We start from the raw sequence: 71,368 nt of genomic DNA on the forward strand, positions 1-71,368 counted from the left end.
ACATAGCATTTAGGAATCCTTTAGGGGGCTTTCTATAAATGTATCATTTCCATAGTGACTGAAATGGAGACATTTATTTTCTAGAATATAATTTGTTTCCTTTCACGGATTCATGAAATCCGCTTGACTGAATCTGCAAATTCACGTATTATTATTTTAACAATGTCTTGCTTGAAATACGGACATTATACACAATATGCATACGGTTTACCAACTACTAATAAACTATACACACATAAAACGCACACCCAGAGGACAAGTGAGACACAAAACAAGACAATGCCATTAAATTATGACTCCACATGCAGGCTCGTGCTGCCGAGCTGCATTCCAACCGGCCAATGAGGCAAGACTAAACACAGCCGGCCAACCAATCCACAAACAGAACGGGTATTTTGTCAACGTTGAGGCTGAGGGTTCCTTGAAAAAGGCCTCCCATGCTCTCGGGGTGGGGGGGGGGGGGGGGAGAGGAGGAGGAAGGGACACTTGAGCACCCTGGGGGTTAAATTAAGAACATCAATATTTCATGTGTAAATGAAGCAGCACACTGCAGAGGCAGTAATGCGAGATGGATTGACTGCGCTAAGCTATCACGTATCAGCGGCCCTGGAAAGAATAGACACAGTGTGTGTGTGTGTGTGTGTGTGTGCGTGCGTGTGTGAACACAGGGCAAGTGGGCAGCGACGTGGAGCCGTTTGTCGGTGTAACGTCCAGCTGTATTGGGAAGTTAAGGAAGTGGATGAGGAGAGCTGAGCCGTGCTCTATAACAGTGTGGGGAAGCTTCTGGCACTTTCTACTGTGGACACACACACACACACACACACACACACACACACTGATCTCCTCTGAGGAGAACTTTGACTCCATTTTACTACTGTGTTTTTATCTTTTGCCTCCAAGGCCGCTTTACTGCTCTGTAATATTCAAGCCACAAAAGCCGAGCCACCTACCGTCATTAGCGTGTGTGGATCGTCTACCTGTAATGCTTATTATGGGCCTTGGATGGTCATTTTCACCGTGTTGCATCAATGACGACTGTAGGGCAGTGGGGGGGGGGCAAGGTTGCTGGTAGTCTGCAGCATAGCCTGCCAACGCCACCATCCATCCCTCCACACACTGAATCCCAGAAAGCCCAGCTAAGCTTCCTTTAAATCAGTCCCGGTGCCTTTTCAATTATGGCGAGCAGCGTGGCTCTCTGACTAACTCGTTCTCTCCGCCGCTAATAGCCCCGTCTGTCGCTTTTTTTATGCTCCCCTGTCTGGATTTGTTTCTCTCTGCTGCTTTCTCTTCCCCCCCTTATTTACCGCTCTGCCTACTTCGTTTGTCTTACAGTGCATTTTCATGGATGCTATTCACTCCTCTCTTACACCCTCCCCACATTTTTTTTGGTCGACCAACATCTCCCTTTGCAGCGCATCGGTGTCGCCGTCACCATGTTTGGGCTTTTTCTCATCGTCGGCAGGCCTCCCTCGGTTTACCCAGAACAATAGTCTCATCCATCTTTGATTATTGTGAAATATTACGACGGTGTCACGACAACCGAGCCTCCCCGAACCTCATGCAATATTCAGAAGTGATGATATAAGATTCCCTGCTAATGAAAAAAAATCAGCAGGCAATGCAAACAGCCCTTTAATAACAGCCCTTCAGAAACAGTCTGCTCACTGCTGAGCCTCGGGGGAGCCGTCAGAGGTTGTGAGACCCTCAGCATCCTTGGGTTGGATGAACCCACCAATCTGCCACACGGCTGATCTACATAAGAGCATAGCAAGGAAAAGACTTGTTCAGTGGCAATAGATGGGGGGGAGTATGGTTTTATTTCCATTGCACAGTTGCCTGCAGAACAAGTTCAAAAGGAAAATGGACTCACTGACACGCACACACATTCAATTCAGAGAGACCAATAAGAAGAGACGAGAAAGAGAGGCAGCAGGAAGAACGAGGGAAACGAGGGAAGGAGGTAATCATCAGGGAGAAATCCTCCTGTTTGGGATTCCCTCCTACTGATGTCATCCCCTTCCTCCATTTTATTTTTTTTAAACTGCAACGTAAACCCAAACCTCAAAAAAAGTACTGCTTTCGCTGACCGACTGAGCGATGTCCCTCCTGCAAAAAAAAAAATGAAACCCTGCCAAGCCCCGGCTGATTGGCACCAACCCGACGCTGGAGAAAGGGATGACGAAGGGAAAAGGAAAGATGTAAAAGGACAAGAGGAGACAGAGGAAGTGTGTGGTGTGTGTGTGTGTGTGGGGGGGGGCAGTCTTGCAGAGGCAATGCAGAGGCAAATGCAACATAATGCAGTGGTGCTGAAGAGAGGCATTGCAGATGAGATGGAGCAAGGACATCCAACGACCACTATAACCCCCCCCAAGGGTGTGAGGGCTGATGCCCGAAATGTGCCTTAATTAAGTTGTGGGATGAATAAAGACACAACAAAAATGAGTAAACAATAGAAAATGTAAGTGAAAATAGCCCCCCCCCAACCTCCATTCTCTCCCTGCACATAAACATTGAAATCATGCACACACACACACACACACACACACACACGACGTAAGTTTGAATTGGTATTATTTTCAGAGCTAATCGTGTTTCAAGTCTCGATAGATGGAATTCTAGTTGGGGAATCACGACGCCGTTCCCTCTTCCCTCAGTGCACAAGTCTGGAAAATGTTCCCTTAATTTGTTCATCGTCCTTCTTTCCTGCTTTTAATAATTCAATGATGCTCAGCTTAAAACGGTCTGTCCTTTCTCACAGGGCTGCCAGGACAATTCAATTCGACCGACGACGTGTTGTGACAGGATGGATTATGCTTAGACCCCCTATTTGTTGGTCCTGTTGTACAACCCCCCCCCCCCCCCCCCCCCCTCTCTCTCCTGTTATTCCTGCATCGGACGTAAATCAGGGTGCAGAGAAAGCTGAGGCAACCTGCCGACTCAGATGTTCCACTATCCTGCTGTGACGGGCTGTGGGCCACATTTTGTGCTGTGGGGGTAAAAAAAAAAAACCTTACCCTTGACATCAAGGTAAGGTTTTTTTTGGAAGAGACAGCAGGGGTGGGGGGGGGGGGGGGTTGATAGGAATAAGGGACACTGCATTTGTCTGATATTGCATGTGAAAGGTGTGCTGACAGAAGACAGTGAGGGAAGGGCAGAGCATTCGTTCACAGGATGTCGGCCGGCCACCCGTCAGCACGGCCTAATCCAGAGCCGCTTTGATTGACAGGCAGCCGACTGTCCGTGCGGTTCTCATCGCCACGCCCCGAGGCTTTCCTGCATAACGGCATCGCCCTGCAGGAACACGTGTCGCATGTGCACCTTCGGATGTAAGCAGAAATAGGAGGTAAATCAAAATGGCAGTCCGTCCCCTCTAAAACGCTAAAGATCCGAAGGTCGATCAGATCTTTGGATCAGAACGCAACCGAGAAATAGGCGGCACACATATCTCCAGTTAATAATTCATGTTTACAGCACTTGGATTATCAGATTGTCATCATACCGTTCAAAGTTTGAAGGTCACCTGCAACAGAACCCAATTCAATTAATTTGTCTTTATTCTGACTTCCCCTTGGAACCAGTCTTCATGATTTAGTGTCCAGAGTGCATCACAGAGTGCAGTAAAGTCAATGAACATTTTTGGGTTTTACCTGATTGTTGGCTTTTGATTTTGTCATCAGACCACATCACCATTTAGTTGAACCTCATCTCTTCCTTTCTTCATTTTTGTTTGCGATGGCTCATGTCTAGCTTCTTCCTTTCCTTCCTTAGTTTTACAGTAATGTTTACAAGTTGACTTCACATTGAATAGTTGTTATACGTTAATGTTACTATGTTGTTTGCAGTTTGACCAAAAATACAATTATACAGTCGTCCCTCGCTATGGGGGTTCACTTTCCGTGGATTCACTCTGTCGCGGATTTTCTTGCCCGACATGTATTCACTGTACTGTAAACATGAATTATTAACTAGCGATATGTGTGCCGCCTATTTCTCGGTTGCGTTCTGATCCAAAGATCTGATCAACCTTCGGATCTTTTATAGGGGACGGACTGCCATTTTGATTTACCCCCTATTTATCGCGGGATTCTTCCATACTGTATGTATAAATGTTTAAATTTCAATTATTTTCATTATTTTATTGATAATATATGCATTTTCTTGCATAAGAAAACGGCCATCTCGTCCTGAGCGCTTCATAAGTATTTATATATAAAATAAAAAAAATTGTTTTGTTTTTCTAATGTTAGGTTGCATCAATTGAGTTATTGAATATTGGTTTTATTTTTATTTGTATTGTTAATTGTGGATGATTTATGTACGAAGGACTTTCAACGGAAAAAAGACCGCAAGGGCTTTTTTGAAATGCTCCTCTTAGACATGATGTTTGACTTTATTTGTACTGTAATACATGCCACTGTGTGACTGTACTTGTACTCTAACATTCTATCTAATAAACATATCCATTCATTCATTCATCCAAGATGTCTGCCCAGAAATGTGTTTTTTTACTTAATAACTCAAAATGCAATGATTCTAAGCCCCATAAATGTATTAAAGTTGAATATAAAGTTGGGTATTATGGATATTTTGATACCAAGTGTATGTCTGTGTGGCGTTGCGGATACGGGGCCAAACGGTCCGACCTTTGCCGACAACGCCACTTCAGGACTTGCAACCTAAAGATCTATTTTTCTGTTTCTTTGGTCCCCAGCTCGTTTTAGCGGGTTTCCCCACCCACAGGTCCGCTCACAGTGACGACCAGCACGGCATTCAACAATTCAAAACATTCATTCAACACTCTAAAAACTTCCTTAAAAACACTCTACAAACAAAAAGAAAAGGAGAGACAAGACGGTGACAGTCTACGGCCAACCTGCCTCCGACGGGGAAAACACAAAGACAGGAACGAGGGAGGGGAAGCACCTATATACGCCCCCCCCCAATCAGTGGCAAATGGGCCACAGGTGCTCCCTCCCACAACTGCCTGCCTAATTACATCCCATCCGGTTACATTCGTATCTATTACAGCTCTTGATATACAGCATATATATACTTGGACAAACTCGGGAGAGCAAGACATTTGTGGACACAAGCATGGATGACCAGGTGTGAGAGTTGTGTGACTCAAGGAAATAGTGAATGACGTGAGGATGGGGTAAAATCGCGAGCAGCCGAAAAGCATCACCCCATCAGGGAATTGAACCCCAGTCTTCTACACGACAGGCAGTGATACCGTCCAGCACACTAACAAGGAAGCTGCAAACTCCCAATGTGATAGCCTTGCAAATTTTGTATTTTTTTAAGCCTTTCAAGAAGATAATCCTGCAGCATACAGTATATATTTTACATGCAGTAATTTATACTGGGTTCAAATCCCAGGAGGTGAGGGAAGTGGAGTACCCATTATAAAACGAAGGATGTCTACACACTTATCCTTTTGTCAAAATTCTTCCAAATAATCTTGAGAGATAGCTGATCGCATTTAATCACATTTTACTGAAGAGGAAATGTGACTCATTAATTCGCTTTATTGATCTAAATAAAGCCAGCTACTAGCCGTGACTAACATGGAACTGTATCAAAGCGTTATTCCGATATGAAAGGCAATGGAACCACAAAGACAAAGCAGGAAAGCATGCACTGCCCAACAGCCGCGTTCACCCACACAGAGGACTAGTCACCAGGTGGGCAGCTGGCAGTCCACTCTCATTGGCCAGCAGAGACCGTCTGCCCACTGGAAACAGCGAGAGTATGGATTTCCCAACCAAAAGAAGAAATGATTTCCATCTCCTTGTCTCCCTGTATCCGAGTGCCACTGCTGCAATAATGAGCAGGGCTGATTTAGAACAGAGAACTACCTCAATATAAATATGTACGCCCCCCCCCCCCCCCCACCTTCAACAAACATTTAACTGATATTTCTTAGGTGATGTAAGGCAAGGTATTTAGAGAAATGCATACGAGTCACCGTGGGGCTCATTCTCACATCGACACAGACGCAGTTAACAGAAAATGGAAGTCAGGTTGCTTTGGGGTTAAAAACACAAGACGGCATTAAAACACTTACTCTAAGTGCTTTACATCATTCTAAACAAGCCCCTTCAGCTGGAGAGAAAATGAATAATAACCACCCATAATTCTGCTTTAAAACGTAAAAGGCATTAGTGGAAAGCTGAAAGCGAGAGAAGCATTCCTGCCTGATGATATAATCTCGCTTTCCCCGTGCAGCTCTCTGCTACATATCTTAATGTATTCTCAAATCTTTGGAAGTAGAGCTTCAGGCTTGCTTTGCATTTTCTGCAGGTCAAATACAGTCCCCCCCACCCTTCAAACATTTTCATGAATTTTAAAATATGTAATGTACTGCTGTTTGAGCAGCTTACTGAAGGTTTTGGGCGTTGTGCTTCTGTCGCTTCTGTCTGCGCAATAAAGAACCAAATATTCTCATTAAATCTTTGAATAAGTCAAGACTTGCAATCTCATAGAACATTTCCTTTAATAATAGTAATAAAAAAATGCACTGTAAGTTCAGAGATGTGTACGATGTGACTACTTGCTTTCTGTAACTGTTTCGTTGGAAACTAATGAGGAGGATTCTCTCGTTAAATGCAAACAGTAGTCCTTAATTAGCGGCCTCTCTAGCTTGTTGTTGAAAGCGCTGTGGCGGAGAGAATCGAACAAAGGCTCGGTCTGAACCGACAGAGACAAGGACACCCAACACTAAAAAAAAAAACAATCCTTAAAGGATGCTTATATTCCTTTGTTACAATTCAGTACTTATTGTCATTATTGTGGCCTTTAAAAGTACATTTAAAGGCAATGATAATCCTGCAGTGCACACAAAATTTGAACACATGACCGTGAGTAAGTTAAAAATCAACTTTGATTCACTTTTGCTCATCATGGTTGGTGTATAAAGATACCAAGAACAATTTAGAGCCTTTTGATGATGATCCAGATCAACATGTGGACCGTGTAAATTTAATTATGAGGGGAAAAGAGTTCCTCGGCGGAGGTTCTCCGAGTGCTTTTCTAGTTAATTTGAAATTTCTATAAAACAGCAATAATATATATATATTTTTTTTAAGGATTCCTTTCACTGGATGTTTGTCATTTATTTGGGCAAAAGAAAGAGACTGTGATCATTTCTGGAGGATGATGAAATAAACTGTTTACTATTTTCTTCCAACTCTGAATAATAAAAGGGCCAAAATTGTTCATTTTGGGTTTTGACAAACCCAGAAGCCCGGACACACACACACATGGACTTTACAAAAGCATCTACACATTTTCTAGTTACAGCGCTCAAGGCAACCTGGGTATAGTAATGGAGCGGCTGCAGAGCCAAATTAAAGTGTACAAAGCTCTGTCCCAGGGAATCCAGTCCAGTGCTAATGGAGGGTCAAAGGTCTAAATCCATAGAGGCATAACTTGTTGAACTATCCCTTTATTCTGCATTCCTCCGGGTTAATAAACAGCTGAATTGTAAGTACACACACATCTCAAGCGTCTCTCACATCCACCAAACCACGGAACAGTTTACCAAACAATCAAAAGTGAGGGCAAATGACAGAAATGCCCTTTGTCATGGTTGCCACAGAGACCTTTGTGGGACTTTGTAGTTGTCAACCTGACACGTCGGGCAGGAGCCTGCTGAAACTCGTCACCGCCGGCCCAGACATCTTCAGTTTCTGCCGGGAGCACCAGCGGCCAGACCCTTCCCGGCGAGGACCAATCGCAACAGCTCTGCGGCACCGGCTGGCGAATGGCACACAGTCAAGGATCAATCGGCCGGCTGGAGGGCAGCTGCCCAATAAAGTCACAAAAGCAATATTTGTGGAAGCTGAAAGGAGCGTTAATGAGACATTGGATCCTAAATGATAACAGAGTCTTTATGAGGGGGGGGGGGGGGGGTCACCTGAGACGGCTGGTGAATAATACATTGGCTGTAGGCCGGCGAGGGCAGGTGCATTCACCGCGCTGTGCTCAGAGCTCAGCCACAGCAGGCACAGCACAGAAGCTACAAGTGAGGGGGGGCAAACCAAGGCCATGTGGCACAGAGCCCGGGCAACTGTGAGCCCCCCCCCTGCCCCCAGTCGGACCAGGGTCATTGTGGGAGCAACAGTATAGTCTAAATGTAAAAAAAAACATATTTAGGCACAGGATTCTTTTTGTTACGAAATTGAGAGAATTATTTTGTGATGCATAAAAGACCAAATGCTTCATTTATTAGTCATCCGGGTAATCAACAATGTAACAAGCATTAGCTGAAACACTATTCTATATTGATTATTGCATTTTGTAGATATAATTGTATTCACTATGTCCCTATAATGTCAGATAGACGTGGGAAAAAAAAGAGTCTGTCACTGTTTTCCTGCCGCCTCTAAAATCAAAAGTCTAACTTTACCCTGATATGAGTTCATATTTAATATTCTTACATTTTAGAGGCAAACCCATCAACCGGTTTGTATCTTTGCTTAATTTTCATAGAGATTTTGCATATTTAAACAAATTAAACCAATTAGTTTTATGCCAATAAACAAGGATTATCATCTCAAAAGTATAAAAAAAAAAAACCTCACATCTAATTATAACACAATGAATGAAGAAAACCTGACACCTACAGGAAACTCAGGTGGACGCAGGGGCGACTGTGGTGAGGTCTGAAACCCAGCCCTGCGTCATTAAAACCCTTCAGATAGGAAGAGGTTTCCATCAGCCGATGGTTTCAATGCGAGTGTTTAAAAGCAGCTATTATTTTCTCGTGATGCTAATGAGAGGAGCTGCACTCTCAATAATCCCACTTTAAAGCACGCCTCTGTTCTCGTTATTGTTGTTGCTTTGATATTGATCGCTACGGCCGACTGTGCCGTTCTTATTGCGACAGAAGCAGAAGAGTGTCGCTGCTATAAAAAGCCTATTGGAATTATTTGGACTTGAAAATGATTGGATGAAGGTGGATTCCATTAGTGCCTCCTCTCCTTTCTCTGCATCGTCATCTCTTCCTCTCTTGCTCTTCAAGCCATTAAAGCATGCGTCGCTTTCACAATAAAAGCCCTTTTGCTCAGTCTTTTTCTGCGGCTGCATTAGTTCGCTGACGGATAAAGGGGAAAGAACATTTCCTTTGCAAAGATGACGTTGACACTTCAGCCGATTTATTTCCGCTCTGAACATGTGTGTGTGTGGATGGATGGAGGATCTGGTAGCTCTGAGTGTACTCTGCCTTTATGTATGTTCCAGTGTGAAGTCTGCGAGGCTTAACACGCACCCCTGGGCATCACCGAGGCTCAATGAAGCCGGCATATAAAGGCGGAGCAAGTCTGCTCCTCTGCTTGCCCTCCTTCTCGGGGTTACATAAGAATGGATAGATGCAAGCATACCGCTGATGTTGCAGCCAGAGGTGAGAGTAGGCCTGTTAAGCCAAAGGGTTGATAGCGGTGTGTGTGTGTGTGTGGATGTAAGAGAGGACCATGTGAGGGGGGGGACAACAGCTAGAAGCTGTGGGTTGGGCTGAAGACAGGAAATTCTGTTGACTTATTCATAAACCGAGAGAGCTTGAGGGCTGGTTGACAACACATTGCCAAGCAGCATGTGGTTGTTTCAAGTCTAAGAGAAAGATAAGTAGAAAAGCACTCAGAGAGCGCAGACCTCCGCCAAGCAGCTCATTCCCCTCCTAATTGGATTCACACCGTCCACACGGTGATCTGGATCATCACCAAAAGGTTGTCAATGGTTCTTGGTATCTTTACACACCAACCATGATACCCTGTCCTTTGCATCGACCCCAGATGAGGCGAGCCGAACGAGAAAGAAGAAGAAGAAGAAGATAGACACATATAATTAATCAGATAACAGGTGAAATGTAGATATTTTATCCGTGTCATAAACAGACACACACTTGTATGAAAAAAATACAAACTTCAACATCCCCCCCCCCCCCCCAATGCCAAAAAGAGTGCACCTGCAATGAAACATTGATACACCTCAGCGGCGCTCACAGAGCCTCCCGTTCACCCCCTCCTGTGAGCAACCCTCCGGGGAGCGACACAAGGCTTTTACCAAAGATAAGAGGACCTCATGAATATTCATGTCTCCAACGCTGCCGGAGATGCAGCAGAATTCGCTGAGATCAGCACCGAGAAAACCCCCCCATCGTGCGAAAACACACCAGGACACTCGTGCTTGTACACTGAACGGTGGAGCCGATGCCCTCTCCATTTCGCTTTTTTTCCCCCTCTCTGACATTACGCCTGCCCGGCCCCACGCGCATCCAAATGTCAAAATGCACACATGGACTCAACTCCACGTCCATCATTGAACGTCTCCTCCATGCAGCCAGATTTTATATCGCAGTTCAGAATTTCATCCAGAGTGTTTGTGATAAATCCACATGTGGACAGCTGCTTCTCATTGACCCGGCAAGCGATCACACACACACACACACATCCTCGATAGCGTAATGAGCTCGATAGCATAATGAACCGAAGCATCGTAACACGTGGACAGTTTCACGCCGCATTCTCCTCTGCGTTTGTGAGTCAGTGCTTCACGATGTCCTCGGACGGCTCTGCGCCACGTGGCCGAACACCTGCCGCTCATCTCTGTCGCCGCTGCAGCAGCACAAAGGCAGAGTCTTGATCATAAACGGCGACGACAACCGATCTGACGTCAGCTTCGGAGAGTCGTGGCGAGGCCTTGAGGCCCCTGACATTGACACTGATCCGCTAGGCAGGGTTGCTCGGCTCACAGATGTGCTCTGGATGTGGCATTAAGTACAAGACATTTGTTTTGGGGATTTCAGACAGTGAGCAGCTTTCCATTACACTGATTGGTTTATCCAAAAGATATTTTGGCTCACAGGACAGATTCAACATACTGACCGGATGAGAGTGTGAATAAAATGTGCCTTGTCTTGAGTGTTTTACTATAAAACTGATCTGCTGTTGTAAATAATGAATTTGGTCCAAACGCTACTTAGTTTGTAGCGGAGCTGGAACAATGAGCTGATTATTTGACAACTATTAATGAAAATGAGAAAAAAGAAGTATCTATTGTACAGTAGTTGTACTTGTACTTACCTTAATGTTGAAATAACTATGCTAACCAGCTGATGTTTTGCCCCTATAGTATTTAGAATGCTTCCAGTGTGAATTCAGCATGTTAAAAAAATAAAAAATGAAAAAGATTTGCAATGTTTGAAAATTATTTACGCACAAGGCCTTAAAGACACAAATCAAATATGAGTATTACATTTATAAGTAGGGCATATTTTCGACAGTCATTGCCTGATCTGACTAATCTAGAACGACTGCTCCCTTGTTAAACTAACCCAGCCCTATTGAAATGCAATAAAAAGTGGCAACTGTAAGAATGAGGCGACACGATTGCCGTCACACGCCTGGTATGCTGGAGGCGGAGCCGTGAAAACAAAAGTCGCCAAGGCAGTAAATGCTTAACATTCCCCATCGGCCGCATCTATTCCAGTGCGGTGTCGTCAGAGGAACGCTGACAGATCATAACGTAGTCGACCATGTGTAGCTGCTCGGGATTGACACAACCACCTGCTGCACCTGGCTCCAAGTAACCGCTACGGCTGCACAGAAGAGCATGCACAATCGAAGAATTCATCTAATGTGGCGCGAGGATTTCCAAGCCCAACAGCCCGACATTTTTGCCGAGCTGCAGGGATGACCAGGGATCAGTCCCAGTTTAGACCCCCCCATAGAAAGCATGGGACAGAATGAACATCCTCCACCGCCGCCGCGAAGCAAGATGACATCCAGAGGTTGTGTCGTTTCATCGGGCAGAAGATTACTGCCGCACACAAACATTACAGATTGTGTACTATGTTGTTAACGCCACCTATGTGACGTTTATTGTGCTTCTGTTTTGGGTGTCGTTTCTTTCCTGTTCCTTTTGTATTTGTTGCTGATTACTTTAAGGTCATTAGAAGTTAATATAAAAAGAAAAATGTAGGGTATTATTTTCCTATGACACAAACTAGAAACTGTGAAGACAAACTATGTTTTGAAATCCCTTGGGACCGTTAAGGATATTATTACATGGAAACCCTTGTGAAACTGTTCTCTGCGAAAACATTAAGAACGTTTCTACCGAAGGACAGCTCTCTCTTTAAATGTGCCCCAACTTACACAAGTCTTAAAATGAAAACTATTTATCACCGAGGACGAATCGACGGGGGAAACATGGCTGACCCCTCCGTACTGCTCGACAGCAGCAGAACAACAGGTTTATTACTTCGTATTTTATATCGGCTTGCTACCTGGCCTTTTGTTGCTGATGGATTATGATTAATTTTTGGAAATACACAAAGTAATTGGAAAAAGTTGATAACAACATATTAGAGAGAGAATCTGAATCTGTTCATTCATAGCTTACGAGTAACAGAGGTGAATTAACAGTAAATGAAATCCTTTTGGGTTTGTATGTAAGTACAGATAAGAGAGTGTTGTCGCTATGCAGAAAACGATTAGGAATATCTTCCAAAATGCCAATCAAAAAAATAAATAAAGAAGCCTGAGAAAAAAAAAAAAAAGATTTTTCTAGTTCAACTGTCTCAGGAAAGGTATGCTGTTAGCCGGAAGCGCTAACGGCTGGTGCATAACTTTCCTGCTGGTGCTTGTATCTGGACTGACGCAAGTGACAATGCATGACATAACTTCACATAAATTATATTATATTCTTGATTATCTGCACCCTGGATGTTGCAGCACATCATGGCGTCCTTTAGATGCATGTACATACCTCAGTGTTGTTGTTTTTTTGTAAATCCTCATTTATGTTTATGAAAATAGTTGTGACTGCATGTGTGTTCATGCGTTGGTCCACACACAGATCTGCACACACACACACACACACACAAGTCAAACAGGTCACAGAACTGTAAACCATCCAGGCCCCATAAGATGCAGAGAACCATCTCATTAAGGCCGGCCTATCTCCAGCCTCCTCGTTCCTTTCTTGTCCATCCAAATGCCGGGGAAAAACAACAAGCTTTGAAGCTCGTCAAAGCTTGCCACTTCAGGTTTTTTTTTCATGCTTGAAAATTAGTAGAGCAGGGAATTCCTCAGAGGAAATATTTTCACTCGCCCTGGAGAGGAAACAAAGAGAAGAGAGGGTACCTGTCTGTGCGGCGTGCTCCGTCAGCATCCTGTCAGAAGCACACACACCCAATTAGGACTGCAGCCAAATGGTTGGGCGAGCTTTCCGTTTCTCACTCTACTGATTCTGGGCCCAGTGCCCCCCCCCACACACACACAGTTAACAAGGACAGCACAGATTCATGTGTATTTTAAAGTGACGCATCTATGTGCACGCGTTTTCGCAGGGACAACCAAAAACAACCGACAAAAAGAAAGCTTTTATTTAGATGATTAATACGATGCAAAGAACGACACTCGGTTCCAACTCGCTGCGGTCTCATCCTGTTGCTGATGCCAGTCGGGCCATTTGACTACATTTCCATACCGAGTCTACACCGAACACTTGAGGGCGAGCCTGCAGGAGGCAGATAAATTGTGTGTGTGTTGATCTGTTTGGGAGGATGACGCCGTGGTTGATGCGCTCTCGTGGGTAGAATCATCGCTACCCATGCTGTCGCTGGCTGGGGGGGGGGGGGGGGGGAGGGAGCCCATCCAGACACAGAGGGGGTCATAAACACACATCCTTTGTGACACACACACACTCACACACACGCAAACACATGTCCGCCGTGCTACATTGGTCGCAGACACTACTTTGCATATCAGGCCTGACATCGTGAGGAGAGGCAGCATGGTGTACGAGGACAAGCAGGTGTGGGAGTGGAAGGCGATACCGTCATCCCGTCCAGTCAGATGAATAGACCAGACAGCCACACTTGTTAGCCTGTAGGACCGCCTCGTTTCGAAGTTATCAATATATAAATGAGTTCCAATAAAGTAAGTTCAGACTTCTGGCATCACATCAGGGTAAATGTGGCTTATTAAATGCCACCGGTAAGTCCTGCCCAACAGGTTTTAGACTCTTTTCAAACATTTCACACATTGGAATACACATTAAGTCTCAAGCAGAGCTCTAACGGCATGGTATACTCTATAATGGATGGCATTAAAGGTTATCACATAGGCCATTTATGAAAACAAAGCACTTGGGCAAGATCCAGCCCATCGAATCACGCTGCTTCCAAAGTCCGCCGCCTTCTGAACAACAATGGCAGACGGCCGGGCTACTTCTCCATCACTTCTGGGGTAAGTCCTCTCAGGTTGAAATCCTTGAACGCCGCTGTGCCAGTGGTGGCCAGTCGAGCGTGACTCAGAGACGCCATTCAGGCTGAAAGGTATACAGGTCCGTTCCTCCCCACCCGACTCTTAATCAGATGAAGGGGGCTGAGAATGTTGGAATGCCATTAATCACATGAGAAAATCATTTCTCTAGAATTGAGTGTTCAACTGTGAGGGCATGAAAGGGAAGGATAAGATCTCCTTATCACACTGCTATCAGGGTCCGGATCCTGCCGGAGCTGAGATGCTGAGCAGGATATGTATATATATATATATATATAAAGGTATCTGCTGTTGAAACTAATAGATACACCAATAGTTGGCAACGTTCCAACTGCATCTGTTAACTTGATTGTTTCAGGAAATCAAAGGGGAATGTTGAAGACGCAACAATATAGGGGCAATGCAGCATGTCGGTCTGGAAGCTGAACGAGCTCACAGCAAAGTCCAGCCTGGAACCGGCGTCGTCTTTCAGTTGCATGCAGGGAAGTCTTAAGAATGACTTGAGGTCCTTAAAAAAACTGCAAGTGACAACACTGGAAATAGTGAAACCTCTGCCTGCACCTCATTAAAAAGTGGGCCTGGCAGTTGACAGACAATGCTGGCAGTGGTAGCTGGCAGATAGTGACACTCCATGTTGTAAGGGGTACAAACAGCATCTGTAGTGCTTCACTACCAAACTGGTTTGGTAAGGAAGACTATTGGCAACCTTGGGTTTGATTTAGGGATTTCACTCCACCGGAATCTCACTAATGACCATTTTAGATACAAACGTTAATTATGATTGCATCCATTTCCCAAAACAATATAAATGTAATCCTTTAGCCCTGCCTTACAATTTTATATGGCCTTTTTTTTTCTTCTCCCAATATTTATAACTTTGTGGAAGAAAAGCATTTTTAATGCCATAGTTTCCCAAAGGTGAATCATTTATTATCTTTACTTGGTGCCAGCATGATTGATAGAGACATTTCTGGCAGGGGGGGGGGGGGGGGGGGGGGGACAAACAGAAGCTGTTTCTCAAAATGCAAAGGTGTGGCTGTGCCCCCAAACATACAGCCACCCCCTCTTGATGAGATACGTACTTCCTTCAGCAAGGTCTAGGGTCCGCCCTGATTAGAGGGAAATGTCCAGTAGGCATCATTTCCACCTCGACTGCCTCTTTTTAACATGAAAGAGAAGCAACTCTATTATGCACTTCCTTCAGATGTCAAAATAAGAACAATGGAGGATGTTCATTTCCATCGCTCGTCTTTGTGTTGTGCAAAAATGATTTGATGACGGCTGGAACCTACGGTAGACGGACTAAACGGAGAACTTCGCTTTTGGCTCTGCACTCTTTTCATCACTAGCTTACCATAAAATATTCACATGACTGCTAATGCCGGACCATCTGTCTGCTCTATACTCTACCCCCCCCCCCCATCACCTCTGAACAAGAACCTGAGTAACCCACCGTTTTCTGGCAGAGAACCAACAGCGACTAATTTTCACAAGTGTACAACGCAAAATAAACTCAGGAAACATACAACTTTATGCATAAACAGTGGGAACAATGTAAGACAAATAAGCTCTTATAGCCTGAATGCTAATAGTTGTAGACGTATCAACTTCATACTCATCATTCCCATCTGTCCTAATGAACGATAAACAGCCCTTGATGTTAACTTACAGATGAATGCATTTAACATTCTCTTATACAATTAGCATCAAAGGTTTCCCGCAGGCCTTGCACACAGCAACACGCGTGCGTGCACAGAGGGGGGGGAATGCATCGCAATGCACACACACACGTCACATAGAAAGGATATGAAGACTTTAGCACAGTGCGATACTTTCACGGTCTAATTAGCCCCAGCGTTGCAGTAAACACATCCCAATGACGGGTCCACTTCTGGTTAGTCAGATGGGGATGAAGATGGCCAGAAATGCACAGATCAATATCCAGATGCAATTAGCATCATGACAGTAGCACAAAAACAAAACCCTGTCATTTACTGTTGTGCATGTCAGCAACGACGCAACGTCCACCCCTGCCCATAATTATGCATGCAAAAGGGATGCATGTGCACGTTCACATGTTAAACAAGTTCAAGGAAGGATTTGACGAGAGGCTGCGTGGCGTGTTGAGAGGCAGACAGCCCTGCCGCTTGCTTGTTTGCTGCTGCCTTTGACTGTTGATGGGGATTTTCCTCTTCCTCCCTCTGTTGCAGTAGCAGATGTAGCCAGCGAGCTGTGATCAAACTGTGCCTTCATCTCTCCCTCTCTCTCTCGCTCTCTCTCTCTCTCTCATCAGCTGGAGGGCTCCAGCAGCAGGGTGCCCCAGATTCACAGACCACCTCCCTCCACCCATGTAGAGGAGAAGCTGCGTCCTTCTCACTATAGCGTACTACTGACACCCTTAGGTCAGAAAAATACTACTGCAAGGGAAATGCAAAGGAGATTCATAGGATGGGTGGGGGGGGATTGTGTCTAATTAACTCTGTGGAGTTGAAATAGTGTGGATATATATATATATACATTTAAAACACCACTGTATGGCAAATTTAACCGACTAAGCTTTCAAATGGAATCCTCTATTTAGCTGCGCAACAGTTCTGAATAAGCCGTCTGCGAAGGCCCAAAATGCTACAGTGCAGAGGCGAGATCGATATCAGTATGGTGTGTTGATCTACTGCACGGCCCTCTGCTGGGCGTAAGTGACTGAAATGTTGAACAGCAGAGGACACCATGACAGAATAGGACTGGCTCAGCATGCCCCCCCCGCCACCTTTTTTTAAAGGTTCAGCGAGCCTCAGGGGCGACTTTGACTTGTGCGTCGTCAGGGACTTTCTCCCTTTGTACATTGACGTATTATATAAGATAGTATCTAGGCTTCCTTTGAGTCTGGTCGGCCAAACCCAATAGGATGTTTAAGGTCTGTGAAATGCCCTGGTATTTTTATTTTGTTTTATGTATATCTAAGCTCTTAAATCTAAGATACACATTATCTTAACTCTGAAGAGTGTAGTTTGATACAGAAACCAGTATCTGGCTCTTTTTTTTTTTTTAGAAATATACAAGCAGGAATCATTTTAAAGTATATTTAACACCACTGAAGACATGGGAAGACTGAAGAACTGTTTGTGTAATTTGAAGAGTCAAACCTGCACATAGTCTTCAATCATCAGCACATGCATTGGCACAATGTCACATTTTTATTTTATTTTTACTTCTAATGTGTGAAAGGAAGCAAAACTCATTAAAAAATAAAGTAAAAATATTGAAAGAACAAAATAAAATGGCTGCAACAAAGAGTATTCAGTTAATGTCACATCAGGCTTCGGAGACATCTGGTTTGTGTTAGATAATGCTGCGAGGAACTTTGTTTGCAATACTTCAGGAAGGTAATACTCCTTAGTAATGTGTGAAACAGCTTTGAAAATATAAAGTACTGCTAATACACGACACAACATCCCCTTCGGTGAATCAATCATGGTTACAAACACAAATGCACGCACTCGATGTTCTGTGATTGGACAGATTGTAAACAGAGTGTCGTACGGTCGCTAGGTTGAAGTTGAGCTGGCTTAGTTTTACTGATACCAGGGGAGGAAGGCCGAAGGGACGCGGGACAAAGCACGCTTCACGTACGCAACGCCTGAACGGCTCCATTGTGGTGTTGCAAACATCAAGTAACTTAATAATGATGGATTCATTAAATACTAAAAATGGCACCATGTATCACAGAGTCAAGCCAACATGAGACTAAGGGAAGAATTAAGGGATTGACACGACACGAAACACTTCAACAAAACCCCAGGGCGCTCGCGAAGAACCGTTTCTTCTCATTATGTTCATGATATAATAATTTACTCAAAATTGATTCACCACTCTTGAGCTTCATACTGATGCTTGTACGATTGTTTTCACTAAATCAAACTGGGGGTCCATGAGGATTCTAATGCAGATTTATTAGGCTCTGTAGAGCATGAAATCTCAAATCCAAGCGGTGCGTCCAGAGAGGCAAATTAAAACAGTTCTGACAGCATCCTCCCCTGGTTCAGGGTTCCTCATTCACTCGTTCATTGACCCGCTTCAGTCCACTTGGTGCCAGCACAGAGCAGAGTAAGGCTCTGATATTAATAGTCCGGGACGTTCTTCCCCGTTGGTACGAGTATCGTCTTGTCTCAGGAAGGCACGTGGCTGTTCCACGGTTCACAGTTCGCCACTGCTCCGGTTCGTCGCCCTTTCGCTTTTTAGCAGCCATTTTCATTGATCTCCGGTCCAGAGAAAATGACACTTTGTGACCTCATCAATAATATCAATATACATACATATTTACAAAGATTGTCTCCTTGGGTTAAAAGAAAGAAGTCCGTGTATGTTTGGAGGACAGTCTCTTTTTTTTGTTACTTGCAGAATGAGGCGTGTATGCACATGTATACTTACGTGTGTGTGTGTACATTTGGCAAGAATGTAGACAAATACCACACGGATAGGAGACAAATAAAATCCTAGCAGAGATGTTGGTCTGCGTTTAGGAGTGCTTGATGGTGTATTTGCCCTTCAGCAGCTGGGAGATGTACAGCTTGGACTTGGTGCCGTCGAGCCGTTTGAACCAAACCTCGTCGTTGTTGACCGTGGTGATGATGGCGCTGCACGACACAAGCACACGACAGCGTTAGGTCGCAATCAACTTCCTGATCTTCACAGACCAAACAGAGGTCAGGAACATGACACGGGTGTCAACAAAGCGGTCGCCGGGACTGTCAGCATCTGCCATCGTGAATTTGCGTGGGGAAATTAGCATCATCCAGAAGCCGCAGGGAAAAGAGGGGATTCTTTCAAAATCTTAAAAGATATACGACAGGCACATGTAACAAAATATTTTTTTTATTATTATTAAAATGTTCAGTTATCCAGGGAATCTTGCAAATTGATCAATACGGCCAATATGCCGGATGGAATGGACTTCAAAGAGAAAAGCCCAGAGTAAAATACCTTGCACAGGTACGTACGAGTGGAAACCTTATAAGCAAAAGAATAAACCCGAGCTGGAAAAAAAGGGTTGGAAATACAGCTACGCTGGTATTTTTGTTGTCGATGAGACGCAATGGATTAAATTCCACCAGTTCTATGCTGTTCTTGTTACGGATTAAAGAGACGCAGGATACTACCCGCTGGAAGTGGAAACGAGGCTCGTGCAATAAGAGATTTATGAAAATACACTTCCAGGCTGTGTTTCCCCAGCAAATATTTTTAGACCCGCTGGCAAGAGCTGACAGAGAATTCATCAAGACCCATGAATGGGTTCCAGATGAATCAGAAAAAACAATGTTTTCAATATAAAATAAGTATGACCGTTATAAGGTGTGAGAAACCCAGGCGTCCTGTTCACTGAGGCGCCCTCTTCTCACAGCACCAGTGGCAGGATGAGCCTGGACTCACCTCGTCTCTCTCTCCCTCTCTGTGATCAGCTCCGTTACACAGCAACCCACTCTGGAGCGTCCCGATTTATTTTTGTTCCAAGTGTGTTAAACACTGATGCCTCCATTGCACACGTGCTACGGCATCTGCACGCATCACGATACCTGGCTGGGCACTCATCCTTCCTGTTGATGCAGATGGCTTGTCCTCTGCAGTACCAGTGGTTGTCGTAGAAAAGCCGACCGTCCTCAGAGCGCGCCACGTGGTGATGTCTGTCAGGCTTGACCGGAGGAGCTGGGGGGGGGGAAAGGAAGCGATCGATGTTAACGAGGAGCTTCAGTCGCTTTTGATCAAAGTATGGAACCGACACGCCCTGCAGGTTTATTGCTGCGCTCTGAAAGACAATTAGTAGAACCAACGGGAACAAACTTACCATCCGCTTTCGGCCTGTGCGGCCCCAGCGACGCCATCGCCTGTGGGAGGACGAGCAAGCAGAGAGAAACCAAAAAAATCAAATCACAAGACCGATACATTCACGGAGTAAATATGTTCACTCCTTCCACCGCACCTTTCTTATAGCGGTCCAGTCTTCAAGAATATCAAGGTCTTGCAGCATGTAAACAATATAAGGCCGTAAAATGGCAGGTTAAGGAGATAAACACAGTGAAACAGCAAAAACAAAAACGTTAAAATGAGCGGAGATGAATGACGGGCGGGCTGAGATAAGGACGGAGGAAGGGGAAAGGATATCAGAAACTACGACGGGCTTCTTTTTCTTCACAGGACAAAATGGGTCTTTCTTCTTGTTTTTCCTTGCGTGCAATCCATCATTCCACAACTCTGGGAAAACAAAAAACGACGAATCAGCGAGAGTCACTTCACAGAAATCAGTTCGCCATGTTTAAATCTGTCGTTATTCATCAGCATCACCGATCGCGGCGCGTACATTTAGTGTGAATCTGGGCCGAATAAACAGGTATGACAGCCGACAGATGTTCTACTTTTGCTTCATTCCCTTCTTTAATTTCATAAAGTTAAGAATGGAATATTTTTAATTTGTGAGGAAGCTGGCCAAACTTCCGTGTTGTGCCAATTCTCTGATGCGTTTCCTTTGATAAACGGAGCGGAAACAAAAACCGCCGTCGTTCGCGCAGCCCCATTTAGCACCTGAGGTGATGTCGACACTGTGTCTGTCCTCCTCCAATCTTCTGATCTTCTCCTCCAGTTCGCTCTGCACAGTGTCAAACAGCAGCAACTTCTCACTCTGTGAGGAAGGGGGGGGGGGGGGGACATGATTTGGAAATGATAAAATCCTCTCCAGAGACAGATGAAATTCAGTCTCTTTAGTCCGCTGAGGACACGGTGGAAAAACCTACAACTGTGGGAAGTACAGATCATATTTTGAAGATAATGCCTTATGCTGGAGCAAATGCCATGAACCATTAGTTGACCTCTCACCTCCCAGTGTTGGCAGGCAGCCTGGATCTCGCACTCGTACTTGTTCTTCACGGACTCCAAGCACAGCTCCCTGTAGATCCCTGCGTGAAGTTTATATTCTTCAGTCCAATTCAAATGAATTTCCATATGGTTGGATATTTGTTTCTTAAGATGTCCCCCCCCCCCCCCCCCAATAGCAGCAATTCAGTTATGATCGAAAACGCTCACATACACACTACAGCAAAGCCTGAACTATTGCTCCAACTCACCAGCGACTTTGGTCCTGATCTGCATGTTCTCCTGCAAGTTGGCTAAAGGCTCCAGGTATTCTTGGGCACATCCTGCCATAACCTCCTGCAGCTTGATGTCCACCTGGCTCAGACGCTCCTTGTACAACCTGAGGAACAAAATGCGACATGCGGGCTTCGGTACATTTGGTGAAAACATCCATGCCCACGTTCCTCCGAGCGTCACAACATCGAATCGTAGGCTGAATGTTGAACTTACTGCTCCTTCAAGTCAGTGAATTGTTTCTCCAGGGTGGTCATCTCATCCAGACACTCCACCCTCCTCCTCTCACAGTCTTCGTCGTCCATTTCTGTTCAAATAATCATATGACAGGCTTGACATCACCTAAACAATCAACTGGATTTCTTCCAGCCATCAATAAACCGCATCGTAGCATCTCCCATTTCATACTGTGTTATTTTCCCACGCCTAGGTTAAAACGTCCCCAAAGTTTCACGCCCAAATTAAATGTGACTGACAAGTACAGTTGGAGAATTTCGGTGTTAAATTAAATTTAAGGCCTATTTTTTCCTACCGGAGCTGTCTCCATCTTCAGACACGGACGAGCTGACGGTGTCCTCCTCGTCTGTGCTGCTTCCATCCTGCTCGTTAAAATCCACCTCCATTTCTTCGTGGTTATTTTCTTTCTTCTCCCGGGAGTGAACCGGCATTGTGGTTTAAGGAAAAGCCGGTGGAAAAGGGGGTAGAGGCGCTATTCGTTGACCTTAGCCTGAGTAAAGAGGCAAATGTACCTCACACGGATAACCGGTAAGCTAGCTAGCGTTCGAGACAGTTGTGATGGCTACTTTCAGCCAATCAGAAAGCGTTTTACTAAATCTGTCCAATCGCACATTTGGTATGAGTAACCGGTAGCTCTGCGGAAGATTTTTGGGACTTGTAGTTTCTTTAAGTTGTCGCGAACGCCGCATACCGTATGTATGCTTCGAAACGATTTTTTCCCTCTTTTTTATTTATTGAAAAACAAAGATTGAAGTAAATTAAAAAGGTACAATTGTACGTGTGTAATTAATTTATGGTGTCCTTTGTAACCACTGTTATGTTGTTAAAAAGTAGAAGGTACAGGAGTTCAGAGGATTTAAACACAGAGATGATGCAGTTTGCACTTTTACCGGATGGTGGCAGCACGTGTCTGTTAGCAGCACTTATTATATAATCAGGTATCAAGTGAAAATGCAAGATGACCTCCCAACCAGCTGTTTATTACTATTCCTGTTGTGTATTACTATTCCTGTTGTTTATTACTATACAGTTATTATTATTCAGTCGTTTTCTTATCAAGCCTGGTGACAATCGATGCAGTTTCTTCATCAATAAAATGTAGAATGTCAAAAAGAAAGCGCATTTCAGTCTTCTCCTGAACAGCTGAAGATAGACACACACACACACACACACACACATTTGTATGTGTGTGTATGAGAGAGAGAGAGAGAGAGAGAGAGAGACTGTAGGAATGCCCGGAGAAAGAAATAAAGGTATTAGCCCTTCTCTGAAAAGCACCCCACGCTTACCTGAAAAAATATGCATTTGTACATTCAGTGTGAAACCGGGGAGGATCTCAGAGCATTTAAGCTGAGCTTGACAGTTTCAATCAATTCTTCACTTCAGACGGTGAAACATTCTCCCAGTGCATACACAGTAGACAGGCGATTCGTTTTTTCCCTTTTGGTCCTTTGGTCTGCATGGGGAAACACATCAGATTGAAAACCTTCCATGTAGTGTTTTTTTTAGTTTTTTTGGAACTCATGGAATGACATCATCAAGAGAATTAAGCTTAAACGCTATGGTCTTCATTCATGTCCCTGTTAAAGCAGCGTGAGACTTAAGGGCTTACATTATGTCATTACATCAGAAAACACCCACCCACACGAGGCTGGTTCTCTAACATAGAGTTTCTTTAACATAGAGTTAAAGAAACTGCCTGACTCATATCATTAGCGAACGTACCTGCCCCCTTAATACAAGCCATGGAAAACAGCCATGCGTGGAACTGTCATAATAAAGCGTTGGCTCCTCATAGCAAGCCACACATTGTGAAAACTACGTGCAGAACTGCTGTCTCTGAGTCCACACAGGACAGGTTGGGTTAAATGTCCACAGAATAACCGCTTCACTCTCCATGTGTGATAATTTCCTCCACCAGAGGCCTTTCTCTGTCTGTTTGCCCGAAGCCTCCAAAAATACATGAATGAAACATTCGTCATAGACAAGAACAGGGAACGCTGACCCATTCTGGAACAAAAGTTATTTATAGAATTAAGTTCTGCTGTGATTTTATAGAGCGTATTGAACGGTGTAACTTGTGACCACTTTGGATGAAATAAACCAGAAGTCAAGATAATCATATATCTAGGAAGCCAAAGCAAAACACCAAACACACGGTAATTGTTGCTGTTTTTTTCCATCCCTAATATCTGTATTATTTAAGCACGACTCGATTTACTACATCCCAAAAATGGGACAAACAACAGGTTGTCGCACCCGTTCAAATTATTGTCAAATTATTATCTAAAAGAAGTTTTGTTTAATGTGTATGACAACATATTGAACAGAATAATGCAGATTTGTCTGCTGTTTGACTACAACATTCTAGAGACAGGAGACACTTCAGGTTATCTGAACGAAAGCATCATTGATTGAACGTATAGGCTTTTTTTTTTAATCCACTAACTTTAATTAAATGGTGAGTGGGAATATTTCAACAGCAACACAAACCATTCATCGTTGAATTAACAATGAACAACACGAACAAAGACTTCACGGTGACAGAATGTCCTCATGGACACGATCGCTACGGCAACAACTGGGTGTGAAGACTCCTCAGGCTGTATGCTGAGTCAGATGAGCGCTACTTATCCAACACAGAGACAGCCGGCAATGTACGGAGGCGAGACAATTCAATGGCGTCAGTTGTCTCGCAGCCGTTGGTATCATAGCAACCGGTGGTAAACACAATGCAAGTTGAGCCAACAGAACTTCCTCATCGTCACACACGCGCATTGCAGACACACACACAAAAAAAACCCACTCAAATATGTCAGGTGGACGGACGTCCCAGTATTTCCCATGTGGGGTGAAAATCTTGGAGCTGCAAGAACAGTTTGTCCTCAGACGTCATCATGATTGGCAAAGATGAGAGAACAAGTGGAATTCAGTGAATGAAATTGATCTGATGTGACTCACACTCGTAAGTAGAAATATGTGTGAGGCTGCATTGTGTAGTGGCCTCACAGCCCTGACAGGTGTGTGTGTGTGTGTGTGTGTGTGTGTGCGTGCCCGCTCGGTTTGTGAAGCGTCATCCTGACTCGAGTATCGCCCCTTTGAGGCGTGAATGCTTCACCGTCCTTGGATACCGTTGCTATGTTAACGCAAAGCCTACCTGTCACAGTGTAAACAGAAGTAATCCCGGGAATTTTTCTCTTAAATGTCAGGGCAGCACCGACAGGTAGGCCCGCCACGCATTCAGCCATTGTGTAACCGAGAAGCCGCTTTGAGACAAATGCAATGACGGACACAATGAAGGCGGTGGAAGAGGCACGCAAGGTGATTTATTAAAAGATAAAGAAAACATTCAACAGAGCTGTTGGCCGTGTTTTACATCTGTGTGACTTTGCAAAGCGTCTTCCATGAATGTGCGCAGGATGTCACCCCGGGCGGTTTGTCCAGGGTGTGCAAAGCTCATTGGGTATGCCCAGAACATCCTTTTGTGGAACATGCAGCGCTGGTTTTACAAGGGAGTCTCCACAAGGACACGTGTCAGAATCTTTCCCCTGCAGTCTGTGTGCTGTTCACACGCACCCTGTAGTCTAACATGAGCTTCCTGTACAAGCCTGGGGAACCTGGGAAAACTCACTAGGACTGTTAAACACTACATGCGTATTCCATAAATATATTTGAATCATATACTTTTAAAAGGTTTTAGGAACAAAGGGACAGCCGTGGTATAGTGATAATGAAATATGCTTGAGACTGTAAGAGGATGCAAACCCAACAGGAAGACACTAAAATGCAAAAACATGCATGGGTATAAATGTAATTCCATCCTCTGCTGTGACATGTACATATGTAGGGGCAGTTAAACGTGTTTTTGAAGTGGAATAAGCTGGTTTGGACAGCCAGAACACGGCCCAAAGTTTTACTAGGATTGTGTGACAGCTCAAAGCCGTGTGCAGTTGGTAAATGTTCAACTTTTGGAAACCTAAAGACTAACTATTACACCTACCAAGGAGGAACGGGCAGTAAACAGTCATCCATGACCTTGGTTGGTATTGTTTAAGCAAAAAGATGGTGAGCAGATTTCCACGGAAATTGTGGGAGGATGAGTCTTGGTCCTAAAATAATCCAGATAAATTTCCCGTATTTCCTCCCCAACATTTTCACACTGTACGGTATGTTTTGATATTTAAATATATATATATATATATATATGCCAGGAAATAACACAGGCAAAATAAATAAATAAATAAATATCATCCCACCTAAAATGTATTTAGGGTGGTTGATATTTTTGCGTTTGATCCAAAATAAATCCACTTCCAACAGACTTAAATCGCTGTAACAAATCCAAGAAGAATAGATTCTCAATAAGGCTTGGCTGACCTGAAGGGGCCCGCTGGGCCTGGGTGGGGGTTTGCTCTACTGGGGGGGGGGGGATAATACATAAATAAACAATAACTAAAAGGGGCTCGTCTCCCTCTCATTCATGCGCATTGTGTCTCATTCATTGGAATACATAATGTAGTGTCCCCTATAACCTACACGGACCTGCGCGCTCAAAGGAAACTAGACTTTTCATTCTGAGTCTCTTTTTTGGGGGGGATTTCTCTCACAAAGCGCAGCTCCGTGTGATTTCCCTCTGCATTTTCTTTAGATAAGTCGAGTGGAATTCCCCACCGATGCTCCGCCCCCCAGCCGAGCGGATAAAACCCCGGTGCGCCCGTCGGTGCGGCACCATTTCTGCGCCGATAAGCACAGAGCCTGAGAGAGAGCGAGAGAGAGAGACACGCACAAGATAAAAACAAACAAACATGGACGTCCACAAGACATCCAACCGCAACCGAATGGATTATAACTTCGACAACACGGAGGCCAAGCTCGGGAAGGCGCTTCCGTGCCAGGAGGAGCGCTTCGACAGCGGCCTGGACTCCCTGAAGGAGGACGAGCTGGCGCACGACTTCGAGGACATGACTGTGAGCAAATCAAGCGAGGATCGCACGCAGGAGGAATACGAGCCTTGGAGAGCTGCAGTGACCGAGGACGGTGACACGTAAGTGGGGGAGTTTTTTTCTTTTTTTCCACGCTGAGGACGCGATGTCCTGTTTTTACGCACGGACGGAGTTTCGCACGGGAGCGCGACGTTTTGGATCGGGCATAACAGATCAATACAGGAAAACAAGAGGCATTTAAAAGTGTACGTGTGTGCGTGTGTGCGTGCGCGCGCAACGCAGTGCGCGTGTGTGTGCGTGCGAGAGTACTTTGTGGGCGGATCTAAAGTCCGCCCTGCGAGTTCAGGAAAGTCCCTGGCGCGCTGCCAGGAACTGATAAAGCATCAGATGCGTCGAAGCCGCTGCTGGTGGAAAGAACCCAGCAAAAGTCCGTTCTTGCGTAACGCGCCGCGGCTCCGGCTTTTGTTTCTTCTTATTTGTCTGGAAGCATTTCCTCCTTTTTATTTCCAAGCGCCTATTTTAAATGACCCCTTCCTCTGCCCCCCCCCCCCCCCCCATACAGGCTTCTCCACTTGGCGATCATTCACGAAGCAACAGACCATGCCCTCCAGATGATCAAACTGTCTCACAATCACCCCTTCCTCAACGCACAGAATCATCAGAGACAGGTAAACGACGTTTCCGTGACCCCCCCCCCCCCCCCTCGTTATGCACACGTTTCCTTTTTGTCTTTTTTAAGCGTGGTAATAATGAGTTGTTTTTTATTCCTCCTCAGACTGCCCTCCATCTCGCCGTGGTCACGGAGCAGCTTCCTGTGGTCGAGCGGCTCCTGAAGGCCGGCGCAGACCCGCGGCTGGCGGACGACAGCGGGAACTCGTCCCTCCACATCGCATGCAAGAAAGGCTCCCTCGCCTGCTTCGGCCTCATCACCCAGAGCTGCCAGCGCCACCTGGCCTCCATCGTGTCCTTCCCCAACTACAATGGTGAATACCCCCCCCCCCCCCTGAAGTGGCACGTCAGGGCTTTGATTGAGCTTTGTTCACTGAGTTATTCCTGATTTCTCCTCACAGGGCACAACTGTCTCCACTTGTCGTCTATCAACGGCTACATTTCATTGGTCGAGAACCTCGTTCAGCTGGGGGCAGACATTAACGCCCAGGTAGGCATCGTGACCGCCCCTGAAGGCAGCAAATATAACTTTTATTTTGGAAGAGGGGATGTCTTAAAAGGCCCAGCAGGAACCTAATCCCGTTCTTCTTGTTCCCCCTAATAGGAACAGTGCAGCGGCCGCACCTCGCTCCATCTGGCCGTGGATATGCAAAACCCAACTTTGGTCCGTTGCCTCCTTGACCTCGGCGCGGATGTCAACTGCGTTAATTACGGCGGCTTCACGCCGTACCATCTCACCTACGGGCGCCAGAACGAAGCCATCCGCTGCCAGCTGTATGAGAAGACAGCACAGGAGCTGAGGGCGCTGCCCGAAAGCGAGTCGGACGAGAGCGACGTGGAGGATGTGGACATGTCGGAAGATGAGGTCAGTCCTCCGCCTTTGATGGCATCGTATTTAACATAAATCACACCTCTGAGGTTGCAGGCTCCTAATGTTCATTTTCTGTTTTTCACAGCTCTATGACGACATCAAGTTTGGGAAGTAAACCGAGCGCATCCCTCCGCCGGAGGTGTGAACGGCAGTGAAGCTGCTACTGGGTTTGCCCAGCCACGACCCCACACTGAGGGGACACGCCAAGCCCATATCCCTGGGAATCGGTCCAAAACCACAGGCGCTGGCCCTGGCAACGCAAGCATGAATGAAGATGGTGTCCAAGTCTGGTCGAGGCCGGTCCAGATCACCTGATTATCTGCACCAAAAAACCAAAACTGTTCAGCAAGACCCCGGCCTCCATATAGTCCCTCTGCGTGCTGTACAGATATATCTGTATATACCAGTCATGTAATATAATGTAAATACAGAGATATTATTTTTGTACCTGTAAATGTTGTGACATGAAACACTAACACAAAATGTTCAGAATAAAAAAACAACTTTATGAATATAATCGGCACCAATTATTGTTTCCTCCACTCATCATGTATCTCATAGCAAGGAATGTTTCTACGTAGCGAAATAATAATTCCTCGATTACACAAATCGATGCACACAAAAAGCCAACGCGCACGCTCGTACAGACAGAAATGATCACGCTTGGAACAGTCCGGGATTTCTTTGCTGAGGTGAGGTCGCTGAGTCACGCTGCTGAAAGTCCCTGGGCGGCACAAGGAACATAAATTCAGCCCTGCCCTGGTGTTTCTGGTGAAAAGCGACTAGGAAGTGGCACTCAGAAGTAATAAGAACAAAGTGTCTTTGAGCAGTACGGGTTACATGTGCCAGGGTTATGTTAGTGTATCTCAGGGAAATGTGTCATTCAGGGAAGTACAAGATGACTCCAGGCAGCTGAATGTGGAGCAACAGTTCCGCATCTAAAAACTCCAACGCAGCAGGTAAAGCCCTGCAATGACAGTCTGGGTTTAATTTGGATAATTTTTTTGGGGGGGGGCTCTTTTTTTTACAAATTACAGTGAAGAAAGTTAACAAAATGCTTCGGAGACCTTTGTGACTCGTCATGCATTAAAACTGAGTGGAAACACTAAAAGAAAAAGCTTTTTCCCTATAAACTCTTTATAAAGATTTAGATGCATAAATCTTTCGCGTGAATCTAGAAGCACAGCGTGTCCATCTGAAAGGTAGCAACTTGAGTGGCTTTAACTGTCCCAAATTTGTACACAGCACTGGGGGAGTTTTCAGAGAGGAATTTACCTGTAATCACCAGAAGCAACAACCAACTTCCCCAGTTTGAAGTCAACCTGGTGCCAGCAGGCTCTGGAAATGTCCCGTAATGATCAGGTTTAATAGCAGCGATTAGTCTACCTGGTCTGTAATTGTCCTCAGGGCTGTAAACATTTTCACGGTTAGATTGCTGCTACAGGACTGCAGGGGAATTTTCCAGGGACCTGAGTGTTCCTTCTTTAGGACAGCGGCAACACAGACATGGGCTTAAACATTAATCTGCCCGGAAAGTCCAAACTATTATCACTGCCTTTAAGACGAGGACATTTTAGATGGATTTCTAGCAATGGCTGCAAAACAAGAAGAGAACTTGGTGTCATAAGACTGACAGGATATGAAGTACACTCATCAGAATGGCTAAACGCTGAGGTATTAAACATTAGCCAAGACACACACACACACAAAATGCGTCCGTTTTCACTTTTCTGCATTGACAGGAACAAATTGTTTGCAAAGAGAAACTACTCTCGTTGCAGGATGTAAGCGGAGCGGTGAACTATTTCAGTCATTCTGCATGCATTTGTGAAATGTTGGAAGAATCAGGTCAAAAATCATGCCGACATCACTTTGTAGTAAAACAACCTCTACTCGCACGACACTATGGCGTGTCATGTGACTCTGGTGCATTTTCACAACCACAACAGGAAGCTCAGAGGTAGAGCCGAAGAAGATCCCCGTAGACATTTTCCCCTGCTGTTATATTCAGGTCTGCTTTTGTATTCTGAAAGTCGGCTGTTAAAATGCATCCAATACCAGATGTTTTATAATAAATGGACGATAGTTATTTTATTCAAAAACTTTATTTTAATTTTTTTTATTGTTGATTGAAACAGTGGGGGGATAAATGTACAGCACACAAAGATAACATCAGTCTCCTAGGATATCCCATCATCAACTTCATCCAACAGGTGACGCGTCTCTGCTTGCTCAGTCCCGCTCTGTCAGGGACATCAGGTGGGTGTCCACTTCAGTCTCTGTCAGAATCCTGGAGAGAGAAGACGGATGATGGCTCTGATGTGGAAAGGTTGATTTAAACTCAAGAGTTGCTACTCTTTATACATTTTTTTATAGATATTATCTATCCTTTCAAACCCTTTCAGGGCATACTAGGAATATAAGAGGTTAACAAATGATCCTGGAGCATCAGATGCCATTCTGTCTGATCGTAAACAGATTGTTGATCGAATAAAACGGTAAATTTAAGGGCATCTGCTCAAGAGACGAGACATTAAGGGACTTTGAAATCAGATTAAATCCATTAAACTGTCCGAATACCCCCAACACACAGCAAGGATGAAGAGTTCAAACAAACACCAGGCCGATTAAAACTACTAGCATTACCTGAACTTGGTATCCTTTGTTGTGACGACGGCGACCTCAAGCTCAGAGGGCTTGAAGTCAATGGAGAGGACAGTAGACAGGCAAGAGATCGCCGTCTGAAGGGGAGCAGGGATAGAAAGATAACTCAGCTTTGACTACAGCTTCGTTAATTTAATGTCATTTTTGCCCTTTTATTTTCTCCTTAAGGTCAGAAAAACAGGACAAATAGTAATAAATTCGTACACGGGAGATACGTAGATGTAAAGATGTACAAAAACAAATACAGAGCACTTTTGAGTTACGCCTCAGAAGGACTGATCTGGGACAAATCCCACTCACAGAAGGAGCCGTGGAATGATTTACATTTCTAAAGAGCAAACGGCACCACTTCAGTCCTTTATTGTAGAAAATGCTGCTCTAAAGCAATCAGCCCTTTTGGAGTTATGCTGCCGAGACCAAACATGACGTTCTGCCAGATGGAACCCATTCCTACAGCGCCCTCCTCACTTGGCTCAGGGTTGGGTGGGGGTGGGGGAGGGGGTAATGATGCTTATGAAATGAGAAGCCATGCAGCTGTAAGCCACCTGTAACTTTCACATTCCTCCTGCATTGGCCCGATTTTGTCATACCTCAATAGTTTGTTCAAAGGTCCAGTCCAGTTTCTTTTTTACTTTCTTTTCAAGGAAGCTGGTGGCTTCCGTCTGCTTCACTCCAGAAGCGGTGGCCTTGAAGCCACAGTAGTAGCCCGCTGGGTCGCATTTGTACACCTGGGGGCCGTTCTCCTCGTCGATGCCGATCACGATCATACCTACAGGCGAGAGGCATCCGGTAGGACGGAGACATTTCAGGTGCTTCACACGTATCGGTTTGTCAAAACGCTTAACCCCCCCCCATGAGAAACTTCAACGTGCTTACAGCAGCCCAGTGGTCGCATCTCAGCATTCTGTGTGTAGACCTGTGAGATGTCAGCAAGTCTCTTACACAGCATATCCACAGGAATCTCATAACCGTACTTGTACTGCCAGTTGGCTGCCTCATAGCGGGCCCGCTGGACTTGGGACCTGCTGTCAGCTGCAAGATTTGGAAAGAAGAGGACAAACGGCTTATTTGCTCAGTAAAACTTTGAAAACACTTTGAAACACTTTAGGCACTTTTAGAATGACATCACCAAATAGTTGCAAAGGTTGTGCATGTCAGGAAAGAGGAACCATTGGTCATCCAGAGTTGAGACAAATTACTTTCAATTCTAACTGTAAATACCGGATTTTTTTTTTCGTTTTGTATTTTGGATTCAACTCGTTCTCACTTTTTTTTTTTGGTTTGTTCCTATATTATGAGAAGCAATAGTGGAAAGTTTGTAATGGGCTACAATGAAGAGGGTTTCCGTAACAGAGGAGGAAGATTGTAAAGAAAATGCGACCATTAAAATCATGATTAACTTTTATTTTCTTTTTTTGAAATTCAAATTTCAGCAAATTTTGTATGGATCATTTTTGTATTTTCAATCCACTTTGAGTTCCTTTTATTCGGAATAAATAAATATAAATTCCTGGAGTTTATTTTTTTTTTAAATAATCACATCTAAAAATAATAAACCTTAATGACAGCGCTGAAACACTCCATGTTGATTCATCTACACGAGAGTCAGTTTTCTGCCACATGCCAGTGAAGCTCTCGGCTTTTTTCTTACCCGTCATCCCAGACATTACACATCCAATGTTATCTGTTATTCTGAAGAGATGAGTCACTGTGGCGGCATCCAGGAGCTTGTCCTGTTTCAAGGAATAAAAGGTTCAATGAAAACCAATGGATTCGACGTAAGGGATCGTCGTCAAATACGTTGATCTGACTACTGGATCCAAAATATTCACTGGAAGTCAGTCAGTGGTTTAAATTGCTGATTGTTTAACATTCATATCGCTAAAAATAAACATGATAAATAGGAAACAACTGCTGGTCAGACATTCCAAAAATGGCTAAATAATATGAATTGTACAACCGGCCTGAGATAAAAATAAAAAAACAAGTCTACTTTTTTTTTTTTGCAAAGACTGATGATGAAAGTACATAAAAGGGAATGCCATCTGAAATAATGTAACCTGATTTTAACTCACCGGTACTTTTTTCTGTGTTACAACAACTGCACAGTCCTTTCCTCTGATTGCTACCGATGTGAGCCCACCTTGATTTATGGCTTTGAAAGCATATTCTGCAAAAGATAAGACCCATATTTAAGCATACCTAAAACGAAACTAAAAGCATGCAGACGTAGATATCAAAGCGTTCCGTAATTTTAAACAACAGGCTCAATATGAACAATAACAACTGTCCTCATGTTGACGCAAACATTTAGTACGAGACGTTGCATCCACGTGAGTGTTACTGTAACAGTGAATATCATTTCTATTACATCAAGTTTAAAGTATTTCAACAACACACTGGATGTGGTTCATAAATTAGAGTGGACTTTCTCTTTGAGATCAATCCAACCAACGTTACTATTAGAGAAAATACATTAAATTGCCGGCACTGAAACCTAACGATAATATAATGATCACAATAACGTTATAGTCGTAGCAAAGAAGAAATTATCTTTATCAGAGAATCACGTTTAATTCGACAGTGAGTTGACATTTGTTAGCTATGCTAACTTAGCCTACTCGCTAAATTCAGTCACCCTGCATTGCGTAATTAAAGCGCAAGTAAAGTTGATCAAGAATAACAACGGATACACCACATAAATAACTTTTGGTTTCTTTATGTGGAATAACTTTCGCGTTTGAGTATTGTTACACCTTCGCTACAAGCCTAGCAAACCGAACCATGACTTAGCATTTAGCTAGCTAGCAAACAAGTAAACCTGCGAGCCGGTTTTTTGTGTGAACAAATCTCCACACTGACCGACTTGATAGAGCCTTCCTTCGGGAGAGAAGATGGTGATGTGTCGGTCGAACCCTGCACTCGAGCCTCGAGACATTTTACCGGCTTTAGTCGGTAAAGAAGTTCGCCCAAATTATTTAGCAAGCAGAATTCACTTCATGAACAATATTTCCACCCGGAAGTAGTGACAAGTTCATCACCGAACTTCTTCCGGGTGCATGGGCTGCTTCGTTTCCATGGTTTCGCGTGGCACAGGAACAAATCAATTCTTGATTTTCTACAAAATTAGTACTGATTAAGCATTTATCTGCTATAGACATCAATATAAAATCTACATAACCTGCAGGGGCCAGCCAGAATAAAAACAGATTCTCGTATGATACCACATGTTTACCATGATTTCAAAACCCTCTCCTAAAAAATAAAACATGTCACCAGGAATTTTCCCTCAGTCCATCTCAAGTCACCATTAATGCATGGAAGAGCAGGCTTTTCCTATTCAATAAAACTTATAATAAAACTCCTGCAGACTTCGACTCCCGGGGGACTTCCCATGATGCCACTGACCGTTTGTCTCATGCACGTAACAGTAATGCATGTTACTAATTTGACTTCCTTCCTAGAAATTTTGCACTCGCTCATTCTGTCCGTAAGTTCCTGTGAATCGTGATTGGATCTATTGCCGGATCCCACTTGACCGTCAGCTGCTACATTTACTATGATTATGACGAATGTGATCATGATCATGTAAATGTGTGTGTGAATGATTTTCTGTCTGGATGTGTGGTCCTGCGATGAACTGGCGGCTTGTCCAGGATGTACCCCCCCTCTCGACCCCTATTTTATCTAAATAATCATTATCTGGGGGACAAATAAGTGGCAGATCTCAGGGTGCAGGTAGAAAAAAGGGCCTTTTAACATTGCTAGCACTTTGTACTCCATGTATAACAGCATGAAGACGTTCACAACGGACACATTTTTCCCTTTAAACTTGATTTTTTTGGCTGGTAAAATCAAAACTCTTATTTTTCTAAAGCATCCTTTGTTGCTTTCACAATCCAGAAACCTTTGACCTTGATAGCTGCTCACCTTCCTCCCTCTTTCCGGTTGTCTTCCCCACCTCTGCTCTCACTCTTCATTTACACCCATTGTGGTTCTTACGCCACAAAAGCAGGGGCCTATTCTTAGAGTATCTCTGCAGCATTCGAACACTGTAGTCATATTTGGAACCAGAAAGACCCCCCACCCACGGGACTAGGAGACGAGGCGTGGGACTGAACTCTGGAGTGCAGGGGGATCTCCAACATCTATGAAAATACTTTTTCATAGATCACATACTGGCTAATGTTTTCCAAACACAGAAGTTTAGATGTTGGGCAATACGGGAAATATCAATATAGCAACGTTTTTCCTCTGTAAATCCTGTTTGACTAAACGAGCTTGGACAAATGTTGTAAAAAAAACAACAAAAAAAAGTAACGTTTTAATAGTTTTTTTTCCATACTCAGGGACATTTTAGAATATTTTTTAATCACTTTTATAAACTCTGTTTTGTCAATCACTGCATAAGTGTTTTACTCTGTGGTGGCTTGGTCCGGCCCGACGGCAGACAGAGCCAGAGTGACGGACGGAGGCCGTGGATAACAGCATGGACTCAACCATCCGCACATCGGACCCGGGGGGGCACTCTGATGTGCCCATACGTTTGTCGCTGTGATGTAAAAGCAGGCAATATCCATCCATCAATCCCTCTCACAAACTCACTTTGTTTCTGAGAACACAGATGCTGCCCGAAGCTTTTCGGAACAGCTTATCTGTAAAACACAAACACTTGTTATTAAGTCGACTGACCGCGTGATGAGGGGCAACGCTCTGGGGCTGCCTCCGTTCACAGGGAACATCTTAGAATCTGTTATTCCTTGTAATCGATGAGGCGCCAAGCAGTTCTTTGGCACTTGATGAAATGCTTTCTGGTATTAGGTGTGGCGTTGGGCATATGGGGCTAAACGATTGTTGCCAACAACGCCACTTTAGGACTTGCAACCTAAAGATCTATTTTTTTCCTTTGGTCCCCAGCTCGTTCTAGCGGGTCTCCCGACAGCACTTACGCACGGCATTAGTAATTCAAAACATTCATTTAAGACCCTAAAACAAGCTTTCCGTTAAAAACGCTATAAACACACAAAAGAAAAGGAGAGACAAGGCAGCGACAGTCCACGGCCAGCCTGCCTTTGACGGGGGAAAACACAAAGACAGGAACCGGGGAACGAGGGAGGGGAAGCACCTATATACGCCCCCCCCAATCAGTGGCAAATGGGCCACAGGTGCTCCCTCCCACACCTGCCTGCCTAATTACATCCCATCCGGTTACATAGGCAAAAAACGGAAAACCCAAAATGTGATTAAATATAACCTTTCGATTTGGGGATCGGCTGCATGAGACAGCTTTGAGGAGGTGTGGCGACATCGGCGCTCCGGTTCTTGCACAGATCAACATGCTTGGATCTTAAATTGGTGCTGCTGCTTTAGTCCCGGTGCAATTATAAAAATAAAAAACACTGACACACAAACTGGAAAACACAGAATGCTATAGTTTTTCATTAGGGGAGCGTTACACCAGCTCTTGTGTATCCCCGGCATCGATGGGTTGCTCAGTTTTGGCCATCCTGACTTATACACAGTTATTTGTGGCCAAATTCCCCTCATTGTTGATGCGATTATTTTCCAGCGAGACGCTGGGTGTGTTACGGCCAAATGAGACCAGAGAGAATGGGAAACTAAAAAAAAAAAGCAAAAGTCAACTGAGTTCTTAAATCACAGCTCTAAATTCACTTCCAACAGAGAGAGAATCTGAATACATGATCAGAGCTCAGGAAATCCAGCTTCATTATCAGGTTCCTCCTTCATGCTTTAACCCAGTCAGCAGTGATTACAGCCCTCTCGCATTATATGTGATATGTCAGTACTGCAAAGACGTACGTTTGGGATTGTGTAGAGAAAACAATGCAGCCCTTGTAGATGCCTTAACTGATGGACTGACTGAGTCAATAATTGATAGTCCTGCTTGATCCATGTCTGACCAGCTTCCAGGGAGAGGTTGAGCATATTTGCATGTAATCAAATCAACCTTTAGTCCTCTGCTGAGTTCTGTGTTGGAGTTCTACCCCATGCAGATGGTCCACCAGCCACCAGATCATCTGACTACAGAGGTGTAGGGTGAATGGAGCATGAATCTGATTCATAGGGAACCAACACTGAAAGTTGCTAAACATGACGAAGCCTCGCGTTTACTGCCAATGCAGAGCCTACTTGTAGTCTTCTTGGTATTTTGAAACTCTTGAGGTTCAGCAGTAAAAAACACACATGTGTTACATGCAGCTGAAGCTCCACGAGCTTCAACGTTTCTACAGTCAGGGCTCATAAGAAAAGAAGCCAGCAGAGGTTTTTCAGCTTCCGAAAATGTGCAGAGGTACCATCCTGTTGACTTTTGGAAAAGCTTAACATGTGTGTGACATATTGCTGTTGCCTCTCAGCAAGAAGGTTGCGGGATCTATTCCTTGTTCTCCACGTGTGTCTCTGTGGGTTCGCTCCGGGTTCTCCGGCTTTCTCTCACCCCCCAAAAACATGCAGCTTTGGTGAACTGGTCACGTTAGCCATGATGTAAATTGCAATTTATTGCTTTGGTTTAAACACTTACTTTCATACATTAAGTTTCTTTTCTCACGGAACCTGCACGCACCTGTTCTCAGCATCGACGACCAAAATGTGGTACCAAGGAGGAAGTGGGTAAGCAGTCATTTCACAAGGTCACGTGACTCGTATCTTTTCCCAGAAATGTGGAATTGCTCGTGATACAACTATACAATCACACAGTCTCTCCTAACACACGCACACACACACACACAATAAAAAAATTACAATTATTTTGCAAAAAATCAATTCACTAATGCCGATTCTCTTCAGGATTGAACTCCAAAATGTGAGTTCTGCTCACCTTCTACCCAGTTAAAGAGAAATCCCTCAGATAGTTTATGTGTATTTGATATAAGTGCTCCAAAAGCCTGTTCTTGCATTGTTCAAAAAATTGGAATCCACAGAAAAACGTTGACGCATTTCTTCCTGCCACATGCCGAATGCTCCTCCAGAATCTCATCAAAGGCCACCAGGTTGCATTTGTGTTCAAGATGGGAAATATTGAATCCAACCCTCTCCCACAAGGTTAAAGAATGAAAATCATGGCTACCCTCCTAAATCTAGTGATGTATAAGGTTCTTTTCTGTCACGTAGCAATTTTCTGATTGAGTTTCAAGAAAGTAGTTTTTGTGTCAACCTGCTAATAAACAAACAAAAGCCAGTCCAAAAAAACCTCCGAAATAATAATAAAAAAACTTTAAAACGTTTATTTGGCTTTGTATTTCTGTTCACAAAGCACACTCCCACATAAAAACAACAATGTAGTAAAGTTTACAGGGACACCTGTAAACTTCTTAATCCCTCATTTGATCCGATTTCATCCCTTCTTTGTCTTCACGTCTTCCCCTTCCCGTAAAAGCTGAATCTCCTGAGTACAAACAGTGAGTAAGAGCAGAGCCCTCATTGGCTGCTCTCTCAGAGTAAACCGCATGAGGACAGGTGTCTGCGGCAAAAAAACAAAAAAACAAGAGCCTTTAAATGGAGAGTTTGAACCCACATATCTATGAACAGAAAGCCTGAAATAACTGGTGCATGATGTCCTGAGAAGGACAAATGACACTCACAGATGCTGAGTGCTTTTTAAAAGCAGACACGCTGCCCTGTCTGTCTGTAGACAGCCGGTGATGCAATAAGTTATAAATATGCTAAGAAATCCATACGGCTCATGTGCGACCGGGGGGTGGGACCAATATCCATTTTAGACTGGCTCGGTCTACAGTATAAACCATCAGGCTTGTTGTGTAGCGTGGATAGATGAAATCCTCCGAGTAGAAGAAACATTTTACATGTGCATTCCTGAATGTAATGAAATACAGCCGACTGGATCACTTTGGTGTCGGGGCCTTCAAACAACAACATTCACATTGTCTGAAGTCGCCCCGCATAAGGAAGTAAACATGCTGCATCTCACTCTGCTGTGCCACGGGACGGCAGGAAACCCAAAACCTCGTCTTCTTCGTTTTTTTTTTAAGTCTCTCTATGTTTATTTTTTTTTAAAATACTTTTATTTATCAAATGCAAGTCAGTGTCTCTCCATGTTTTGAGGCTGAGAACCTCCAACAGGCATAATTCAGGCAGGCCTTAAGTATTGTTTAGCTGTGTCTCATACCCTGCTCACAGTGTCGTCCCCCCGACAGTCAGCGGTGCCTCATGCCAACCCATCTCACCACGTGCAGCTTTAACGTTGCTCACGTTGAGAGCAGCTTGCAAAACCAGACTTGCAGGGTTTTACTCACTCGCTGACATCGAAGCGCCTTCAGGCTCTAAAGCTGGCGTTAAACCAAAAAAAAACATGCAGCTGCTCAAATAAAATCGCTCGCCGTGCATTTCATGTATTTTACAACAACGTGGTTTAGTTGATTGATCGACTCAAATTGGTTTGACTTCATTTTAGTGTAAAGTGTTGATTTGATATAGCTAACATGTTAGCACACATTCGTACGCTGCAGTTATGTGGAAGCAAATATCCAATCTCCTTCCACCTCGGTCCTTTTGAGTGTCGTGTTAGGCTTTTAGGTTGCTCATTGCATTCGCTAAGCCAGTTATCGAACTTTTTCCTGTTAGCAATGCATTTTACTCAAATTGCAGTTCTTGCAAACAAATAGGATTTATTGAGCTTTAGAAATACTGCAACTCCCATTTACCTACCTATTCTCTATTGCAGCTTTTATGCCGTATAGGGTTCTTAGGTTTTCCTTCAAAGGTTTAATTCTGAAAACAATCAACAACATTAAGAGTTGAATCAACCCTGCACCTCTCTCACCAGTCAGATTAAAGCAATGAACTAAAAGTATAGAAACTCATTTTTGAAGAGATTTTCCAGGTTCTAGCGGTATGGCTGATAGAAAACCTGGAAAACCCATCTGTGGAGCAATTCTGCAGGGCCGCATGCAGCTCCCTGTGGTCACAGCAGTAATAATAGCGTTGGAGTCAGTCATCTTGTCATTGCCTAAGAAAAGAGGAAACACCCTGCTGCATCGCGGCCAACACCACCGTGCAGCAGCGACTTAAACCAACTTTGGAGCTGCGCAGGGCGATGAAGGAGATATATCAAACCAGCATGTGAAAGGCCAGCCAGAACAATAAGCCACTGTGTTGCTGCGCATTGGGCGATCCTGGAGCAGGACCGATCGACCGATGCATTGCACCCGAATCCATGACTCGATTTTTGCACACTGCTGCACTGCTGTAACCCCCCCCCCCATTTCACGCTCCTGTGTATTCGTTAAAGTCGGGTCCACACTGTCCACAAATGGAAAACATGCTCTCAGCAGCCTTATTTGGTGAAGCGAGTCAAAGATAGTCAAACAAGATCAAAAATAAATAAATATATGCAGCGGTGAAGTCACTTCAGGGAATGCTAGGGGAATTCAGAACGAGAAACTTCTCCCAAGAAATATACAACCGATGTGACTGATGGTTAGTCATGATGCCGTTTGCATTCTGTCAAAACAATGACCCTGCACATAACATGGCACATGATCTGGAACTTCAGTCATTCCTTGTCTTCCTCCTCCTCCTCCTCCTCCTCCTATCTACCGTACTCTGCCTGTTCTTTCATGCTCCCCGCATTCCCAAACTGACCTGCATCCCTGAAATCTAGCTGAGCTGTGAGCTTACATGCAAAATCCTCAGTCTAGGAAGATTTACTGCCAGCCCGAGGGCACACTGGAGCTTCAAATCTGCCCCACAACGGTACATTTGACTTTCAGCAGCGAGAGGTTATGAAAAGCGCCGGAATGTGCTCACAGGGAACTGCGAGAGCGGAATTTTCGCTGGGAATTTCCCACAAGCGTGTGCTTGTACAAGAATACGCCGGGCATGCATGCAGCCGAGGTGGAGCGGCAGTTGTCTCCAATTGAGCGAAAACAAGTCTTACTGAGTCAAACACCACAGAAAAACACGTGCACATTGTTTTGCATGCACGCAACCCAAGTTAAATTTGGTTGGATAATTAACGTATGAAAGCAAACCTGCACCTGTCTGATTAGCTTGACTTTGGTTCAGTACTTTTTTACATGTTTAGGACACTGCTGAGGCGTCTTCCTATAATGGAGCTGCACCAAAGTTGGATAAATTCCTTCCTGCTCCATCCCTCCATAAAGATTCATGGAAAACGGTCCAGTTGTTTTTGTGCGATTAAGAGGAATGGAAAGAACACTTTATCCTGGATCAACCCTTTAATCGAAATCTACATGAATATTTAATGTGATTTCTCCAGGCCCATTCCTTACCTCTCCACACTTCATGAAAATCCAACTTGTTTTTGTGTAATCCTGCATTCTTGCAATCCTTCGAAACAACAAACCAGCTTAATCTCCTTGTCGGAGGGAACAATCAAATCCACATGCATCATATTCCTAATGGAAGAATATTACCTACAAAAAACAGAACTCTCCCGTGCTTCGGTTGGCAGGATTTTCCCACAGGTGTCCCGAATACACCACCATTGTTAGATTATAGATGTATGATAATTGTGTTTTGTAATTACAAACCATGCTGCGCACGGTGGCGACTCGTCAGCCATTTGTAAAACAGGTTTCATGTCTTTGTTCATGTTTTTTTTTCTTCTTCTTTTTTTGGCAGGAAATTGGCTCCCACTTAAATCCAACAACAAACAGCTCAGACAATGACTTTTAGCCTTTAGTGTGGAGCTATTTTCCAAACTGGGCATTTCAAAATACAAGTGCCGTTTCATTTGAAGAGGGTGGAGAGTTCAAGAAATTAGGTTTTAACGGCGTGCGAATCCTGCAGCAATATATATGCCCTAAGTGCAGCTCTGCAGAGGTGGCGGACGACCGCTGACCTCCAGTAGCACTGTTACTTAGAAGCAGCCTTCTGAAATCCCCCAAACTTTCCCTGCCGCCAAATTGTTCCTCCCCGCCGTCAAGATAATGGTCTTTTCAGGCCTCCCCATGATGCACGCTGGTGTGGCTCTGCTGCAGCTGGTGAGCCGGCTGCCTGATGACTGGCCCCCCAGCCGTGTCGTGTAACTGCATGATCGCTTTTCCAGGATAGAGCAGCGGGCAGTGCCGCACAGAAGACGCATGCCGAGCTGCGCCGACGGATGAGGAGGCTCTCTGGCCCAGATGTGTGCAGCAGTAGTCAGCCATGCAGGCACACATCTGCAATCATTTTAACCTACTGGGGGAATTCCTCTCTCGCTGCACGTCTCCGTATAGTTTGTCCCGCTGAAGCCTCAACTTGGCGGGAATGAGTCGGTTGACTGCCTCCCCTTGTTCTTCCTCTCATATTTCCTCCCTGTGTGTCATGAACTGGTTCCCTACGGACAAACAAGCTGGTACGGTAGCAACTCCAGAAAGCGTGGGATCCTTTGTCTGGAGGACACTTAAAGGGCCAAGTGTTCCTGTAAATACACTGCAGAGGAGACCAGGCACACATTTGGCTGAAAGGCTGCATTTAGCAACAGGGATCTTGAACGCACCTCAGCGCACATCCTCACATTTAAAAAGAAAGTGATGCAGCAATATTAGCAACAAGTGTACGTACTCCGAAGGCCGCAGGGTTCCCATAAGAACTTCAGAATTTAAATTACTGATTCAATTGTTTTTTTTTTGTTTTTTTACACAGCTGGTAAGCGGAGTTAAATTTATCAAAGGGATAAAAATATCTATTGTTTTCTGCGTGGGTTTGTCCGAGTAGAACAATAGAGGGGAGTTTCCTCTTTTCCAGGATGTCCTGAGATTTCCTCGTGTATTTTGAAACGTGGGGACATGAAGTTGTGATTGACACCAGAGGACACGACGTTCTTCACATTCTGTTCTTTCTCCGGGGACAGAAGCTGCCAAACCAGCCTTTCTGTTTTTAATGAGATTATGTTGTACATGTGTACGCATGTGCATGCATGTGTGTGTGTGTGCGTGTGTTGTGTCTTTTATGTTGTATTTGCAGTTTGTTGTGCAGCCCATAAATAGGCAAAAAAAAAATCAGTCAGTGCAGCTTTGAATTCTTGACTTTGCTTTAATTATCTGTATTATTAAAGTTATGCCTTCAACAGGTGTTTAGTTACATTGTTTAATAGCACACTCCTTAGTGTAAAACAACAAACTGCCTAAATATAGATAATATAATGGTCACAAATTTTTAGATTTATTATTCATTTATCCATAATCGGCTTTGCAATTTTAATGAAACCTGTCGCAGCAACAAAAGATGATACACAACTTTGTGTTACCTTTTACGTAGCTTAAAACGCTGCTCCTGATTACATGTTCATAAACATAACCTAATTATTATTATTATTATTATTATTATTATTATTAAGGGTTATATTGTTCAACAAGTGGACAGAATATTCTCCAACAGCGGCCAAGTGATTAGTTTCCCTTTTCATGTCCAATCTGTTATCAATATTGCTTTTCTATATGTTCATGCTGCCTGTCAGTGATCTGTAGAGTAGGGTCCCTATTCTGTGCTGTTTGTCATTGACGTAGAAAGGCGGCTGACATATTGACTGCTTCCTAATGTCGGAGCCTCGTTCTCGCTGCTCGCCGTGCCGTATCTGAGGACCCGAGCGGCAGCGTTGGACGTCCTGCTCAGAGGAAAGTACCCAACGTTTACGTCTGGACCTCAGCGGCCTTCGCAGCGCTCCGCTCCACCCATGGACGAAGGAGAGGATGTTTCACTACCGTTTTGTTCTGACCAACAGTTACATAAGCCATTCTGAAGGAGGGAGCAGGCCTCCACCCAGCAAAAACAAAAAAACACACACACCCTGACCAGTCACTGCTACTTATTCCAACTGGAAATGACATTTAAGATGTGGCCCACGTCTACGGCGGCTTGTTTGTGATGGCAAACGTTTAGCTATTACCTAATTGCATAAAGCATGCTGTGTTTCCCCCCAACCGTTTAGAAGAGGGCCGGGGAAACGTTCACAAGGAAGGGCCAAATTGTAATTTAGTAAAGACTTAATTGAAAAGAACTGGCTCCTATTTTCTGGAAAGTTGCAGAGACGTGTAAAAGGCTTCGACCTTTCACACGTCGTAGCGTAACACCCAGACTGAGCAACAATTGACTACAGCTGACTTTAATGGATCATTTTACAACACTTTCGGTGGATTCACACATTGTTGTTGTTGTTTTTGTCTCTGTGTTGTCACATTTCTTTAGGGTTGCTTATTTTTTATTTGCTGTTATTTTATGTTTATTTTGTAGTTCTTTGTTTTGTTTATCTGTAGTCATTTTATTTCTTAAATTATTTGTTTTGGATTGTTTTTGTATATTTTATGTTTCTGTTTGGTCACTTTAGGTTTAATTGTAGAAGCCTTGCATCTCTGAGTCCATTTAAATTCAAATTATGATTCTTTTTTTTTTACCCAGTTTGAAGTACATCAAGCGTTTTGTAAATTATGTTTGTGTTTGTGAGACTTTGATCATCAATTAGTTACTTATGTTTGTTCATCAAAAATCTGTTTTTTCTCAGGGACATGTCCGGATGAGAAGAACGTAAGAGGAAGCGATTAAAGACGTCATATCCACTAGTTGATGATTGACGAGCGCTTGAGTCATAATGTGTTTGACAATCAGAGGAAACCTGATAAGGATTCGATACTGTCAGGTATCTGTTAATCTGTGCTGACTCAGACATTCCATGCACCTTGTGGACATGCATTTCTGCACATTACAAACAAACACACTTAAAGATAGGGGTTTTAAATTACGCTGAATTCACATTGAACTCCATGTACAATATCAAGTATCACGAGGAAATCTTTCTAATTACTGTACATATAATTTTTTGTTAAAAAAAGAATGTATTCTCTATTTATTAATTTTATTGAAAAGAACAATGTTCCATTGTAAGGGACAGACTTATTGAGAAATAAACTAACACAATGAAACAAAATAATTTCAGGTCAAGAAAAACAGAGAACATAGGGTATATATTCACACTTTTTATTCTTATTGGCGTTTATATATATATATATCAAAAGACATAAAAAAAAATAAGTAAAAGTGTTACATCAAAGTATTTAGAATGATGGCACCTTTGGCCAAAATAAAAGACATGAAATACTGACAAAATTATACTCCTCTATTAATATTCTCTTTTTATTTTTCTCACAGAAAGTGCTCTCATCCTGTGTTCGTTTAAAGCCGTGAAATTCCCTGTTTTATCTTTTTATTTTATTTGTACTTTTAACCAAAAACAACTTGATCAATGCATGAGCAGAAGCTGCAGCATAGGGGGCCTGAGGTTCACAGGCCATGCTGCCTTTGTATTGTCAGTGTAGCAGCCACCTGTATGAGGAAACTTGCAGCTAAGACATGAGGCAGCTAGTGCCAGGGACTTTCCACTGCTCAGTGTGTGTTCATGTGCTGGTTCTTCTTTAACAGACAAACACTTTGTGAACTGCAAGACATGCTTTAACGGAGGAGCATTAATGCAAATGTGAGGGAAACAATAATTGTGCACAAAGAGTATTTTCCATGCACATTGAAAATAAACATTTCTGTGTGTGTATGAAGAGGAAATGCAATTATGGTTTTAAACTCTCCCATTCTGCACGTTGGCGTTACGCGATCTGCAAACTGTGGATGAAATATGATGCTAATGCTACAAAATGTTTCATTGAGAATAATAATAAACATATATAAAAAAATGGTATCATGCGTGCAAACATTCAGAAAAAGAATGCCGTGCTCTGTAGCAAAGCCATCCACAAACTCCCATATGACACTTTGCCCCAGAGGGCTGTGATGTTTTATCGCTGGCTGCCATTCCAGAATGACAGTCCTGCCCCCCCCCCCCTCGAGGCTTTTTCTCAGCCCGTGCTTTAAAGCTGTAGCCCACGGAGGAAGCAAATGGCTAAGGGGGTGAGACAGGAGAACAGTATTGGAAATCCCCTTCCCTCTTTAGGCCTGCCTTGTCTTAGACACACCGGCCCCTTGGAGGCCCACATCAAAGGGGCTGCTGCTGTTCTCATCATCATCATCATCATCCCTCCTTCTCGTCTTTCTATATGTCTGCCCCTTTGCTTCACCTTTGCTCTGTTTCCACGTGGGTCTCTCTGAGCGCTGACATGCAGCTTGCACTCGTACCTGCCGACAAGGAAGAAGGACACTTCAGCAGGATGGTATTTATGAGTGACTAACTTGCACATACACCCAGATGAATAATACAACGATGCATCAGAAAAACCCTGACACAAGTGGGAAGTCAGGTGTGGCGAGGAATCTGAACTTATATGGCAAGAGGTTTCGTGAAAATTCTGGCCAAACTGGTCTCCCCAGAATGTTAAAAATATGCCTCCTGTCCCCACACATACTAGTCAGGCATGTTTTCAGCATGAGACACCACGGGACACACATATGGACAAACACCAGGGGATAGACGCATGGAAGAGTTCAATTCGCATGCAGACACACAATCTTGCATCCCAGTGACTGTTTGTGCGGCTAAAACCAGTAAACACTAAGCAACAAGGAATGGCTTTGTGAATTCTCAACTCTGGATTTTCCCTCTTAATCACAGATTGCCTGATGACTGCTCCATGTCTCATGTGTCCCAGAAGGAAGCTGCTGGATAGATAGTCAGCCGCCGCTCTGCTGCAGCACTGCGCTACTGTTCAGGCTATCAGGAACCCATAAATCAGCTGAAGCATTGTCCCACATAATCAGATACAACGTTTAAAACAAAAAAAAAAACCCACCAACAAGCTTTTTATTATATTAAATTTGACTGTGTTACATTTTTATTATGCCCCCCCCCCCCCTCCAGATTTGTTTTATTCCCACATTGCTGATATGCAATGTGGGAATAAACTGTTCTAGAATCTTTCGCCTCAAAATGAATGCATTTTCTGTCGTTGTTTTGAACTGGCCAGCGATAACCCTGTTTCAGCTCTACTGCGCTGCTAAATCTAGCAGCACCCTCTATTGGATGAAAAAGGAACAGCAGCAGATTGCCCTTTTTACACACTTCACCAAAAGCCAAATAAATGCACTCTTCAGACAACTTAAAAAGGAAGAGGGAAAAACAACGAAGACATAATGGCTAGATTCTTTAATACAAAAAAAAAAGAATACAAAATGAAGTTGAGGGCAGAGGTCACCTTGAGAAACACCGACTGCATCCTATTACTAATAATGACATCATTAATAATGCTGATTTTTATGCATTAAATGTGGACGCAGCAAATTCCTCTTTTTGGGCTAACACGACTGAAAATTAACATAAAATTGGGTGCGCAGGATGTTCAAGGGAGAAGAGAGAGGCTGGCAGAGGAAAACAACAACAAAGTGACAGAATATATGTAGATTAAAGAGGGAAAAGTCCCTCCTTGTTGTCAGTGGACAATTGCTGCCTCTGTTTTTGTCTGCCTAAACTACAGTGTGAGTCATTTTCATGGCTTATTGGCTGAAACTTGGACTGACTTTAGGATGTGGCGACAAAACGGCAGCACTACTGTCGAACACAGCTGCTTGTATGGGCCGTGTGAAACAAGATATGATCAGAATTCAGACAGATTCATGAAATGTTTATGCACAGTTAACTATACAGTCATTTAGATTTGTAAATATGCAGTGAATACATTTGAATAAGCAAATATTTTCATATATTCTCATTGCTCTTAAGATGCCCCTCATGACGCACACGCACACGCACACACACACGCACATTCTGACAGTGGGCGTTATTGTCTGTCGGGCTGGGTGCTGTGTGAGGCGTCCCTGTTTTGCCTGGAATCGCTTCTCAACGTGACCATGAGAGATGAGCCGTCTCATCACGCCGTTACCATAGTGACACGGTGCAGCATGTAAGCAGCCGATGGAGCGAGGCCGCAACAAAATCCGGCACAGTAATTTAAAAGAACACAAGTTCATTCCTCTCCTTGGAAACACTGAATTCACCTGGTACGTCAGTGTGGGAGGGTTTTGTGCTTTTTATCGGGGGGGGGGGCATGAACCCAACATGACCCCCCCCCCTTTGCATGCTGTTTTTTAACTTTGGTCATGACATTCTTCCCGTTCGTTGTGTGTGTGTGTCAGAATCGTCGAGGACGTGGAGGTCATTCTGGATCTGTCCTTACTTCAGAATGGACACACTGTCCAGCAGGAGGACGAGGTCTCTGACCTCAGAGAGCTGCATGATGGAACACAAGGCCCTTTATTACCAGTGACAAAGACAATCACTCACACAACTCAACGCCGTAGCAGCGAGCAAGACTAAACGGAACATCTGCCAACACTGAAGCAGGAAAAAAAAATATTTAAAAAAAGATTTGACAGATGACAGACAGCATTTTTTAAATGCTGATATATTTCCTGAAAAAGGAGACATGGGACAAAAAGTAAAAGACAATTATCATGATTTTATTAATACATAATTAGTGCAGTGTTACCAAATCAATAGAAAAAGGCTTCCAGTCTTTTGCCAGTTAAATAAATACATAAAATATAAAAAACTGTTCTCAGAAGTCTCCCTCCAAACTCAAGAGTAACAATGTTCACCGCCGTTATGAAAGGCAGACGCACCTAATCTACCCTTCCCATAGTAGACAAGGCAGATTAGAAGAGCAACGCAGCAACACCCAAAGGCCAGTCGGTCTTTAGGTCTGTGGGCGATTTCGTAAGTTGCGTTAAATCTCCTCGTTGGAAGTGATCTGAGCGTAATGAGCAAAAAAATCCACCGAAGTAACAAATAAACCCAACAGCAGACGCAGGAGTGTTAAAACGTCCAGCTCGTTGGTGCAAGTGTATCAGGAACGCACCATTCGCTCGGGGTTCGGACCAAACAGCGGTTAGTGTGCATCAAATATTAGAAAGGCCAGAACTTACTCTCACAGACATTTTGCATCGTTCCCAATCGTGCGTGTGTGTGTGTGTGTGTGTGTCGTCCACGTCTGCCACTGATTGTGTCGTTCTGGCAGTTAAGGCACAGGAGAGCAACATTTGACCTTCACTCTGCAGCAACTGATGATGATGCAATAGCTGCTGCGTAAAAATAAAATAAAAAAAAACAGCTAACTGAGCTACGCGTTGACAGACAAACGGACACACGACGCAACACTTTCTGGCCCATATATAATATTCTTGCTCATATTGAAGTATCCTCTTGAGTTGCTACTCTGTTTGCAGCGGGACAGGCAGGAGTCCCACCGCCATCTTCCTCGCCAGACGAGCACAACACAGCGTCCATCACACGGCGCGTCAGACACAAAATCAATCTGTGCTTAGTGAAACGAGACGGTGTTCTTTCTCTATCAGACAGATAGAAGCGTGGCGGACATTTCTACGCATGGTTAGGTTGCCGTGACGATCGCAGGGACGACGACGGTGCTCGAAGGCGTCGGCTTTTCATTCTCCATCTGATAGGTCGCGTCGGGGCGAGCGGCGGCCTCCTCCGGTGGCGAAGCCACAGCGATGGCTTCTTCTTCATCTTCCTGAGAGCAAAACTGCTGGAAGGATCGCTCCGCTTCCTCCGACAGACGGTTCTCCTCCTTCTCCTCCTCTCTCTGAAAGGACAAAAGAATTACATTCGCTGGTAAACAAAAATGCAAAATCAACAACAACAAAAACAAAACAAAACACACCACCAGATATCTGTAAAAGCTCAACATGCCTCTTTCTTCATCCTGTAGTATTCATCAATCGCGTACTGATATTTGGCTGATGTTATTCCGAAGAATGAGGCCATCCTCTCCCCCAGGTAGTCACAGGCTGGAAGAGAAAGGAAGCGACTTAATCTGGAGATGATAACAGGCAAAATCCAGATTTATTGATGCAGCAAAATTCTTGGATGACAAAAAAAGGCAATACTGAAGTGAAATTGTATGTTGAGTGTTTTGGGTTTAATTACAGCAGCATCACATGCTTTGAATGAATTACACGCAGCCTCAGTGACACAAGATTATTTTAGATTATATAGATTGATACGATTCTTCCTCCAGCAGTGGGCGGGTCTGACATGACAGAGATCCAGGCTCCCTCTGGATGTGAACACACGATTGATAATGAACAAACCTGAAACGGTGGAGGTCGCAGCTCTCCACACGTGGAACCAGACGTACGGACCCCAGGTCAGCCTTGACTGAAACACAAAAGGTGTTCCGGTAAAGCAGGGGTCCCCGACCTTTCGCATTCGTTACCGGGCCGCACAGAAAGAATACATCATTTATATCATTTCTGTTGTATTGATTATTAGAGTCCGACAGGTGTTTTATTTTGAAAAGCGACCAGACTTTTTTTCCATTCGCCTGCCTTGGTCAAAATAAACCCGCAAACTAACCAATGTGAGTAAAAACAAACGCCAAGAAAAGAACGCTTCCTTCAAAGGACAGAAGCAAATATTGAGAGCACAACTTCAACAAATGTGCTCGTTATGGTGAGTAAATATTGGTGTAATCATCGTTTAAATAGTTATTACAAGTTTATAAAATGAACTTCAGGGCTTACATTTAGATTTCTCTTTTTTAATTTAACCTTGGTGAAATTCCCCGGCATGAAACCGGTCGGTCCGCGGCAGGACGAAGGTTTGGGGGCCCCTGGGCTAAGGGGCCACGTTTATGTTTGTAGCGCGCTACATTTATGTTGGCGATCCCTTGTGTTGCACCCACATCCTTCTCACCCTCACCGCATCAACAGTGGGGGACAGTAGATCTGTCCACTCCGGCTCCTCGTCCTCTCCCTCCTCCTCGTCGGTGCTGTACTCCTCCATCGTCTCCCCGCTGGAGAAATGGATGACCCTGCGTGGAGCCTTCTCCTTCTCCTTCTCCTTCTCCCTCTGCTGCTGCTCTTTCTTGTGCAGCTCCCCCAGCTCCACCGTCTCAAAGCGTTTTCCCAGGTGAGGGCTCCGAGCCTGGGGGGGGGGGGGCAAACAGGCAGACATGACGAGGGACAACCAGCTGAAGATGCTGGGTGACATTAGCCACATTAGCCACATTAGCCACATTAGTGAAACGATAAAAAAAAGCCGTTCACCGACCTGGACGTCCATTCTCGGTCCTACCGACACGCTGACGTTCGTGAGATACAGAGATACGTCGGCCATGGTCGCCGTCTTCTCCTGATCTCTGGGTGGATGCTGCGTTTAAAACAACGCCCCTCCTCCGCTACGTCAGACCCGGAAGTGCCAAACGTGCTCACGTTACGTTACGTCACGTTTTGATTTATTTATGTTTGTTTTATTGCATGTAAAAGTATACAACAAAGAGAGTCTTGCGTATACAAAACAGTAACTTAATGACGTAAGAGGAGAAGACAAATTCAATAAAGATAAAGAAAAATACATATTTTTTTTTGGAAATGGCACAAAAGTCTTGTAAAAAAAAAAAAAAAGAAAACTAAGCAAGAAATTGATGATATGTAATCTTTCACACTGATAGAGAGACCAAGAAAAGCAGGGTAATTTATTTTGGAATTTTGATTTATGAATGTAATATTTGGTAATAATAATAATAAAATGTATTAAATCGAACTCCGAAGTAAGGTTTTTATCATGGTTTAGATTTTCCCATTTCAGTTTAAAATCATGGTAAATAAACTTTGAATGGTTTACTCCAAACTAATTTAGTCTGAGGGCAAAAGCAAAACAAGTATAAATGTTTCTCTTTGATCTCCACAAAAGGTACAGTTCACAGCAAAATATTTGTTATGCTAATTAGTTGGGTAAAACCTGTGAAGCTCATATATGTAATTAATCTGCACCAAATAAAGTGGAAAATTTCAGTTCAGTTTAGTTACTAGTTACTATTTTACTTATTACATTGATTTATTACTACGTCTTTTGAAGTAGAGTCCTTCACCATCATCCGTGAATGGAGTCATAAAGCCAGCCACATCTTCACCGCTAGATGTCAGTAGAATGCCGTCACATGCAGAAGTAAACGCCGAGGCATGCGCGTCTGTGACTGGGCACTGGGCAGTGAATTATGAGTGTGAATCCTGGTATCTCCAAATCACCAGCAGAAACCATTATATCCAGACTTTAATCAATTTCCACTCTTTAGTTACCTGCTCTCATCTTCAAAAGAGAGATATTCCTGGAGGCCGCAAGCTGTGGAACTCACTCTCCAACTCGTTTGTGGTCAGATGTAAAAAAAATGTAGAGTCTCTCCATTGAAAATGCAACTGCAAAAAGACTTCACACAAATGTTTGCTTGAAGTCCATAAGTAAATCTGCTAACCCTTTACATTAATTATCAGCCAAATGAGGCTTCCTCGCCTGAAAGAACCCTGAATATCCGCAAATGTATTGTCTATTAACCTTTTCTAGGGCAATTAAACTTGAGTACTTTCAAGATTTACAGCATTACCCCTCTCATCTGTTTTATTTGGGCTGGTCCAAAACAGAAGTTGTACAGCATTTCTTACCCCCATTGGCTCAGTTGCTTTTCTCTTGAACAACTGGCAATGGCATTTAAGCAGGCTATTTGTAATCAGTCACACAAATGCCCAGGTCAGCTGTTTATTGGACAAAACATTATTAATCTTGAGCTGTCAAAAATTATGGATTTCTCTAAAGGGTAAATTCAGAAGCACAAGGATGCATCGGTTTTGCCTTATGGGAAAAGGTTACTTGCTAACACACGACGTCGCACGCCACTGAACTTTGAAAAGCTGCAGGTCAAGATCTGTCTGTTGCAGGCTATTAATAGCTTTATTTCTTGTATTAAGACGGTTTATACTGAGACGCAACTGTCCCACTAAGTTATGTAAATGAAAGCAAGGACATACAAACACTTGGCAGTTATTTGTGAATTTCGCCGTGACTTCGGGACAATAAAGTGATGGATGATGAGGTCTGGGAGGCGCTTTGACAGGTGTTGAAGAATTAAAGCAGCCAAAGAGAATCAGTATCAGTAAATCAACTTTATTATGGGTTTTGCAAGAGACGGCACATTTTTCTGATTGGATTCTCACCTTAAACTGCCCTCTCCAGGATTCACTCAAGAGCGGTGTGAATTTGCCACCGTCGGGCTGATTGTGGAGCTGTTGCTTCATGCAGATCTGATCTGGGCCTTCTTTATTTCTGACTGGGAGCCGGCGGCAGGAAGGTAAACAGCCCGGGATTGGATTCATCTGCACCAAATAAAGTGTAAAATGAAACCTAAGTGGAAAACAGTTTTTGAAAATGTGTTTACTTTTCCCGGCTTGGGAAGAAAGTCGTTCACGATTTACTACATTTGAAAGGAGACGTGGGTTTTTGTGAAATCATCTGAAATCTAATGGCTTTGAAAGAAATAAATAAAGAATGAAAGGTGTAGATATTAGAAAAACACAGACATTATTCCTAATTCTTGAGTAAATTTTATTCACATGTTCCGGTGTGAGCTCTGAAAAAGCACGAACAGTAGAGCTTTGTTGACTAGTTGCGTCCGGCGAGTGCGTTTTCTCTGCTTCATGCTAAACAGAGCATTCTCCCAGATTGTAAGGATTCCATACGCATCATGGTTCGTTCCCTTCCAGCAATGTCCCTTTTACAACCCTGGTGATGTGAGCCCTGCTGTTGACGTGAATCACCCCTCTCACTGGGCCATTGCCTCCGGATAGTTATAGGTCTATATAGCCTCGCACATGGATTTCACTCAAACGGTTGGAGAGCTGTTATCAGCACTGCAAAACACCGACGCAGACATTGAAGGTGCTTTGTGAGGCGGTGAGTCAAATCTCACAGCTCACATGATTACATCCAAGTAGTACGTTTAATTCTGAATTAAAGCAGAAATCATATAAGACAAGGCACGTCTACCTTCTTAAGGAAAATATGAAATGTAACCCACCGGCAGCTATCATACTCTCAAGGTTAGGGATGCATAACGGTTGAATAAGTCAATGATGATGTTACTTCACACACACACACACACGGTCGGTAGTTAGATGGTTTAGTTGGACTGCATGGCTTCATCTGTGATAAAGGATTAAATAAATAATACTTCCATACTGGCACCGGCCATTTTTCCAGCAGTGTCTTTTATTTCAGACAAAATAAGCCTTCCTCATTACTTGCTGACTGAAATGACTTTTTTTTTTTTCTGTACTGCAGTTAAATGAAATAACATTGGGTCCCTTAGTCCATCAACACTTTTACTTGAGCTTAGTATTTTTTTTAAATTTTAAAATCATAAATGGTTCTGTGTGGAGTTAATGGCTAAAAGGTCCGCGTGAGAAGGCTGAGGCTGAAGTCAGCCTCTTCTCCGGTTGCCCCTCATCCTGTATGACCCAGGACATTCCTGTAATTGAAAAATAAATGGGCTCTTTCTTGCTTCCTTACTGAATCAGTGTTGGGTGCATTTGTCCTGTATTTTCAGTGTGTCATGAAACATAGAGATGAATTAAAACCAAGTAGAATGAAGGGTGAGCTGTCTGTCACTCAAAAACATCCCTGCCCTCGTTGCAGAGGCTAGGATGTGTGTTATGATTATTTCTTATCCCTGGTAGACTACCTGACCCGAGGCACCAATCACCAGGGGACTACCAAATCCCAGCAAATCCCAGCAGCACTGATGAGGACCCAGAGAGCAGCTATTCTGACCATCCAAACATTTTGGCCCTGCTTATCGATCATCCACTCTGTTACACTCTTTTTATTTTCTTTACATTAATGCTGAGAGGAGCAGTGGATTGTGAAAGTGATCCATTAAAAGCATAAAGTGGTGCATAGTGAATGCAAATGAAGAGCTTAGAGTAATAAATAAATAAATATCATGGGTGTAGAGCCCAATCCCACCGGGCTGATTTTGTCCCCTGGTTGTGGGGTTTATCACTTCTAGCAGTCAGACTGGGATTAGTTAATCAATCAATAGTCAGAAAAGCTTGTCATTTGGTATCAATTCCTTCTATAATAAAGGTCAATAGAAACTTGGCCTTATTTCCATGCATTTTCACGACCAAAGCAGGCCTGACAGGTTTTGCTGGTGCGTCCCGTGATGCGCGTCTTGGGATCCTGACACGCGGGCACTCGGCTGCACACTTCCTCATCACCCACAACTCATCCAGTGCTGAGAGAGAATAGCAGAAAAGAGACAACGTGAGGGGAAATGCTTTTTGCCAGCCAATAACGCTACAGCTGGAGGCACCATTTGCGACAGGGAAGTGTCACGCAGCAGCAACACCAACAATGTATTCACAACATTTTTAAAAACAATACACCCTGAAAGTAAGGAGAGGCCCGGACATCCACGTCTCCTGTTGCGCCGGCTTGTCTTACAGAAGATGCTGCAGCAGAGGCAGGCGCGACCGAGTGGGGGGGGTTAGAGATATTGTGGATAATTATTCTGTGAAGAAGCTGCAGGTAATGATTCTGGTTCCTCTAAACCTCTTCCTAGATTCCTAAACGGCGTCATTACAATGTCATCTTAACACCAGGCACGTCTCCGGCTGATTAATGGGACATTTTGCTAAAGTATTTTTCTGCAATTTCCCAACATGTTATTTTGAACATGCTAATGAGACATTCAGTTATCCGTGCACTAATTTGCATTCATTTACTGAACGACTGAAAATTCAGGTGATTATAAATACACCAAAAACAGGTTTAAAAATTCTTGGTGCTACTTTGACAAATTTAGGCAATCGTTTGCCGAGCAATGTATTCCTCGGTGGAATACTTATTTGCACAATACTCATACTTAGTCACTCTTGTGTAATACTCTTGTGAGACTGGTAAACTAATTATATATTTATCTTTTCCTCTTCTTAATCTCTATATATGGAGAGTATATGAATATATATACAATAAAAAAATATATTCATTGTATATTTAAGATCAGTTCAGGTAATGTGGCTGAATAGTCTAATAACAACAAAGATATTCTATTCTATTCTATTCTATACTGCATGCACATGCAATTAAGAGGCAAGGGCAGACTTGCCTCTTAATTGCTTTGCTTGAAGCCCTTCTCATTATTCTCACAGCGTTTTTATGAGTAAGTGATATTTTGTGATGACCTCACAGGTCTGCTGTATAGCTGTAGTTGCACTATCACCAGTCGGGGGGAGGTTACCTAATTGTCACTTTAAACAGATGCGGGTTGCCAAATGGAGGAACGATGGGTCAGCTTAAGAACACTATGAAAGCGCGTGCTGGAGCAGAATACGGCAGGACCAGGACCCTTCGAGGTGAGCACAGATGGGCTCGAGTTTCTGCATTGCAGCAATACGAAGGGAATGAGGGAGTGCCGCTGGCTCAAGAAAGCGCGGGAGAATATTAAACACTATTTCACGGGATATTTGGACACCAGCTGTGCTGATAAAATGCTTTCACTGCTTAGCGGATTTTGGGTGGATTTTGCAAGCAATGTAACTAAAGCTCGAAGAAGAGCGCAAGAGTATTAGAGCCTTACACGCCTTTCACAGTTTTGTGGCTGCAGCAGATGTATTATCATTGTTAATAGACTACAAAACACACACACACACACACTGTATATATACTGTATATAAAATGCATGACTGAGTGTTTTTGTAGATGGAACATACAGATGTGCGATGCACATTTTTCCAGCCTCACATGTCTGAACATAGTTGTGTGTTTATATTCATCAGCACCTAGTTTAAAGGAAACAATCTGTTTCATGCCCCGTGTCTTAATCAGCGCCCCCGGACTCTCCGACACATTTATCTTCTCTTATCAATCCCACCTCTAGAGAAACCAGCCTGCCACAGAAATGGATTTTCCAATGTTTGCATTCTGGGTTCCAGACATCAGGCATCCAAGCAGAGAAAGCAATGAATCAATCAAGAGTGAGAACAATTTATTTGCGTTTACTGTGCAATTTGAATTATTATTTTTATGCATTCTAAATATTTCCTTGACATAAGATATCTATTTGAGGTCAAACTCCACTCTGCTTCATCTGTGCCGTCTGTGCTGAGTGAGATTCTGAGGCATTCAAGATGTTGCAGACAAAAATGTCTGATTTATGTTGAAATCTGTGACACTTTAAGGAGACACAAAGCATTGGTTCAAATTATTTACAGGTTAACAGATACGCTGGAAGTCGACTTACAAATCCATTAGTATGAAAACATTTTGGCCGTGCTAGCATCCTGATAGCTTTACCCTGCACTCATAAGAGGCAGGAATGCAGGAAATCAGGTTGTCGTACTGGTCGAGGCTTGTTACTGTAACTGCTGCAGATAGAGGCTCACGGCATTTGATTTATTTGTTGTATTTGAGATGTGAAGATTTCTTGGACGTGCCTGTAAAATATGTTATGTGCCTTTACTTCAAATATAAAGACAAATATATATTGTGTATTTTGCACCATTTGGATTGTTTGTGTTCACAAGTATTCTCAGATCAGTCCACCAGGTCATCCTCCTGATTTATTTATCAGAGATGCTTCTGGCATAAGGATTAAGCTTGATTTTGAAATGCATTAATAAGAGGATTAGCTGCAAACAGCACACGCTAGCCGGAAGTGATGGTGATGTACGGCGTTCCTGTCAAACCGATGGCTCTCAAAATATATCTATATTTTTTTCTGATCTTTGTGCACAAAATCAAGACAGTTCTTACTGATTTTGATAAGAGCAGTGCACGATGACGCATTCTTGCATTTACTTAGAAAGTATATCATTAAATACAATCCTATGAGATACCAGCAGGAGTATGTTGTTTTTATTTTCTTCTACTTCTGTTATGGTAACTTTGACTTTACAACGCACTCACTTTCAGCCCAATTTACTTTAACTGACATCAGCAGCAGGGCTTGGGGCCAGGGCCCCCATCCCGAGGACATTAAAATGTGTGAAAGTGTATTAGTGAAGTAATGAAAAGCATATTTTCATTCCTTCAAGAATGTTCCAAATAAGATCTTAATTCTGGTTACTGAGTTTCAACTTTGGCTTATTGCATTAGCTTACTATTTGAACTTTAGTTAATCCTTCTGGGAGTTCAGAAAATATGATTTCAAGCGTTCCTGTCAACCACTGATGCACAACCATCCAGCATTTTAATGATGCACTCATCAACTACTTCAGTAAATATCATATTTTGGAGTATTTGAGTCTGTGCTTGAGTATAAAATAAAGAAATGAAGCGCTGAAGAGAAAGAGACAAGAACAAACCGCTCACTGTTCTGGATTCTGACATCTGCAGGTGTACGAGCTCTTCACGAATCCGAACAGGCTTCTTTTTCTTCTTCTTCTTCTTCCTCAGACAGGTTGGAAGACGACCGTGCTGTCAGAACATCCATCATTAAAATACATCACACACGCACAGACTCGCACTCGCAGAACTCCACACACACGCACGCATAAGTCGAGGTAGAAAAGATCGATCTACACGTACGCACCTCTGACTTGAAGACGAATGGCGTGCATCAATGTTTCCATCATGTGCTCACATGGGGGGGGAGGAGGCCCTGCAGAGGGGCCTCCGCTTGCAAAGAAGAGCCAAGTTCTCCTCGCTGTTCTGTCATGGAAATGACTTGCGATCATTTATATGATTTGACTGCGCTTCTCCAACAGCCTGGAAATTTGGCACGCAGAAACGTGGGAAATGAATCCAATGCGTGGAAGTCGCAGTTTTACGACTCGCTGCCGAAAGTCGTCGAGGGTAGAGCGTCTTTGAAACGCCGGGAGTGTGTCTGAACAGAAAGCAGAACGCAACCTGCCCAACACACGCATGCACACGAAAAGACAAGGATTATTTTTGAATTGGACTCATAAACCCGGGAGGATCAAATGAAAGCCGGACTTAGAGAAACGGCGGCGGATGGTAGGAAGACAGACACTATTTTCTGTTCAGATGAAGCGATGAAGAGTTGGAGCTGATCATTTATCTGTGATCAGACGAAGGATTGACTTGCTGGACTCCAGTGTGAGCACAATGACTGGCATTCTGCAAAAAACAATGGTTTGTCTAAATTAGCACAGCTAACAAATAGATAAAGATTTAATTAAGGCTGTTTTTTGATTGTTTTCCAATTAATTTCAGCAAAAGTTATTATTTTTCAAAGCTGCATCATCATGAATACGACCAGAAATACTGTGTCCTCATCCCTTCTGGTGGTGTCACGGTTGGAGACACACTTCTTTAGAGGCTTTCAACAGTGAGTGAACTCAGCCGGAGATGAACTTTGCTAACCTCGACATGTGCGAGCAACTTCCACCGAAGCAAAGTGAGTTGTTTACCTCCCAAAACAAGACCTGACCCCGGCGGATCTCCTCACAATACAAAAACCGCGGGTTACTGGAGGCGAGGCGCAAAAAACGCTGCAGAGTTCGACAGGCTGAAATTGGGGCCAGAAAACGTTTGGGCCGCTGACCAACCACGGTGTCACAGTTAGCTTTGTCATTTTGCTGTCCTGTCTGTGATGGATGGGTGGCGGAGAACCTCGGGGGGGGGGGGGGTCCCATGCAGTCGTGTGTGTGAATGCACATGCACTCCAACAGTAGGTGTGTCTCAGCATGCGTGCACAAACAAATGTGCAAGCGAGCCGGGCTCCTCTGGAGACAAGATGCCATTTCCACATCCTTCGCTGCCTATAATTAGCCATTCTGATAAAAACACTGCTCTGCTGGCGCTTGCAGGATCAGACCGTGATGAGCCGGCAGCTCTCTTCACGGCACACTGCAGACGCCAGGTGGCTGTCCTTGAGCCGAGTGCTGGGCTGTACGCATTTGCACATCTGGAGGGCAACTAATCAGAGAAAGCACATATATTATATGATGCTACTCTCGCAATCACTGTTATCAGACAGGGAGTTCTTGTGATTTGTGTACGCTGGTAAAGGTTGTGCTTGCGATATTATTACATGCTTGCGGTTTATTTCTTTCTATTTTCTGGACGGTTGTTTCTTCGGGTCCATCTTCGTACAAACGGCGCCACAAGCATTCCTGCCTGCAAGCACAAGCACACGCGGTATGCAAATCAGGAGCTGGTTTGTTATCAGGAGACGGAGGTCAATATTTTCTCATCGGGTTTAAGAGCTAATTTAATTTTACCTTGTGGGATTTATTGGGTCATGAACACTGACAGCAATATCATTACTATTATGATGATTTTATTTTCCTTATTTATCTATTCTCAGTAAACCGGACCACAGGACCAATGCAGAGTCAAGAACGTTTTACAGATTTGACCAACAGGACGTGCTTTTAATTAACCTTCAGCAGCAGGTCCTTCATCTCTAGATTATAAAGGAAAGCAGGCCTTGCTACAGCTCTTGAACGATATTTTCAATTGGCCGTGTGTTCAAAACTATGCTCTCATATACTTAGGCCAGACATTGTGAGGGTTTGTTCATTTCCGTTCAGTCCAGAAAGACATATTCACGCTTCTCTCTTCTGTGAATTTCTGTACATTTAGCTGGAGCTGTGATTGGCTCACAGGGTTTGACGGCCTCATGTGGAATTTACGACCCTGACGACAAACTCAAACTGTCAATGTGAAATTCCAAAAATGCTCTTGATCAGACTGGTTTCTGCTGCTTCACTGCTGTCAAATCATTTTATTCCAACTTTACTTTTCCCTTTTTTCAAAAAACTAAACTGCCACAAAGGCGGCTCCGCCACGACGACTCTCGGGCTGAAAACAGCTGTGCTAAATTGACACACTTGGCTTTTTCGTGGCAGACATTTTTGTGTACAAGAAGAAGAAAACACTCACTGAAAACTGTCATTAAGGAGTCAGGACTTCACATACTCTTTGAAATCACGTCTACTGCACCAACAAAAACGATAAAAAAAAAGATTCTAATTGGCCATCACGGGAGGATAATGGCCGTCGTGTCAGTCCTTGACAATGGGCGGATTTCTTTTCTTCCCTTATCCCTGTGCGTCATTCTCTAATGCAGGTTAATCTCTTTTAACAATGCAAATAGACAACGTTAGAAACAAAAAGCCCGACAGAGCGGCAAGAGTTGCTAATTCGACATAACCGGACAGGAAGTACTGTATGTTTGTGGACTTGAAGCCAAGGTGTAGTTCAATGTGAGTTATGTGAGGGGATAGAGGGGAAGATGAAGAGCTGGGCCAGGGATGAGCAGAGGTGGTGGAGGAACAGACAGATAGAGAGAGGGGGGGGGGACCAGGTTCCGGTTTGGAAGTGGGTGGCTGCTGAATGGAACATATGAGAGTCATGTCTTTCACAGCCCAGTCAGCACTAAGCTGAGTTCCACAGACCCAATGATGCATTCAGGACTCGTTTCATTCCTTGGCTCGTTGAAGTGGGTCTTTCATTCATTAATGTAAGTGTGAGGATAAACATGAATTTCATCGAATGCTTGAGTCAGTGGTCAGCTTGGATTCCATGATAAACACAACTGCCTCTCAAATGTGAATTGATTTCGAACGATCAATGCATCATGGGACTACTCTTAAGCAAACGGTCTCGGCCGTGGTCGAGATCCCCCAACTGTTCTGTTCTCAGGCCTTAATCATTTTGTAGCTCAGCTTTATTGGCCTGATTCACTCTCTTTTCAGCCGCAGCAGGCCAATGGTGAACTATCTGCTCAATGCCAAACTGCAAACCCACACATTTACCAAGTAATGGCGAACAGAGTGGAATACTTATCAGCTACAAGGCCTAATTATTGGAGAATCAAGTTTAAAAGGTCAAAGAAGAGGAGGTGTTTGGCTTATGTTTGCCAAGAGGCTGGAAATGAGTGGAACGTTTGACACAACAGCTTAATAGATGAAAGCGTGTCTCTGCTGTTGCTTCATTCTGCAGAGGCCCAACAAATAAATAAAGTTGATAGAAAATCACTAATAAATATGTGCAGTTTTACAAGGGTTCTATGAACGTGCTGCCGGGCTAACTATTTACGTAAACCGTCCTAAAGCCTCTGCAGTTTACGTGAACGGTTCTTATGTCACGAATCTAGCACTGATATTCTTTTTAAATCATTTCCCAATTTTCTGCGGTGCTCTTTTGTGTCTGCCTTCGACCGAATGCATGCAGCAATTCTGGTAAAGAGAAATACAATATCCCAGTAATGCTACAGTCCCCCCCCACACACACACACACCTCCGCACACACACACACACACAGCGATTGTTGGCCCGGGAGAACTGAAACAAGGGATTGAGTTTTCCCATTTGCTGTGTAGGAGATCTGTAATGTGAGGGCAAAGGGCCCAGTGGGCTGTTGTCTGATAAGTCAGGGCGTTCTGTGTTAGTTACATTGATGAAGAAAAAAAAAATCCTTTAAAGGACTTACGTTTTCAAAAAGTCAATAAGGATTTTCTCTGGGTGCAGGGACCGTTTTCTATCTGTCTTTGTTTCTCTCCCGGCGACTCTCCTTCACTGTGGAATTCTTTCTCTTGCACACCTTTGCATTCGTCTTCTATCGCTCACTGCCTCCTTTAGGGTACCGTATTTCTTTTTCTCTCTCGCCTTCGCATACTCTTCCTTCACTGAGGGGCATCAATACTAGTTCGGCGTGGACAATTTATTACGACAGAGGGATGAAAATACCAAACTGACAATCTGTGTCCTGCATCCCGATCTATCTCCATTGCTGATTCCGTTTGTTTTCAGCTGTGCTCCTCAGAAGTACGTCTGAGATGGTCTCAATCAAAGGTGCAGATTCTTTCAGTCTCGCCTTTATATTCCCGTTCAGAGCTTCAAATCGACTCAAGAGAGGCTCGCAGTGATTGTTCACCAAAACAAGTGGCAGCTGGACAGAATTTGACCTTTGTGAAAGCCAGTCTATGTTTCCTGGTGTCTTCTTTCCCAGATACTATATAATAAAGATTTGTCTGAACCAGTTAATATAAGGTAAGGTTAAATATACATTTTTTAACAAGACGGTTTAAAGTAATTTGTATCCACATGTCCACTGTGCAGAACCAGCTCTACTCGACTCGGCTTGGTATTGGGTACTATTTTGCAAGTCATTTTCCACTCCAAAGCCACTAAAAAGATTTTTGCCGCTTGAGCCTGGTAGCCTGTGATTTGTGCTTTGCAGGATATGCATTTGCTGTTGACCAATCAGTTATCTGTGAGGTTTCATGTGACTTCTCTTTAGGAGGTGGTAGTAAAAAAAATAATACCAGGTATACCGGATACAAATCGGAATAGGCGAGTGGAGTTGAGTCAAGACAAGTTGACAGTTTAAGAAAACATCAGGTTCAGTGAAATGCAGAACTCTAGCCCAACTATTCATTACCTTACTTGTTCAATAGCCGTTTTCATCTCCATTATATTTCCTCCTAATCATCTGTCTTCCTGAGCTATCATTAAAAGGGAACATGTGAATATGTTGTGTGTGTGGGGGGGGGGGGGGGGGGGCTTGAGAGGTAAACCCAACTAGCAGCCTCTGACCTCCAGTTAGAATGAGGACTTTCCATCTCCGGACAACTTGCCCTTCGAGGCTCTCTGCTGTCACTTAAATGCCTAACGGCTCCCACTCCCTCGACACAAGAAAATTAGGGGGTCCAAATGCAACAAAGTGGTCTGACTTTAGGTGTTTGGTGGATAACAGATTGTCCTGAAAGTAGAAGAAGGGGGCAGGTTCATTGTGAGGATGCCTCATCAATCACCATTTACCGGCCTTTAAAGTGGGTGCACACCTCCCTGCGGGATTTCTGGATTGAACCGCCAAACATATTAAGGGCAAGACTACTGTATGTCTAAGCAGTTTCTAAAGCAGCTCTGCTCAGCGAACTCGCAGCATTTAGGCCAGGATTGATGCTGCGCATAAAGGCGACAGAACCCCCCAAAAAACACGAGATAAATACGGCAAATAAGCCACAACGTAGTAAAATACAGCATCACTACACAACTGGTGTCTCAGCAATGAGGAGTAAGTGAAGAGGACTCTTGGTTTCCTCTCAATTGATCGACTATTACATGTAATTTCTGAAATCCACAGCCCCTGTATTTATTTGTAACATGCCAGTTAAGACTGGCTTTTTCACATCTGATTTCCGAACTGCACTCTGCGAACAGCAGCGGTGCCAAAACGAGGTTCATGCCCTCCTCCCAAATACCCAAGTCTCGGTTCTCGGGTGAAGTGTGAAATCTCTCATCTGCTGCACACACAGCTTCTTCTTAAGAGGTAACAGCATGCTTTCTATTGTTATCACTACTGCATTGCAATTGGCAAATCACAGAAACCCATATGCATCTCAGTTGCACGGTACAGTAGAATATTGAACACTTTCCATGAAGGAATGAAGGAACGAAGGTTAAAACCGACTGTTGTGAGGAAGGTTAACACTGAAAGAGGCCGTTTGTGAGTAGCGCAAGGGGAAAAACAGATCTCCCGTGAACCGAAAAGCAAGAGGGAGACTTCCCAACCGGATCACCTGATTTCAAATGTTAAAACGAGGAACGAGAACAGGTCTTACTGGGTCTACTCGACCCCTCTCAATCCAGAGGAGCAATGCTACCCGATAAGAAGTCTTGTTAGGCGACATCTTGATGTGCGCCTCTGAATAAACGACGACAAATACAATTAAAAAATGCACCCATTTGACTCATTATTGCGTCTTCTGCTTCATTTCATTCGCTCTGCTTTTCCTTCTGAAACTTTTCAACTGAAGTCACTTTGAAAGAAAAAAATCTTGTATTGCCGCCAGCAATTTCATTGCGAGTTTAAAAAGCAATCATTTCATATTTTTTTTGAAAATGTTGGCAGCCTTCACACCATCCTCATGTGGATTTAAGACATGGGGGCCACGATCAAGCATTGTCAGGCGTGTGCTGGCAGGATTTTCTTTTGCAACAGAATTAAAATGATCCATTATCAAGCATCACATTGGTAAGATAAAATATCCAACACGTTGTCGCCACAGGAGATGATGAATGGCTGCGCTGACGGTCTCCTGTGTCAATCAGTCAGGCCTGCCCATTAGGTCAGCAGATTCTGAGCCACAAGGGGATGGTAATTCTAATCCCTAATAAAATATGCAGAGACAGTGAAAACACCTTGAGCCATGAATAACAATCGCCTCACGGTGCAGGAGCTTCCTCTGAGGATCACGGCCACTGTGTTGCACAGAATATCAGGGAAAGGGGCTTCAAGTTGCGGTAAATAAAAAAAAACGTCATGCACGTGAAAATGATTAGCATCAGAACAGAAGCATGACACGTCGGTGAACGCAGGACGCGTCAATCGGTGTACTGTGAATACTGTGAATAAGTACACGTGTGTAGACGGTGTCTCCTCTGGAGCAGGCGGTGGTAATAAAATACTGTGGTCAAGTTGGACAGATTCCAACGGCCCACAGTCTGAACAGGAAGTCACACAAACCCCCGCATCCTGCTAGATCTGACTCTGATTTACCGGAATATTAAAGCTGAACCATATATCAATCTGACAGTCGCCTGTTTCTCTTCATGGCTCGACTTCTGTTACACATTTAGATGTAATTCAGCATCATATGTACTCACTCCTGTGTATAAACCACACTGCAAGAGGTCCACTAAGTTCAGTGTCTCACCTCCCTTAACAACAACAACAATAATGCATCAAGTGATCTGATCTGGATGGGAGCGACACAACAGTTCCCTTCATGCCATTCCCTGACTGAAAGGCTTTGGGCCCGCCACATCACACCGTATTCCTTCCATCGTTTCTCTTTGTCTTTCTCTCACGGAACACAATTTCTGACTTTTTGTTTGCACTTTCTTTCACCCGCTGCATCTCTCATTTTCATCCCCCCCCCGTTTTGTTTTCAGGGCGGCGTTCTCCTCAGCAGATATTTGGGTTGCCTTCAATTCAGGAATTAGACAGTCACAGCGAACAACGGGGCTTGCGGGCCGGGGGGGGCTAAACTCTGATTATGTGCCAGGACTGTCATTTTCTTCACAGATACCGCCTCGACACAAATAATGGAATGCACTGGCAGTCGTTCAGAAAGACAGAAAGGGAAAGTGGGCCACTGCCAACCTTAGGCTATGCAAATCCACTCGCAGCCGTCTGAATTCAGAAATCTAATGATCAGATCGAACCCAGGTGCTTTACAGCCTGTCTTTATTTAAATCTCTGACTTTTCCTCTCATTTCCCCTCTCTATTTCTCATTTATTATCCCCACTTATTTCCCCAGATCTGTTACCGGCGCCGCCATCTGGTGCCGGTGCCCAGGAGATGGACTCGGCTCCGGTTTGGAACTGAGGGGCTTAGAGCGTGAGCCTGGCACCGCGGCTGCTGATTCTAGAATAATCTATGTTGTGCTGCTGTAACTCATTTTTGCCTCTGATGGGCACTGTGACCGCTCAAGCATGTGCCGGCAATTAAATGTTGTGTTAAGTTAAAACTGCAATTTGCAGTTGCAGGCATGAAGGTGCACTTCAGCAGCACAAAGCAAATTGGAGGGGTGGAGGAAAATGTGGGGCTCATGTGGAGAATCCAATGAATCTGTTTTAATTTAGGTTTTTTTGTGTGGAACAAATCAAATTGCAATAAATCTGAAATTGTGCATAATATAAAATGCTTTAAACCTGAGTAATATCAAAAATTTGTTCTGAGGATACATCCGAAAGCTTATTTTTGAATAACAGAATTTGAGTTTTAAAGTGGTAATATTCAAATTTGCTGGTTTTGTAATGCATCATTGAGAAAGCACTAATCGTATTCTGTGTTTACTGCTGGGATTTGTTCAGTTTTTATCACCATTTCCTCAAAGTTTACAGCAAACATCGCCGTCCACCATTAAGGGTTTGCCATCTGAACTTCATGGGTGGTGATTAGAAGCAGATTTGAGCCGAAGCCAGGTGAACATATTCAGGCATCTGCTTTCAGTTTATGAGGTTTGACCATTAAGAGTTCGGCAGAAAATGCTGCTATTTTTACCCCTGACTATATAAATGCTTACTGTCAAACACAGCAACTAAGACTGCTTAATCCTTTTACGACTATATCCTTACTTAAATGTTTGAAATGATTGTATCGAAGGTTCTGTGTCTCTCTGTCTCTCATTGAATAGTTGACCTTCATGAAATCAGACCATTACTCTGAGAGTTAGATAATAATATTGCTATTTCCTATTTTTTCCCTTTTTATTCAAGCTTTCAGGAGTGTTAGCTTAGCATAAAGATGAGAACCAGGAGGAACAAGCTAACTGGACAAAAACAAAAAATGCATTTAGGCATGACTTTACAATATATAATCTCACTCTTGGAAAGAAAGGAAATATATATATATATTTTTTTACCCAAATTGTCCAACTATTGCTTGAAGAACACTTTGTTTTCTTGCGTACCGCTCCTTTCTAAATATGTGACATTTACCCAGAAAATAATAAAAAGCACATTTTGTATTCAGCAAATACCCAGGATGATGTATTTTCATTCACATTCATCTGCGTGTGTTGATGAATCTGAGTTATATGGCAGGAATGGTCAAGGGACCTTAATTAGCATAATTTAATACAAGACCAGTCAAAGAATGTGTTTACAACAAGATGAAAAATTAGTGCTTTATTAGAGGAAACAGAGGTAATTCTCAGTACTGTCAAAAAAACGAAAGAACAAAAGAAAAAATGTAGGATTATCATGCAGCAGGTGAATGAGAGGAAAAAAACAGTAATTCTAGCCAATATTTGAAACGGGTTCAAAGTGCGATGTTTGTTACACATAGTAAAAATAAAAAATAAATCTTCTGAAGTCGTGATCACTCTGTGGTCTTCATGGAAATGTGCCTGTTCTCTGGCATCGTTTCAGATTGGAACTGCATGTTAACTACTGTTAACATGTGTCCTCGCTGGTAGATCACAGGGTAGCTCGCAAAATGCAGCCCTTTAAATGCACCTTTTATAAAATAAAACAAACTATATTTTCCATTAGCTGGTTAACTAAAATATTTGCAACATCTCTCAGTAATTTCTGCGTAAGATTGATATTTATGAACAATCTGTATGTGTATATCTGATTTATGAAAAAGTCGATGTGAGGCAACTGTTAACTCACAAGTCTGCTTCATTTACGTGTTATTTCCACGATGGTGTCCAACGTATGATGAATCACTTCAGCAGCCAGTGTGTTAACGCAGTGAAACATTACAGGGCGACACGGGTGGAGGGAGATCTTATGTGTTAAAAAAAAAAAAAAAGAGTTTTTGCATCAAGTGTGATCTCAGTTGGCGATCAACGCTGCCTTCAAGAACAATTTGAACAGATGGTTCATATACATTCAATGCGAGGAGCGAAACACGTGGGGCTTTGCCAACAGTTTCAAGGCTGTCAGTTTGGAAGGCACTTCTTTTACCTGAGGCGGTTTTTACTGGACTTCATAGACGGCGAGGTGAGACTTTTTACTGGCAGGTGTGTGCATTCAGCAAGAATATTGCCTCCAGATTTCTGGCATGCTTCCTACACCTGGTAAAGTTGTGCGTTTATGCATAATGCATTTGCGCTTGTGTTTAATCATCAGTTCAGACGTTATTTTGTTGACAGCCAACATTCACACTTGTGTGTGTGTGTGTGTGGGGAGGGGGGGAGAACTTTCTTTTCCATTTATAAAATTGAATTATTTCACATCTGACACACTTTTATTTGGGTCAATCTTAATTTTAATCACAAACAAATGAGCCCATGGTATTCTGCCAGGCGTTGGCAGGCTGCTCTCTGTGGGTTTGGGGTGAGATGTTGCCTCAAAGCAAAGGAGTTTAAGACGTTTTTTTTTTGGGGGGGGGGGGTTCTTGCTCATGAGTGATGGGAAAATGGGCCGTGAGATGGAGGTTTACTGTAGCGTCAGCACTATTGGACCACCGTGGTGAAAATAGAGGTGAAATTGGCCTTGCTGGAGGGATTAGATCTCTGTCCTGGGAACACCTCCCCAGGATGGATGGATGGATGGATGGATGGATGGATGCTGTCGGGTTACCAGCTCATAATGTTGGAAATCTGCCACTTTTTTTTCGTCCATCAAAATGAAGAGATTTTTACTGGAAACACTTGAATTCTTTTTCATGTCTGTCCATACTTCCAAAATATCAAATCTACTATGGTGCTGCTGTTAAATAACCAAAATGTGGAAGATATTACACGTCAAACATGATTTTCACTCTGAAAAAAAATCAGTTTAATTCAACTATTCTTCACTTCCAATCTTTCCATGCTCCTAGTGAGACGCATCCTTTTACTGTAAACACGATTACACTTCTATTAGTGTCGACCTTGCCACGAGAAAACATTCACAATAAGTCCTGACATTCAGACCCTGACGTAACACGTTAGTCACGACAAACACATTTGTCTTTCATTTTCAATCAACTTTACGTATTCCCTGAGAGCTACGTATTTACATTCGGTGTCCGTCTGTGGTGGGGCTAAAAACGTGGTCGTGTGTTCGTCCCATCTCAAACAGGAAGACGTTCTCCCCTCTTCTCAGACTTTGATGGAACTGAAATTGCATTACGGTGGCAGCCAAATAACCTTGACAGGGTCACGGCTCTTAGCTCCATTACTGGATGTATGATAAAATGTACTTTCATCAAATAGTGAGCATATTTGCAAGTGATAAGATGAGACTTCCACACCTTCTCTCTGTAATAGCGTCTGTGCTGGGCTCCAAGATCACAGAAGAATACAAAGCGCAAAATGTCAAGGATGGAATCTTGAAATAAGGAGAATTCGACATGCTATTCTGACCGTTTTCAGTTCTTTTATTTTAATTAAATATGACGCCAATATAGGATTACATCCAACTAGCCAAATCTGTTTGATGTATAAAATGTGAATAATTAGTGTTTCATCTCTAGGCTGCTTCAGACGTGATGGATGGCAGGACCGGACAGGTTGAGGAGTCTCTAGGGGGGGGGAGCTTTCATATGGCGGGATTGATCAGCCTCCGGGTTGAGCACGTTGTACAAAATTCTATATGCACGCTGTCACCGCATCCTGATGGCAAGTGGGTGCGGACCGCTCGCCGCCGGGCCGAAGGCTGTGAACATTCTATTTGAAGGTGACAGGCTGAGCGAGAGGTAGATGGATCATGTTGCCGCTGTCTCAGGTCAGGCTCCTGTTACGGGCACAAGCCCATTCACACCTCAGGCTCGAGGGTTCAGACCTGCCCACTTGTGCTTTGAGCCAAGAAGTCAATTCAGACAGCAGCCGACAGGAAGGGGGGGGGGGGGGGGGCTATCTTGCTGCGCGGGAACATCGTTCTTGCTCCATCCGATCCACCCCTGCCTGCCTGCACATGATTCTTCCCTTCCTGTCCACATCCTCCATCACTCTGCACTGTTGACCCGAGGTACTCAAAGTCCTCTACCGTCTTTACTTCTAACAAAGTAAAACACAAAGTAATGGAAGTAAATCTCACTTTGTGACAACAATCCTTTAAGGAACTCCATTTGCTCCTGACCTCTCTCAGGACGAGAGCCAACATCAGCTTTCTTCATCGCTGCAAATTTCATTAGGGATGACAAAGAGAAAATCTCTCATCTTTTATTCTGGCTAGACACAAACACAGCGGCCAGTCACTTGCGACACAATCTCTGGGAAGGCTAACGTGAGCGGTGCCACGCTAGGTGAGTCACTCTGTGAATGTGGACCAGAGCCCATTAACACAGCAGGAGCCAAACAGAGATCTAGAACACCAGCTGATGGATGTTCTTCTTGGTAAATATTACGCCTATATTTTAAGCCAATTTAAGGGAGGCCGTCGCTGAAACATTCAAAAGTAGAGATCTGAGACTCTGGAGAGATCTTTCAGATGATTTCAAATGGAGTTTATGACTCTATAGCTCAAAATCCAAGTTTAGCTTCTTTTTTTTTTTAAATCATTGCCACTGTATGTTATGTTTTTACATATTTTTTATTTTATTTGTGATGCAAAACAAAGTGGTGGAGTGCCAAATTGCTGCATATTCATAAATTATGAATATGAATATGGATCAAGGAATACTCTTAGCATTGTGGGATACGGTGTTTTGTCAGCAGCCTTTGTAGCAAATGTATGTAATTAAGAGAAAAATAGTAAGCATAATCACATAAAACAGTTTCATTTATAAGATATGTAAGACATTGTGGGATTGTTTGTTAGGCATGCGCGCCACAGAATGTAATTCTAATTTACATACAACTTCTAATATGCGTCATGTTTTTTGGATAATGGCTAAAATAGATTCATATTTTTTTCACTGTTCCTCTTGGCTGAAACATTTCCAGGTGCAGATGGGAGTAGTTATTTATTTTTGGTAAGAAAATAAACCCAAAACGATAAAAACATCTGTAAACAGAGAAAGTAGGCCAGAGCGTCAGAAGGTGTTTGTCAAACCAACCTTTTATTCATTTTTTTTAGGATGGAGTGAACATTTGAATGTGGCATACTGTGTATTTTTCTAAACTTGTTCCATCATAATTTCAACCGTTTACATCACCCTCGCCATATTCAAATACGTCTCATTGTTTCGTTTTATACTGCAAAAATGATGGAAGGGAAGACATGTGGGTAAAAAGAAATACAAAATGCGGTGCTTACTCAAACTAAGACTGCACTTGCTTGCACGCGGGAGCATCACAGAAATCTGTAATTTTCAAAAAACCAATTTGCTGGACCCCGCCCCTCTGCAGATGCTGTTGTGTCTATCTCAGAGATGTGGCACTTATCCAAAATTATGAATCTCTGCTATCCTCCCGCTGTCAGATCATTTGTCTCGTGGGCT

The 71,368-nt window shown here is 43.5% G+C and overlaps 4 protein-coding genes across 4 annotated transcripts; 1 reads left to right on the forward strand and 3 right to left on the reverse strand.

The window, feature by feature from the left end:
• Window positions 1-17,475: 17,475 nt before the first annotated feature.
• On the reverse strand, window positions 17,476-22,166 carry brms1lb (BRMS1 like transcriptional repressor b). Its single transcript, XM_068753637.1, has 10 exons — window positions 21,955-22,166; window positions 21,639-21,729; window positions 21,401-21,528; window positions 21,153-21,232; window positions 20,862-20,958; window positions 20,445-20,534; window positions 20,263-20,327; window positions 20,128-20,167; window positions 19,859-19,988; window positions 17,476-18,922 (listed from the first exon to the last, which is right to left on the reverse strand). The coding sequence occupies exons 1-10, from the start codon at window positions 22,088-22,090 to the stop codon at window positions 18,805-18,807; spliced, it is 975 nt and encodes a 324-aa protein (XP_068609738.1). The 5' UTR covers window positions 22,091-22,166; the 3' UTR covers window positions 17,476-18,804.
• A 4,236-nt stretch (window positions 22,167-26,402) lies between these two features.
• Window positions 26,403-28,650, forward strand: nfkbiaa (nuclear factor of kappa light polypeptide gene enhancer in B-cells inhibitor, alpha a). Its single transcript, XM_068753475.1, has 6 exons — window positions 26,403-26,703; window positions 27,165-27,270; window positions 27,378-27,585; window positions 27,673-27,761; window positions 27,876-28,136; window positions 28,228-28,650. Exons 1-6 carry the CDS (start codon window positions 26,465-26,467, stop codon window positions 28,255-28,257), a joined length of 933 nt encoding a protein of 310 aa, XP_068609576.1. The 5' UTR covers window positions 26,403-26,464; the 3' UTR covers window positions 28,258-28,650.
• A 1,591-nt stretch (window positions 28,651-30,241) lies between these two features.
• On the reverse strand, window positions 30,242-33,843 carry LOC137909065 (proteasome subunit alpha type-6). Its single transcript, XM_068753474.1, has 7 exons — window positions 33,669-33,843; window positions 32,882-32,976; window positions 32,458-32,539; window positions 31,683-31,838; window positions 31,397-31,575; window positions 30,789-30,883; window positions 30,242-30,432 (listed from the first exon to the last, which is right to left on the reverse strand). Exons 1-7 carry the CDS (start codon window positions 33,742-33,744, stop codon window positions 30,375-30,377), a joined length of 741 nt encoding a protein of 246 aa, XP_068609575.1. The 5' UTR covers window positions 33,745-33,843; the 3' UTR covers window positions 30,242-30,374.
• Window positions 33,844-49,108: 15,265 nt separating this feature from the next.
• On the reverse strand, window positions 49,109-50,856 carry LOC137909523 (protein FAM177A1-like). The gene is made up of 5 exons (XM_068753989.1): window positions 50,791-50,856; window positions 50,434-50,664; window positions 49,830-49,896; window positions 49,429-49,526; window positions 49,109-49,321 (listed from the first exon to the last, which is right to left on the reverse strand). Exons 1-5 carry the CDS (start codon window positions 50,854-50,856, stop codon window positions 49,109-49,111), a joined length of 675 nt encoding a protein of 224 aa, XP_068610090.1.
• Window positions 50,857-71,368: the final 20,512 nt, after the last annotated feature.

The sequence above is a fragment of the Brachionichthys hirsutus genome, chromosome 20 (genome assembly GCF_040956055.1).
Source record: "Brachionichthys hirsutus isolate HB-005 chromosome 20, CSIRO-AGI_Bhir_v1, whole genome shotgun sequence".
NCBI lineage: Eukaryota > Metazoa > Chordata > Actinopteri > Lophiiformes > Brachionichthyidae > Brachionichthys > Brachionichthys hirsutus.

Bases quoted from the DNA above. Each gene is read 5' to 3' on its own strand.
- LOC137909065 (XM_068753474.1), bottom strand. From the start codon at position 33,744: ATGTCTCGAGGCTCGAGTGCAGGGTTCGACCGACACATCACCATCTTC. The intron at 31,839-32,457 runs GTAAGAAAAAAG...CAAATCTTGCAG, and splicing joins TGTAATGTCTGGGATGACGG to CTGACAGCAGGTCCCAAGTC. The intron at 30,884-31,396 runs GTATGACAAAAT...GCTCCCCTTCAG, and splicing joins CCTTTGAACAAACTATTGAG to ACGGCGATCTCTTGCCTGTC.
- nfkbiaa (XM_068753475.1), top strand. From the start codon at position 26,465: ATGGACGTCCACAAGACATCCAACCGCAACCGAATGGATTATAACTTC. The intron at 26,704-27,164 runs GTAAGTGGGGGA...CCCCCCATACAG, and splicing joins GTGACCGAGGACGGTGACAC to GCTTCTCCACTTGGCGATCA. The intron at 27,271-27,377 runs GTAAACGACGTT...ATTCCTCCTCAG, and splicing joins CACAGAATCATCAGAGACAG to ACTGCCCTCCATCTCGCCGT.
- LOC137909523 (XM_068753989.1), bottom strand. From the start codon at position 50,856: ATGGCCGACGTATCTCTGTATCTCACGAACGTCAGCGTGTCGGTAGGA. The intron at 49,897-50,433 runs GTGAGAAGGATG...TTTGTGTTTCAG, and splicing joins CCACTGTTGATGCGGTGAGG to TCAAGGCTGACCTGGGGTCC. The intron at 49,527-49,829 runs GTTTGTTCATTA...TTTCTCTTCCAG, and splicing joins TGCGACCTCCACCGTTTCAG to CCTGTGACTACCTGGGGGAG.
- brms1lb (XM_068753637.1), bottom strand. From the start codon at position 22,090: ATGCCGGTTCACTCCCGGGAGAAGAAAGAAAATAACCACGAAGAAATG. The intron at 21,730-21,954 runs GTAGGAAAAAAT...TTATTTGAACAG, and splicing joins TGAAGATGGAGACAGCTCCG to AAATGGACGACGAAGACTGT. The intron at 18,923-19,858 runs GTATCGTGATGC...TGTGTCGTGCAG, and splicing joins AAGGATGAGTGCCCAGCCAG to CGCCATCATCACCACGGTCA.